At 35.0% G+C, this 71,612-nt stretch overlaps 4 protein-coding genes, 1 long non-coding RNA gene, 2 other non-coding genes and 1 pseudogene across 24 annotated transcripts; 7 read left to right on the top strand and 1 right to left on the bottom strand.

Annotated features, from left to right (window-relative positions):
- The first annotated feature begins 14,530 nt into the window (after positions 1-14,530).
- On the top strand, positions 14,531-27,045 carry LOC132631493 (uncharacterized). 12 transcript variants are annotated; one of them, XR_009578855.1, is made up of 11 exons: positions 14,667-14,681; positions 17,532-17,611; positions 17,867-17,938; positions 18,756-18,814; positions 18,906-19,031; positions 19,108-19,229; positions 20,561-20,748; positions 21,263-21,322; positions 22,442-22,541; positions 26,037-26,272; positions 26,691-27,045. XR_009578855.1 is itself a non-coding variant. In XM_060347069.1 (8 exons), the coding sequence occupies exons 2-6, from the start codon at positions 19,018-19,020 to the stop codon at positions 22,505-22,507; spliced, it is 450 nt and encodes a 149-aa protein (XP_060203052.1). In that variant the 5' UTR covers positions 18,750-18,814; positions 18,906-19,017; the 3' UTR covers positions 22,508-22,541; positions 26,037-26,272; positions 26,691-27,045. The 12 variants fall into 12 exon arrangements, 1 of the variants encoding a protein (XP_060203052.1); XR_009578858.1 differs by lacking the exons at positions 17,532-17,611; positions 17,867-17,938 and adding an exon at positions 21,556-21,655 and having other exon boundaries at positions 14,531-14,681; XR_009578856.1 differs by lacking the exons at positions 17,532-17,611; positions 17,867-17,938 and adding an exon at positions 21,556-21,626 and having other exon boundaries at positions 14,532-14,681.
- An 831-nt stretch (positions 27,046-27,876) lies between these two features.
- Positions 27,877-27,949, bottom strand: TRNAR-CCU (transfer RNA arginine (anticodon CCU)). Its single transcript has one exon. It is a non-coding gene; the product is annotated as a tRNA-Arg (tRNA).
- Positions 27,950-30,623: 2,674 nt separating this feature from the next.
- Positions 30,624-34,508, top strand: LOC132631486 (uncharacterized). The gene is made up of 2 exons (XR_009578849.1): positions 30,624-32,202; positions 34,140-34,508. It is a non-coding gene; the product is annotated as an uncharacterized LOC132631486 (long non-coding RNA).
- Positions 34,509-36,181: 1,673 nt separating this feature from the next.
- LOC132631456 (F-box/kelch-repeat protein At3g23880-like) lies at positions 36,182-42,005 on the top strand. Its single transcript, XM_060347034.1, has 2 exons — positions 36,182-37,535; positions 40,584-42,005. Exon 1 carries the CDS (start codon positions 36,277-36,279, stop codon positions 37,477-37,479), a length of 1,203 nt encoding a protein of 400 aa, XP_060203017.1. The 5' UTR covers positions 36,182-36,276; the 3' UTR covers positions 37,480-37,535; positions 40,584-42,005.
- A 1,181-nt stretch (positions 42,006-43,186) lies between these two features.
- Positions 43,187-44,362, top strand: LOC132609313 (F-box/kelch-repeat protein At3g23880-like; annotated as a pseudogene).
- On the top strand, positions 44,331-51,995 carry LOC132631465 (protein NUCLEAR FUSION DEFECTIVE 6, mitochondrial-like). Of its 4 annotated transcripts, none has more exons than XM_060347060.1 (3): positions 44,331-45,623; positions 47,875-47,999; positions 51,710-51,995. In XM_060347060.1, the coding sequence occupies exons 1-3, from the start codon at positions 45,472-45,474 to the stop codon at positions 51,715-51,717; spliced, it is 285 nt and encodes a 94-aa protein (XP_060203043.1). In that variant the 5' UTR covers positions 44,331-45,471; the 3' UTR covers positions 51,718-51,995. The 4 variants fall into 4 exon arrangements, with proteins under 4 accessions (XP_060203043.1, XP_060203031.1, XP_060203036.1 ...); XM_060347048.1 differs by lacking the exon at positions 51,710-51,995 and adding an exon at positions 51,375-51,698; XM_060347053.1 differs by lacking the exon at positions 51,710-51,995 and adding an exon at positions 50,033-50,224.
- Positions 51,996-54,637: 2,642 nt separating this feature from the next.
- TRNAE-UUC (transfer RNA glutamic acid (anticodon UUC)) lies at positions 54,638-54,709 on the top strand. The gene has a single exon. It is a non-coding gene; the product is annotated as a tRNA-Glu (tRNA).
- A 1,500-nt stretch (positions 54,710-56,209) lies between these two features.
- On the top strand, positions 56,210-61,818 carry LOC132631433 (protein DEHYDRATION-INDUCED 19 homolog 4-like). Of its 4 annotated transcripts, none has more exons than XM_060347029.1 (6): positions 56,210-56,500; positions 59,093-59,232; positions 59,780-59,857; positions 60,169-60,232; positions 60,368-60,449; positions 61,363-61,818. In XM_060347029.1, exons 1-6 carry the CDS (start codon positions 56,422-56,424, stop codon positions 61,469-61,471), a joined length of 552 nt encoding a protein of 183 aa, XP_060203012.1. In that variant the 5' UTR covers positions 56,210-56,421; the 3' UTR covers positions 61,472-61,818. The 4 variants fall into 4 exon arrangements, with proteins under 4 accessions (XP_060203012.1, XP_060203000.1, XP_060202993.1 ...); XM_060347017.1 differs by having other exon boundaries at positions 56,214-56,500; positions 60,169-60,449; positions 61,363-61,476; positions 61,590-61,818; XM_060347010.1 differs by having other exon boundaries at positions 56,215-56,500; positions 60,169-60,449.
- Positions 61,819-71,612: the final 9,794 nt, after the last annotated feature.

The following is a 71,612-nucleotide window of genomic DNA, read 5'->3' as shown; positions in this document are numbered from 1 at the left end:
GGAATCACCAATACGTCATACCCCCTAATTTGACTCCGGTTAAAATGGGGTGTGACAATATTCACACATCATGTTCGAGTCCCGTTGGCCCGGATCCGACCTTAGAGGTCTCGGCCATCTTACATCCGGAATACGGCCAATGGCCGATACGAGGTTCGAGGTGTTGACGTTGAAGTTGTACTCTGATATCCTCGGCGAATCTTTGTTGCCGGCAGAGCTTCAGGTATCACTCCTGAATGAGAGACCTCGACTGTTCGACGGGTGCTCGACCCGTTTATCACCCCGACCGGAGAAATGGCTCGGGCCAACCTTGGATTTCTCCGACCTGAAAGAAATGATTGAATGCTCGGGCAGATGGTCGTACCAAGTCAATGCTCCTTTTAACAGAGTTTCCCCGAACTTTTTCAGCAACACGGATTCGATTTCATCCTCTTCCATATCATTGCCTTTTATAGCGTAGGCGTATGAGGTCACGTGTTCGTGAGGGTCTGTTGTGCCGTCATATTTTTGGATATCCGGCATTTTGAACCTTTCGGGATCAACTTCGGAGCCGCACTCGGAGGAAAAGGCCTTTGGATGTACCTCTTTGAATCCGACCCTTTCAAAATAGGCAGAGCCCCCGGGATGTGATCCACCCGAGAGTTGTATGTTTCTACCCTTTTTTAGTCGAGTCTACCCGTTTCGCCAACGTTTTGAGCATTCTCAGAAACTCGGTAGATGAACCAGCTCCGGATCCATTGCTTTCAACCATCTGTGCCTCATCTTTTCTGGGTTGAGCAACACCCTTCGCCTTCTCCGGGGTCATTTTATCTCTTCCGTTTTGCAACTGGGCTATTGCGATTCCCTATTCGACAATCGCCGCTCTCTGCTCATGCAACATTTCAAAAATTAAACGTAAGTCAATATTATCATTCGGGGTCTCCGGTTCTCTCCGGCCCTGTGTCCGGGACAAAGTAATTGAATTGTGAGTATTTAAAGGGTCAGTGGCCGGCTGGGCGGCATTCTCCTGGTCCACGGTGTTTGTCGGTTGAGGCCCTCCCTCGAATTAACGGGGTTAGGGTCAGTGGGGTTTGGTAATCCTCGTGGCCCGCTGCCTTCATTTTCGGCCACGATCTCGTTGTTTTTGACGTGACCAGATTGCCCACTGTTAGTCATTTGGTCAGTTTTTTCAGAGACGAACAGAAGATGTTTTTGGTTTTGATGGGTAAGGTAGAGATCAAGATCAAAGACCACTATTATCCTAGCCCCACGGTGGGCGCCAAACTGTTTACCCCAAATTTGGATAATCAATTAAATTTGTGAGTAGGTATAGGATTTGTGGTTAAGCCTCAATCTACTTGATGAAAAAAAGATATATATGGATATGATATGAAGAGAGCAATAATGATCAGAGATTCGCTATAGATTTATGTGTCTATTAATATATGAGTATCACTTGATTGAACAAATTTAAGGGATGAACACAACGAATTCAGATCAAAATACAATATCGAGAGAGATTTGTATGTATTTTCTAGTACAAAATGTTCTTTATATGAGGAAACCAACCCCTCAAAAGTAGGACAATGAGCCCCATTTATAGTATTGCCCCATGGGCTTCATACAACATGAGAAACTAAAAAATAAAGAAAAAACTCTGAAATGGATTAGGTTGGGTTAGGTTGGCCGTACGGTCTGACACCCGTACGATTGGCAGTTGAGCATGGCAGGACGTTATCGACGCGTGGCAATCGCGTAATGGATCTCCCGGTCCAACGGCCACGATCAAACGGACTAACGGCCACGATCAAGCAGAGGAACAACCATGATCAACTCGGCTATGAGAAAATCGGAACAAACAATGTTCTTCCCTTTCCTCGGTTCAAGCACTCCTCCGATCCAGAAAGTAAATCTCCATACCCGAGTTGATCTCTTTCTTCCCTCGGTCACCGTCTCACCGGTCTAACATATATTCGATTTTTACCGTATACACTTTCCTTTTTCATGTATTTATAATCCTAATTAATTTAGTCTACATTTAATTGCTACTCAATACTGTATAACTCTTCCAATTCTCCTAATTATCTATAGCAATGAAAAGGTTGGCCAACACAAAGTTGATTAATATACTAAATTATGAAGGGGTAATTATGTATTTACTGAAGGGTATTATTGTATATTAACAGTGAGCAATTAGAGAACAATTAAGAAAGCAAATTTTGAAAATGAATAAGCATATACTGATGAATGATGAGATAACCTACGTATTTGCGTCATATTGATCCTTCCTGTCCATCTATCCTTTCTTTCCTTTTTGTTCTTTGGTTCTTTTAGACTAATCCTAGTTCGGAAGCTCTTTTGTCTTGCATGCATTCACACTCCTAGTTCATAGTATCATTTACACTTGAGGTGGTGGATAGTTATACGCGTTCATGTCACCTCAAATAGTAGACACCTATCTTCAATATGTATAGGCAAGATGTTGCCCAGCCCCCCACACACACCCCGCCACGCAAAGGAAAGAGTCTGGAATCAAAATGCCTTCAAAAAAAACCATTTTAAACCAAAATATCCCAACAAAAAAATGTTACAAGACTATCTTAAGCACAGTAATTTATTGCGCTAAAGCAGTTCACGGAGACGGAGCCGTTAACTGCTTTAGCGCAGTATTTTACTGCGTTATAGAAGCAGTTTAAAAAAAAATCTATAACGCAGTAAAATACTGCGTTATAGAAAAAGTACCCAAAAAAAATGGCCAACTTTATTTTTTGCAACACTTAGTGTTTTTTTCATACTTTGACCAATGATTAGTCGTGTGTCAAGACTCCGAAACATCAATATTTTATATAGAACTTGATTTTTTTTTTTTGCGTACAATAATGTAGGCTCAATACATCAAGGATACGTAAACGTTCGGATCGTCATTTTAGGGGTTGAAAAGGTGTCCGAAGTAAGTTTTATTTATAAAGTTTAGGTTTAAGTGTTCCATATACATAGACGTCCATTTTTGTTTGAAGACTTGTTATCATTAGCTTAAGCCGAAGCTTACCGGGAAAAGTCTCCCTATCTCACAAAGGTAGGATAAGGTTTGTTTACATCCTACCCTCCCCAAAGCACAATTATGGAATCTTACTAGATATGTTGTAGTTGTTTAGTATTTTAATATCAGCTTATAAATTTATGAAATAATCTTTGTTCATTCATTTAGAATTAAGATCGATGGTGCATATATAGCTTCAAACTTTTCTTTTGATTTTAGACGATAACAGATTAATCTATAACTTCAAACTTATCATTCGTTTTAATTTATAAATAATAAAAAGATATCTTAATAAAAAAATTCTAATCATCTAAAATAAATAAAAGAAAAATAGAAACTTGTAGTATACGCCTTCCAAAGTCCAAACTTTTGAAACAATCCTCAACCCCTTGGGTTTCTAGTACTTTGTTAAATAGTACTCTTTATTTCAATATAAATGAATTTTTGGTATTTTTTTTATGGTCCAGGATGAATAAATTTTTCGAAGTCCAAAGATATGGAGTATTAATTATCTTTTCCATAATAACTACCTTTCTTTTTAATGGGCTTTTTTTAAGTATAATTAAATCACAACATTGACTATCTCTAATTTTATGAAAAGTTTGAGAAGAAGTAAAAGGGTGATATTGACAAATTACTCTTTGATTAATGTTTCCAATAAAATTTCTTAAAGGATATGTCACATCCCAAAAATTCATTTATTTTCAAATGCAGGAAGTTTAAAAAAAAATTAGTAATTATAATAATGAACTATTTTACACAGTGACTATAGTAGTAATTCCCTTATTCCTTCTTTCTTCAAAAGTACACCTTTGCAAATATATCCTCTAGTTAATAATAAGTATTTTTTACTTAGTCTTTTAACACAGTTCAGCTCGGTGCACTAAATTCATGTTATGCGATAGGGTTCGTGGAAGGGCCGGAAAAATACTAACTCCTAAAAAAAAAAAAAAAAACTTGACTAAACTACTCTTAGTTAAAATTAGCATATTATTACCTTGACATCGAGATTGATCTTATCACGTAGCACATAATTACCAAAGTAAGCCTCATAATCGCATTATATTCATGGCAGTCAAACTTGAAATTTGTAAGAAAAAAATGAGTAACTCAGTATTTTCAGCCTTAATGCATATCAAATGTTGAACCTATTTAACTACATCATATGTTTGAAGTTGTCCTGTAGTGGAGTACACTGTATACATATAAAAAGTTTTTAAAAGCAAGCACAAGTTAAATGACATCGTTAAAAACGGTACTCATGCACTTTGCCTGGGAGAATATGGATAAATAGTACCAGTAGATTTCAGATATTGAATGGTTAAATTTAAAAAAAAAAAAAACACTAATCAACAAGTATAAAATCTCATTTGTTTTGTCCTGTATATAAGCCCGTCAACCGGTTAAAACCGGTAACCAGACCGGTAAAACCGGAACCGGTTAACCATTTATTAAATACCGGTCCGGTTTTAATTTTTTTGGAACTGGAACCGGACTGGATAAACTGGTAAAATCGGTCGAATTAATTTTTTTTTTTAAATGTAGCCGTTGGGCTGCTTAGTTGGACCGTTGGCCAACGGTCCATTTGCAAATGGAAGACTTTGAAGATATCTCCATGACCGAATATGATAAGGGGAAATTAACCAAATGATTGAGAATTGGTGATTTTATTATTCTATTATTTCTTTGCAACTCATGTATTATTTGCAAGTTAAAAAAAACTACAACTTGCAAATAAATGTTATCCAAGAATGAATAATATATATGGCTCATTGAGCTTTCTTCTATTTACTTGTGTTCATATTTTTATTTATATTAAGTTAGGAATATACCTAAAATATATTAAGAATATACTTATAATAGACATCTACTTAAATTAAAAACTAGAAAGTTATATACTTGAAAAATAATTAAAATATACTAAGAATATACTTATAATATAAATATACTTAATTTATAAAATACGAATTTATAAACTTAGAAAAAAAATTAAGCTATAAATAACTTAAGTTATAATATATAAGTATATATAATACACATATAACTTAAACATATATATATATATATATATATATATATATATATATATATATATATATATATATATACGTATATGCTGTATTGTTGTTAGTCAGTAAATATATAAACTTTACTTATAAACTTATATAACATATGTAAATATACTTATAATAGACTAATAAATACTATAATATATATATACTATATAAAAAAATAAAAAATAAAAAAAAAAAAAAGAGGTTTTGGACATTTTTGAATCGGATCGGTCCGGTTTCGGTTATTTAACCGGTAAACCGGAACCGATGATCGATTCGGACTTTTAAACTGAAAATCGGCCGATTTGTTAATCGGTTACCGATCCGATTCGATTCGACCCGGTTAACAGGTTTACCTGTCTATGGCGCCACCTGCAACACTCATTAGTGATTAGCATGACTTCTTTAATCTATTCCATAACATCGTCTGCACACATTAATTAAAAGCCTTTCTATACAAAATTCGGCGCTGTCACGTATCCTCACTGATCTTTTTTGACAAATCTTTCCTCAAAGTCAAAGATCAAACTCATTTTGCTTTCAAAAAGTTTTTATATGTAGCATAAAAAAGCTGCTACATATGTTCACAATTACGTGTGTCATGAAAGTTGATCAGGTGGGGCACACTTTATCAGAAAAGATAAACTTCTTTCCTAAGACACTCGAAACATGATAATAATGGATCATAACTTTAACATAAAAGAGCTAAAATATCACTTTGTAATCTTTTCTTCTTTTTTTCTCAAAACAATCCAAACCCTTTGATCGGGCTGAAATTTAATAGAACTAAAAAAATATAATTTTTCACTAAATATATCAAATAGTTAAAATAAACATTACAAAATTGCAGTCGAATTTCTAATTTTGAGTTTGGAATATTTGAGCGATGGAAGATTTTGATTATCAAATTAATCGTATCTTAACTTTGACAATTTCCTCATTACTATTATATATAACCGCTGATCCTAAATGTTTGTCGTCCTCACAGACCCTAAAGATCCTATAGGAAGCCTACACGTGGCTTTGCTGAGCAAAAGTTTACTCTGGGTAAAGTTGTGTGGGGCAGTGTTACTTTTAGACAAGCAAAGAAAAAAAAAAAGAGGAAAGGATGTATAGTTGGTATTTTAAAGATAGGCTGGATTTGATGGATTAAATTATTTGGAATTCCAGGAAGCACGGTCCACTTGTCAAATGATTTGTGGACAATTTTATCCATCACTTTTGAAATTCTATAATGTATTACAATTTAGGCTTAATACCTACATGGACCCTTAAATTTGGCATGTTTTGTAAGATAGACATATAAACTTATAAGGTGACCAGATAGACACTTAAACTTACTCAAAGTGTATTTTTCAAGTTTTTCAGTTGATTTGAAAACAAAAACTATATTTTTCAAACACTCACAATTTTCATGGCCAAACAAGCCCTAAATATATCACAAAATATTTTTTTTAAAATGCAAAAATAAGGCAAACGCATATACATGAGACTATAAATGTGCACTTAAACCAATATATACTCGCTAATCGCAATTTTGCAGCTTTCAATTAACTCGAATTTTTTTTTACACTTGAATAATTAAAAAACAATAACTTTAACCAATAAAAATCCTTAAAAAAAGAAATTTCAAATTAAGAAATTTCTTTTTTTTTAAGGATTTTCTTCTCGGCTTTACAGTTTTCTTAATTTGAAATTTCTTTACACTTGAAATACTGAACTTAGAAATTTCTTAATTTGAAATTTCTTTTTTTAGGGATTTTTATTGGTTAAAGTTATTGTTTTTTAATTATTCAAGTGTAAAAAAAAATCCGAGTTAATTGAAAGCTGCAAAATTGCGATTAGCGAGTATTTATTGGTTTAAGTGCACATTTATAGTCTCATGTATATGCGTTTGCCTTATTTTTGCATTTTAAAAAAAAATATTTTGTGATATATTTAGGGCTTGTTTGGCCATGAAAATTGTGAGTGTTTGAAAAATATAGTTTTTGTTTTCAAAACAACTGAAAAACTTGAAAAATACACTTTGAGTAAGTTTAAGTGTCTATCTGGTCACCTTATAAGTTTATATGCCTATCTTACAAAATATGTCAAGTTTAAGGGTCCATCTAGGTATTAAGCCTACAATTTACAAATACATAAGCGGTTGTTTGGTTTGAACACAAGTTATGATGGGATTAATTATATTGAGATAAGTTATACAGAGATTATTTATGTTGGAATTAGTTAGCTGGTATTATTTCTTATTGATTGTTTGGTTTGTTGTATTAAAAGTAACATGCATTGCATAACTTTTAAGAAAAAGTTGTATGTTTACAAAAATACCCTCCACCTTACGTGGTAGAAAAAGGATTTTGAGAACCTCAGGGTTATTTTAGTTAATTTCATTATTTTATCTTGGGATAAGCTATCCTACTATTCTTCTTTCTGTCATGCCACTTACATTTGTACTTGTGTGCTCTTTATGCCTACAGAACAAAATTCACTATATCACTTAAATATTTGAGGATAGTTTGAAAAATCTCTTTTCTCAAAGAAAAGTAAAATCAGGTTTTTTAGTGGCAATTAAAAAAGTCCCCACTAAAGGTTAACCATCCCAAAACATGTATAATATGTATATATTTAATAAGAAATATCCCAAAAAACACTGAGGCGTTTTTATATATAATATGTATCATTTGTGTATAAATATATATATCAATACCTATCTCTAATGTATAGAAACTGTATAAAATATGAATTACTAAGGTATGTATCATTTTTGTATATAATATGTATCATTTGTGTATATAATCTGTTCTTTAATTATTAGAGAAGAGTTTAACTTTTTTTTCTTTAAAAAAAAAATAGACCAGACCATCAAAGTTAAACTCAAAAGAATGGAGAAAAAACATGGAGTAACTCAAAGCCCAGACTTGAAGAACTATAATTTATTTTCTACTTTTACTTAATTCGGCGATAAAACTTTTTATTGGCTTGATAATTTTAAATGGTGAAACTCTAACTTACTTCCATTAACTTCATTCAAAGGATAACATATTTTTTTCCAAAGATATGACTGTGGCAAGCTTGTTCATAGGTCTTTTGGTGGCTTGTACATACCAAACTTTTGATGGCCCAGACGGTTATAAATCAACAGTTAAAATATACAGGACTATTCGTGCTTATAGCTTTTACTCTTAGTTTTGCCCACTGTGAAAATGTGTTTTTGTCAAATAGTTGTCACGCCCCAAACCATGGCCTGGACGTAACACGACACTCGGTGCCTGACTGCATGTGACCGAGCGAACCACATGGCTTGCTGAATTATCGTGATACATAACATAAGCGGAATATAACGTGAGTGCATGATGAGCCTTTATAAAATGTAATAAGTCATAATACTTAATAAAATTACTTGTTTAAACATGAGTGCGGAAAATACCATAACTGAGCCAAAATGGCTAACCGATTCTGAAAGTCTAACATGACTCAACTGACTTGTCTAGTCTATGAAACCTCTATCATGAGCCTGACTGGAAAACATACTTACTGGGACAAGGCCCCCAGCATACCTTTAGATGCAAAACTAAATAAAGAAATACAATGTCTAAACCCCGAATGAGATGGGGCTCACCAATAAGCTGGTACGTGCAAACCCTAATGAGCAGAAGCGTCGTCCTGTAAATCCGTACCTGCATCGTGAAATGCAGGCCACCGGGCAATAAAAGGGGACGTCAGCACATTGAATGTACTAGTATGTAAAGTAACCGAAAGAAACAACATGTGACATGGAATAACATGATAAGAACTGAAACTGAAAACTTGGACATGAACATGAGCATGAGCATGAGCATGAGTACATATATATATATATATATATATATATATATATATATATATATATAACATGAGTAAAACATGATAAGTAGGGAGACCATTTCATAAACCGACACATGATATCACCACGTGGATACGTGGAGTCTGGTACCTCGCCGGACCAGCAGAGCCTCTATACCTTGCCAGGGTATAAGGTGGTAACGTGCCTGATAGATCCATTCAGTGTAAAATTAAGGTATCGTCCTAACTGGGCGGAACGATCCTTGTCCTATAGTGGCTACATAGTTTCAGGCTATCTGAGCCTTCTCGGTAATTCGTACAACTCCCAAAAACATGAACATGATATAGTTGGCTAAGGAGACTATGACTTTCGTGAATTAACTTGTACTTGTCTTGTAATCATAATTTCACGAAATAACTTGTAAACATGGTTTCATGAAATAGCTTGTAAACATATTCTTGATTAATGAGTAATAACAATAGTTCATAATCATACATATGTAATTGACTTGAAAACATGCTTGTAACTTGCAAAATAAAATCATAAAGTTCATATGAACATAATGAGAACACATGAGAAAGAATTCATAATTCATGGATTAAGCTAGGATTCCTAATATCCGTAATGGAAGATTAGGAATACAATAACGAACATAGATACAAAATTCATGTACATACATACATAATTACGGGCTACCAATATGTTGGGTTTAATGCCCTAGGATTTGAACTTCATAGATTTTACGAAACGGATTATGGGGAAGAACGTAGAGATTCCCACATGTGGATGGAAGTTCTACATACCTTAACTTCCTGCTTTTGAGCGTATCACAATGTCCTTCAATCCCTTCAACTTTAATCTATAGCAATACAGGTCATAGGGATTGTATATTAGCAACAATATCCATGCTTTGTTCATCTAAGCATTTTATCAAACACTTGGTGGGCATGAAGCTCCACAACCCTCATTAATGGTGTTTTCTTCACCAAATCCCCATTCTATTACTTCTAGATAATTCTACAATCTCAATTAGATGTAATTAACATCATTCTTCATCACCCATATGAATACAACAATCCCAAGTCAACAATCCAACAACTCTAGCATAGTTCATATAATTCTCTTCATCAAACCCAATTATTATTCTCCCAAGAATTCATCAATTCATAATTATAAATGATTAGGGAGTAGAAACATTACCTTTTATGAGTAGTCACCACGAAATCAACATCCCCAAGTTCGATTTTTAGCTAAGAATGACGGCAACAACTTGTACTACACTTTATCCTTCACGAGCCTTGGGATTCGGGGCCTTCAACTTGATTAATTCTCTACTTTCTCTCTCTAACTTTCCTCTCTTTCCCTCTCTCTCTCTCTCTCTCTCTCTCTCTCTCTCTCTCTCTCTCTCTCTAAAATCTTAAAATATGATGAAATGAGGCTGCTAGGGTTAACATTTCCCTTAAATATCACGGGGAAATGGGTCTGACCTGACTTGAAATCGGGTTGGACCTAGTCCTGACCTTTCTGTCTTAAAACGTCCATATCTCCCTATCCCGATGTCACCTTTAGTACCACGACCTATGGTTGGAAAGGTATTTCAATTATCTACAACTTTCGTTCTTTGAGTTTTCCCAAATTCCCAATAAATGATAGGGTTATGGCCTCTCGAAGTCAGGTGACCCGAAACGTACTTAACGGACCAAGTTACAGCTCCAAATGACGCCCCGTAACACGTGTTACGGCCCGTAACTTGGCACCGTCACTTGGTGAAAATTTCCAGTGAGTTCTAGAAATTTTTGGGACGTTACGGCCCGTAACACGTGTTACGGCCCGTAACGTCCACCGTAACGCAGACAGAATTTCCAGCGAACACGCTTCAGTAAAATGGGCATAACTTTGTTTACACAGCTCCGTTCAAGACCCATAATATACCGTTGGAAAGCTATTTCAAAGGGCTACAACTTTCATCAAGGAAATTTTCCCAAATTACAAATTAATAAAGGGGTTATGGTCGTTGGAAGTAAGACCTTCTATAAACTCACTTGCAAACATGCCCCGTAGAGTGGCTTCCACCTTTTCTTTGCCCAAAGACATTTCTTATGACTTAATTGGTTTTCAAAACACTTCCTATAACCCTCATATTGGTTCCATTATATTATCATCTTTTGAGTCAAACTTTTGCCCGAAGCTACGAGGTGTTACAATAGCACAACTTAGGAGTCCTGTAACTATAATCTAAACTGCTTGTTCAAAAATGCAATGTAAATATAATCTACTCTTTGGTTTGAATTAGATTGTGATTAGATAGCTTCACTACTTTAACCTCTTCTTATAATTCTTCCTCCGGTGACATAGGTGATACCTTTGGGTATGTTTAATAATCCCCAAAAAGATCTACTGAAAAAAGTGCTGTAAAAAAATTTGATACAAATTTTTATATTTTGAGTTTGGACCCGGACTTAGCACGGGCCGCATGAAACTAGTTGTTTTAAGAAAAGCTTATTATAAAGACAAACTAATGCTAATCAATATTCCCAAAAACATTGCTAATTTCTATTCGTAAGGGGACGAACACAGCAGCCCATGGTTGTACCATGGGCTTTAAAAATTGTACGCACATTAAATTCTTGTACCATGAGCTATATAATTTGTACACTTTATCCAACTATTTTTATATCCCATGTAGACACATGTCATAGTACTTAATATTATTTCCCTTCTCATGTATAGCCGTATGCACTTTAAATTTAATTCTCCGACATATGTATTTCCTCCGTGCACTTTTACTTGTTCACTTTTGACTTTTCGTGTTCTAACTGAATATTTATTCTCTTCTCATGTATAGACATATGCAGTTCAATTTTTATTCTCCTACACAAATTTATTTCCTTCATGCACTTTTACTTGTTAACTTTTGGTTTTTTACATTCTTATAGAAAAAGTACCAAAAGCTATATAACTTATACACTTTATTCAATTATTTTTATATCCTACGTAGACATATGTCATAATACTTAATATTTATTTCCTTATCATGTATAGACGTATGCACTTCAAATTTAATTCTCGGATATATTTATTGTCTCCGTGCACTTTTACTTGTTCACTTTTAACTTTTCGTGTTCTAGCTTAATATTTATTCTCTTCTCGTGTATAGACATATGCAGTTCAATTTTAATTCTCCTACACAAATTTATTTCCTCCATGCACTTTTACTTGTTCACTTTTGACTTTTTACATTCTTAACATATTTATTTCCTCCGTGCATTTTTACTTGTTCACTTTTAACTTTTCATGTTCTAGCTGAATATTTATTCTCTTCTCATGTATAAACATATGCAGTTCAATTTTAATTCTCATACACAAATTTATTTCCTCCATGTACTTTTACTTGTTCACTTTTGGTTTTTACATTTCTATCTATATTATTTTTCTATATATAATAAGCGGCTTTGGGGGGGGGGGGGGGGGGGACGAACACGATTCCCCAAGCTTGTACCAACAGCTTCACGAATTGTACCCACATTAAATTCTTGTACCATGAGCTATATAATTTGTACACTTTATCCAACTATTTTTATATCCCATGTAGACATGTGTCATAATACTTAATATTTATTCTCTTCTCATGTATAGACGTATGCACTTTAAATTTAATTCTCCAACATATTTATTCCTCCGTGTACTTTTACTTTTTCACTTTTGAATTTTCGTGTTCTAGCTGAATATTTATTCTCTTCTCATGTATAGACATATGCAGTTCAATTTTAATTCTCCTACACAAATTTATTTCCTCCTTGCACTTTAATTTGTTCACTTTTGACTTTTCACATTCTTTGAGAATTAATAAATCCCACGTGGATAGATGTCATAGTACTGAATATTTATTCTCTTCTCATATATACACGTTTGCACTTCTATTTTAATTCTCCGACACATTTATTTCTTCCGTGCACTTTTACTTGTTCATTTTGACTTTTCACGTTATTTAAAAATTAATAAATGACTCCTTCAGTCCCATATTACTTGGCCACGTTACTATACTTGACTTTTCACGTTCTTTAAGAATTAATAAAAATGAAGTACTCCCTTCGTCCGTATTAACGTAGACATGTGTCATAGTATTTAATATTTAATAAGCGGCTTGGGGGGGACGAACACGGCTCATAAGTGGCTTGGGGGTACGAACCCAGCTGCCCAAACTTGTACCAAAAGCTTAACAAATTGTACACGCAATGAATGCTTGTACTATAAGCCATATAACTTGTATACTTTACCCAACTATTTTTTAATCCCACGTGGACATTTCTAATATGTCATAGTACTTAATATTTATTGCATAGACGTATGCGTTTCAATTTTAATTCTCCAACACATTTATTTCCTCCATGCACTTTTATTTGTTCACTCTTGACTTTTCGCGTTCTTGAAAAATATAATATGTGTGTGTCCAAATTACTTGTTCATTTATAAAACCAAAATAAAATTAATCCTTTCTAATCAATATTCTTGAAAATAGTCTATTGGAGAGAGACTATGACAAATGTCTAAGTGGATAAAAAATCAGTTAGTTAAAATGTGCAATTTATATAACTTTTGGTACAAATTTACATTGTTATTGTTCGTCCTCTTTTCACGTTTAAAGTATTAAGAAAGATGGAAAACTCTTTGTCAATATTTTACTTATCTTACTCTCTTTTGCATTCTCTGATTATTGTTTCTTTACATTTATAAAATGTATTAGTTTATATTTTCATTTCGGAATTAAAATTTGGTGATTTACGATATAACATATCGCATTTTTAATTTGTCATAATACTTAATATTTATTTCATAGACGTATAATTATCCGACACATTTATTTCCTCATATTTTTTTAATTAATTTAATAAATTTTTTTATTAGTTTTGCTTTTAAAAAAACCAATATATATAACAATGGTTCTTATGTTTGGATCTGAACGGTTAATTAATTGAGATGGATATCAACTTATCAGTATACATATAAGATATTAAACAATTAAAAAGAAAAAATCTAAAATTAAAATATTAATTTTTCTTCACATTCTTACTAAATTTTTTTTATATTAATGAATAACTTTCATTATTATAATTATTACAAATTTTTAAAAATTATTTACAAAATACGAGAAATAGCCAAGAGATATAAGAAGGCAGATTCGAGAGAAGAGACAGCCAAGAGATTGAAAAGGTGTCTGACAAGGCATACCCACTGCAACCCCCTGTCCACACCCTAGTAGAAACTATTTTACTTGTCCACAATAAATGTTTTCTTGATTTTTTAGTCTAAGGCTCCTTTTGTTCATAAAAATTAAAAAAAATCACTTTTTTAAAAAAATTTAGAATTGAAGTTGAAGTTATATTTGATCATAATTTTTAAAATTATAATTTTTAGTGAAATGTAATTATAAAAAAGTAAAAAATTTTAAAAATAAATTTTAAAAATTTTAAAATATAACTTCAAATTGTATTCAAAATTTTTATAACTAAACATCAAAACATGAAAAAAATGAAAAAAAAAATCGAAATAAAGTAAATAATTCTTATGCCCACACGCCTACTAAGTAAATTTTATTTCTAGAAGATCAATGTGAAACCCTCAGCAAAGCCCTTTTTACCTCAACAAACATGGAAACTATCACCGCCAGGTCCCTCCTCCGTTCTGCCACTACAGCCGCCGGCAGAATCGCCGGCGGCACTAAGCCAAAGGCCTCTTCATCTCCCTTTCGTATCCCTTCGCAGAAACCACTCACTGCTCGCATTTTCAGGTCATTACTAATAATTTTTTTTTTCGCCATATTCTTATTAGTAATATTATTTAGTAATCGCGCGTTGTGTCTTGTTCTTTCCATGTGTATTACCCTATGTTGTTTCATTTGCCTGGTATCTTGTTATATAATTACACTGTATGTTAATTGAGGCAACAATGCTATCATTGACTCATTTTTTTAATTCTTACAAAAAATACCCAAATTTTTCTCTCTCTCGCGCTCTCTCTCTCTGCCTTCTTATATGTTTGTATATGTTGGTATATATTGGTATAAGCGTCTGTATATGTTTATATATGTCTGTATATTTTGGGTTATTTTTTGTAAGGTAAGTTTTGGGCTACTTTTTTTTGCAATGTAAGTGACCAACTTGTATCTTGTATGGATTATTGTATGAATGCGTACGAGAATTAATTTGTTGGGTGCACGATTTTATAAATATAAATGGTTCATAAATATCCGCATTTCTTCTTTCCAAATTGAACCTGTATACTTCTGTTGGTGTGGTGTTTAATGTGTGAGCTTGTAGTTCCTATCACTAAATGCCTTTGAGGAATTTACATTTGCCCTAAGATTCTAAAAGACTGTGCTGTGTAATCTTTCACTTGTTTGGTCATTAGCTTATATTTAGCTTTTGCCTCTTCTCTGTTTCTGTACTTTAGTTTTTGAGTGGACTGGAATATGGCATAAGTTGACTGCATGGGCCGCTATTAGGAGTATGAAATTTGTGTCTTTGCTTGAGCCTTGAGTGGTTATTGAACCCCATGTCCATCCCCAACCCCCAAAAAAAGAAAAAAGGTAAATGTTTGGAGAAGAAAAGATAGAGGAACCAAAATTTCAGCCAAATACATAGACAGACTCCAAAAGTTGTCACCATTTTTTATTTGGACATTTTTGCTCAAGGTTAATTTACCTATTAGATACTCCAACCTTGATCAATGTGTACCTATTAAACTCCTCACGACTACCAGTAGAAAAAATTTAGTGCGTGAACTTTACACACTGTTTTTTTTTTTAAAAAAAAAAAAAACAAAAAAACTTGACCAATAGACAACAAAGAAGAAGAAAACACTATTCTCAGAACTTCACTGCTGCCCCCCTTCCCCGCCGGTCATCTTCTTCCCCAGACCCTCCCCCATCTTCCTCCATAGAGCTCTCCCCCAACCCCAAGCACTACCTCAAATAGTGTTTTTAGGACCATACCGATTGGTCATGAATAAATAACACGGAAAAAGGGAAAACATGTCCCTAAATAATCGGGTTTGTTCTATGATTGCCCTCGTTAACGTATTGGCTCCCTAAAGCCCACACCATTAGTTTTAGGGGCAAATTTGAGCCAATAGAAAAGTGTGAGGCTTTAGGGAGCGAATAGGTTAACAGAGGGCAATCATAAAACAAATCTGAAAGATTAGGGGCATTTTTGGTCCTTTTCCGTTAATTTAATGTATTCATGTTGAACCCATGAATGCATCTAATAGTTATATTAACTTAATGGACTCATGGATTGTTGTGAATGCTAGAGATCCTGGGGGTACAATGTTAGTTCTGATGCAGCAAATATAATTAGGAGAAGCTCCAGGATGAGAATGAAAAACATACGACTTGGTGACTACATTGTGGATAAAGGCTAATAGCAGTTTTGTGGTTTACACGCGAGAAGTGAACATTAGCAGCTATAAAAAAGAGCACTCACATACTCAGTTAGGCATCATGGAAGTTGTGGACTCTCTAATTTTTTATTTTTTTTTGACAAGAGGACTCTCTACTTGTTCTCATCTCCTTTCTGCACTTTTCTATTCCTCTTATTTCTTCTTCTTGTTTGTCTATGTTAACTTCCTATTAATTGCATTCTAGTTGTTTCATTCTAAGTTGCACGGACTCTTCACTTTCAATGCGCACCCATGTCGGATTCTCCAAAAATACATTACTTTTGGAGAATTTGACACGCACCCGTTGACATTTTTTAAGAGTCCGAGCAACATAGGTTTCATTGAACAATCTCAAGTTGTAATCTTTCTTTATTGTTTAATTTACATACTCAGTTAGTTAGTAATTCGATATCGTGTGTTTGAATCGTAGCAACTACTACATGAATGATTTATCAATGTATTTAGATAGTTTTTGAGTAACTATCAATGTATACAGATAGATACTTGACTTTAGTCGACGTAATTTAATTCATCAATATATTGTGTACACAACTAATCATTCATCCAAGTACATAAATGAAGTTCATTATAAATACGAGTATGTGACTATGAAGGTCAAAATTTGCTAGTACTGTACCTAGCAAAACTTGTTAGCATGATATTTGACATTAGATTAATGTGTTTCCAATGGAATTAACCATGTTCATATGGTTGTTTCTGGGGCAGGATGCATTTTATTTGTCAATATTAAGAATAGTGAGACCTTTGTCAGACTTGTTGTTTTGTTGCCTTTTCTGTTATGTCCTTCTAGTCTACAACGTAAACTCCTATAGTTGAAATTCTTCCAATAGAACTCTCAGTCAGAACTCTTTAAATGCTTATAGGTTCAGTTTACAGAAAGAGTGATATGTTCTTATCCAAGATATCAATATATATTGACATGTCGTTGAGCCTTGAAATACGCAATTGATGTATTTGTTATGCCTGTCTGAATGTAGATTAATGTAGAAATACGCGTTTCTTGCAGATTTGTGAATCATGCAGCTGATATTGATTTATTGATGAGTTAATTGCATAATAAGCCTCAGGAAAACTGAATCAGATTTTATGTCAGACCGAAAGTTGCTTAGCATAGAAAATTTTCCTTTCCGTTTGTAGTTGTAAGATGTAAGCGGCATTCTAATACTTGGCATTTAATCAGATTGCAATGATCATGTATGATGAATGTCAGAGAGTTCAAGTGAAGTTTATGTCCAAGGGGTCTAAGAGAAAAATAGTAGGGTACTGAATGAGAACATGAGATTCTTTCCCTTTCTGTATACTCTAGCTTCTATTGAAGTATATCACCGATGGCTATTTACTTTTTCAAGTCCTAAGTCAGCTCATTATAATTATAGATTATGTGAGGGTTGAAGTTGGCTTGGCACCAGAGCATTTGATCGCATTTCATTACGATTATGGTGTCAAGCAATATATTACCTGATTTTAGTTTCCTGGGATCGTTCTGAAAGCATCTAATATTTGGTATTCAATCAGATTTACGATGAATGTGATCAGAAGGTTCAAGCGGAGTTTTACCAGGCAATCTAAGAGAATGTCTGAACATAGGTTTTTTTTTTTTTTTTTCTGTAACTTCCATTTTACTTTTCTTCTAATATTCACATTTGTGATTTGTCAGATGCTGACCCCTCCAGTGAATTCTGGATTCTGCTTGAGTTTTATTTTGTTACTCGGAGTATTTACTTGTTGAACGACTTCTAAACTGAATATCAGTATACATCAGAAGCATCTAACCTTGTCTATGACTTTGTAGCTGGAATATTGTAAACAGTTCTAAGGTTTGTACCATGAACAATATTTCCCCAATTATAACGGAGGGGATGGGTTGATGCATGGAAATTGGAAAATCTAATGTGTGCGCGCGCGAACGCGCATATTTAATATGGACTGAGGTCATATGATGTTGCGCTTCTAGTATGAGAGTTATATCGATGCTTCATGAATTTTTGGTGGACAGTGATACCATGTAAATGTAAATGTGCTAGTCGGAGGTAGCAAGGGGTACCAGGTAGAATAAATTAGATGTGTGCAAGTTAGCTCAGTTAAGTGAAATTTTGTAGTAGCTTTAGCCAGTGGCATCTCTTAGCAATCAAAATTTAATAAACATATATGGCTTCATCAAAAGATGTCACCACAGCAATAATGTACAGCATTACTATATTACCTGAACCATAACATATGTCAACACCTTCAAAAGTATTAGGGCTCTGATTACCTCCCCTTTGGATAAATTTAAAACTGACTGTATCAAATGGTCTTTGCTACAAGGCAAACATCTTTGTTTGAAATATTGTATGTGTTATGTAACTTGACCGAATGCACAAATGTGAATTAACTCTGAAGATCTCTTATCCATTCATATCAGGAGAGACACGCCAAGGCGATAGAGACTCCCAACAGAAATGCTTTTGAGTTAATGATGAGGTGCAATGCTCTTAATTTCCCTCATATTTGGGATTCAGATTATACAAATCGATCTAGCAATATTTAAGATAGGAATGTTTCTTGCTTGCAGGTACACCGTACGTATACACGAGATCTGTTGACGTTAATATGGATGCTGCAAAGGACCTTCTAAGGGTTGCTGATCAATATCTTCTAGAGGGCCTTAAGCATCTTGTGCGAGTATGCAATTGCACAGGTGGGTGTTGTGGACCTTTCTTTCTTTAAGGGGGATTTATGTTGGGTATCTTCTGATAATTGTTTATCTTCTCTAGGATATCTCAGTGGAAAGTGTCTCTGATGTTTGAATTATTGGACGCATTTACTGCATTGTCATTACGAAATGCTTGCATTATCTTCATTTTGGAGAAGTTTCGACAAATTAAGCCATGCCATGGTATGTCCAGATTCCTATGAGGGGACAATTTCTTTTGTGCTAAAGAGACTGTTAATTTGGGACGAAAAGAGTAAATTAGAAGATATTAAGGAAATTAAAAGGGTGAAGTCTCAATTTAGAGTGATAGGAAACTGTAACGAGGTATTATGCCTATCATGCGTATGTCTTCATGTCACTGGACATCTGCACTTTCTTAAAAAGTTCTTCCATAAAAAAAGTTTCAAGAAGAATATATATTCTAAAGGTGTTATTATGGAAAAGCTATTCTTCGAATATGAATTTCACTAAAGCTAACGGTTAAAGAAATTTCAAAAAGAACATTCGGTTACTTATTAAAATGACACAACCATTTGGAAAAGGCACTTAAATTTACATTAGTTATATGTCTTTATTTATTTATAACTAGGGCATTTAGTTTATTTAGGATATTCAACTTTTAAATTTTGGGGTTCCCATATTTAATATCATAGTTAAAGTTAATTGACTGATTGTTATCCTTTTGCCTTAAGCGCTTGATACTTTAGTAAAGATGACATGAGGATGCATCTCTTGTGCTTAAGTTCAATGTTATTTGAAGTCATAACCCATTGTTTTACATCTTAGAGTTGCCGCAGAAATGAGTGCAGTGATGTTGAAGTCATATAATGTATCATTTTGTATGGGTAAAGATCTTTTTTGGATAAGTTGCTAATAGAAGTGTAAAATTGTTTTGTTAAATTATGATTTCCTATATTCTTGTGATCCTGTTGTTTTCCTTTTGTGGATAGAACTTCAAAAGAATCAAGCTATTTCTATCCTTATCACAGAAATGTTGTTTTCCTCTGTTCTTTGTTTCTGATACTATGATCCTTCATATTACAAACTCGCATTGGACGGAGGTCCGAAAATAATTAATCTGATTTCTCTGTGCTATCAAGCATTTGCCAAGAGATTATGCCACATACAGTGTCATTTAATACTTTGGAGTTCCTTTCTCCTCACATTATCACCAGGAACTTCCAAAACACCTGCAACTGAAGGTGTTGGTGTTGTGTTCATTACGTTTGCATTTGGAAATGGATTGAACTCATGCTTTGGGTGACACCAAGATTACATTTTGTACTAGGGTTTTAATCAAACCACTAGAACTTATATCAATACTTTCGAGATTTGATATCTGGTGTTGGATTTTTAAGGATGTCAATATGGATTTCGGCTGTGATTGGGGCTATAGATTACTATTTTCGCCATTAATTAGTATGCATTATTTTTGAGTATGCCTTGGATTACTGAGGTGATAAGGAATGTGCTGAATTTGATAGTGACTAGAGTGATTGCTTTGTATTATTTAGGAGGGATGCAATGTAGCATTCAGTTTTGTTTCGAAAGGGCATTGACAGATAATTTTGGAAATGCTGCATTGGTTCTTTGTTTGTTCCTGCGATTGAAGGTGAAGATGAATTCATGTTTGCTGTGCTCATTGTGGATTGAAAATCACGGGTTCCATCTTCAAGCGTGGCAATCGTTGGCCTATGTTCAGGTACTTTCATACTAATTTTATTCTTCTTTTCAAATTTTTATTGCATCCCAAAATTGATCTTTCCATAGAAGTTTGCCAGGACAAAATACTATGGGAAAAAGGTCCTCGACTAAAATAGGTTGTTTCAGATGTTCTGCAAGTTTCACACTTTAATTTGTAGTTAACCATATTAGTTTAAAGAGAAAAGACATCATTCCCCCCCCCCCCCCCCCCCCCCCCCCCCGGAACTTGGCATGATTGAACATAGCTCAGTTCGTGAAATCATGGGCTGTTCGTGCAATTTCTACATTGTTGTTAAATTTCATTCCCCATGAATTTTCATGTATTTAATTAAGATGAAAGTTGTTTAGGGGTTATATAAATATAACTTAAGTTTAGTTGCTAAAGTTAGTTTTCGTGCCAAGTTTGGGAGGGAAATGATGTCTTTTCTTTAAATGTGATTTCCCACATACATCTCGCATTACTTTCTTGGAAGAAGTTTAATAATGTGCCAAGTATGTCTCCTCTTGCATAGACCTTTTGGAGCCAAATGGAGGTGAATATGAGGCTCGTTTCATGCATTCATAGTTATGCGGTAGGTATTTATGCTTTCGTTATTTTCATTTTCATATCGCTTTGAATTTTTTGGCCTCATCTGACCTCTTTTTATGCTTTCTATTGAGCCGAGGCTCTTTCGGAAACAACCGTCCTACCTTGGTAGGAGTAAGGTCTGCATACACTCTACCCTCCTTAGAGCCCACGTTGTGGGATTTCACTGGGTTGTTGTTGTATAATTCAAAACAGAGGCGTTTAACTTTTGTTTTTCAGTTTTTCTTATGCTGTATCACCCAAAATTTTGAAATGGATCTGCAACGCCACTATCAATCATAGAAATACAGGTCGTACTATTAACTTTCTCATCATTAAGGTACTATTCTTTCATGTAGAGGAACAATATTTCAGCTTCTTTATTATAAAGTACTGTACAAATTATTAAGTCCAGGCTCCAGATTTTTGCATTGATAAAAATAAGAACCGTATTTTCTTCTCTTAAAAAAAATATATTAAAGGGAAGAAAAGAATAAGTAAAGGTTAAGATAATATAGAAGATTATAATTTTTGTACCAAAAAACGAATTTAATTTGAGAGATTATCCAATATTTTCTTAATTATTGTATTCTTATTTTTTTAAAACCATGTTATATTTTCGAGTTGTCTATATTTAATTATGTATGATATTTGAAATTACCAGACCCGACCACAAGAAAAAAATTACCACTTGGCTTTAAAAAAAGGTCTACTAAAAAAAAGGATATATTTGCACCATTTGCGTAACGGCAGTGTATATATGTACTGTGTTTTTAATGAGGATATATTTGCTTTAAATTGCAAATTCCAGGGATATATTTATACCTTTGTCCTTTTAATTATATAAAAAATTTGTCATTGGATCTATTACATTGGAGAATAGGATGATAATTAAATATTTGTTAACTCAATAGGTCCAAATGCGTTTAAACAAATAAAAATCAAAATAATAATAATAATAATTTAATTTCATAAAGTATACTCTACTAGTTATAAGAACAGAAAAGATACTAAAACCTAGACAGTACACAAAAATACTAGAAATAGTAGACCCTACACAAAAATTTAGCCGCAAGTGCCTTTTTCTATTTCTATTTATTTTGCTAAACCTACTGTTATAAAGCAGCTACCGGACCTAAAAATACCTAGCAACGCCGCCGTCAACCACCGGAAAAGTTCCCGCCGGCGTTGAGCTCCGGTCGATTGTACCTTTCAGCTATTCAAAGGTACGTTTCATCTTTACTGTTTGTTTTATATCATTGTTACGTTGTTGTTGTTGCTTTCCTTTTTTTTTTTTTTTGTAACAAACAACATACCTAAAAATTACTTGTTTGTGATTTTAAAAATAAATCTGCACATGTATCTTGTTTGAGGTATAAGATCTGAATGAAAAAGTATAAAAGTGTTCGCTTTTGTGGATTCATTTTTACGTTGTTTTGCCTTCTATTTTGTGATTTTAAAAATAAATCTGCATATGTATCTTATTTTGAGGTGTATCAGATCTGAATTAAAAAGTATAAAAGGTTTGGCTTTCGTGGCTTGATCTTGACTGTTTTCTTTTATATCAATCATTGTTACGTTTTTTTGTTTTGTTTTTTGTGTTTCTTAAAATAAGTCTGCATATGTATCTTATTTTGAGATATCAGATCTGAATTAAAAAGTATAAAAGTGTTCGCTTTTTAGGTATCAAATCAAAATCAATTCTTGTTTTAACTTGGAGGGACAAAAGCCAACGCTTATATAATTTTTAATTCAGATCTGATACCTAGAAGCTAACCCTTTAAAGAATTGAACTGGAGAGTTTGAGTGGGGCCCATGTTTTTGATTGAAAGTACTAATAAAGAATGACTCATAGAATGTTGGAGGAGACAGTAAATCATAAACAAATGCACCACTAATTATGTTAGTGCATATATATATGTTGCTTAAGTCATACGAGTTGTTAAAAACTTCAAAAACCTGTCTTATCAATGACTTTATCACCCTTTTCGTTTCAATGATGGTTATGGATTTGATAGGTTTTACTTTTGATAATTCTTTGTACAAGGAGAAGGTGTCTTTTAATGAAAATAAATCTACCTAGATAATAGAGCTGGTCAATAGATAAGTTGACTTGACATTCTCTAAAGTCAAGAAAACTGTTTAGTACTTATCTTTTTTTCTCCTTTTTTAATTTTTTCCTTTCATTCTCTTCATTTAACTTGTTTTAACAATTCCAAAAAGTGTCTAGAAATATGATTTCTATGCCCTTCAAAACAAGCCTTGTTCCTTTCCAGCTGTAAGGTCCAAAGGATGGTCCTCCATATTTGCTTCAGCTTTCTGGGTACCTTTTGGGATTGCCACTCTACCAACAGGCTCCTCACAGTTTGTGGCATCACCCAGGATAGGCCACACATGCTTAAAAATAGTTCCAACACTGTCTAGATACTCTGAAGTGCAGGAAGAGATGATTCACTGTTTCCTGGGTTCTTTCACATGGATAACATCTATTACATAAGCCAAGCCCTCTTTTCTGTAAATTATCTTGAGTCAAACATGCCTCCAAGTTGCTATCCCACCAAAGCATGCTACCTTTGGAGCTTGTCTTCCAAATCATCCTCCAGGACCGATTAGCAATTCCAACACTTGACTTCTGTCTTAACAAATTACAGCAACTTTTTACTGAAAGATTCTTCCTTTCACCGCTTTCGCAGATTAGCACATCCACCTTTCTCTGATCAATAGAGACTGAATTTAACTATTGAAGTAGTAGACAGTGATCTTCAATCTCCCAATCATTCAAGTTTCTTCTAAGTTCAATATGCCATCCTGAATCTGAATAAAAATCCGCAATAGTTCCGGTCTTGTTGGTAGAACAATTGAACAGATTAGTGAATTTAGACTTCAAGCTTTTCTCCCCTATCCATAAATCTGTCCAAAATTTGATTCTATGCCCATTCCCAACTTCTACTTTAGTATATTGTAGAAATTCTTCCCATAATTTACTAATACATTTCCATATGTCTCCCCTAGCATTCTTGTGGAACTGTGAAGGTCCCGACTCACCCTTATTACCATAAATAGTATTGATCAATTTCTTCCATAGTTCATGCTCTTCCAGCATATACCTGTATAACCATTTAAGAATCAAACTCCTTTTATGCAATTTCAAATTTCTCACACCTAGGCCTCCGCCTTTTTGTCATTTAACACCACTTGCCATTTGATTAAATGCATCTTTCTCTTACTAGCATTGCCTTCCCAAAGAAACTGATTTCTTATTTGATTCATTTTTTTCTCCACTGCTGCAGGCATTGAGAATAGAGACATCAGGTAAGTTGATAATCCATCTAACACTCTGTTTGTTAGAGTCAGCCTGGCCCCCATAGATAAGTATTTTTCCCTCCATGGAATTAGCTGAATAGCACACCTATCCAGGACTCCTTGCCAAACATTCTGATCATACCTCCTTGCTCCCAAAGGAAGCCTCAAATATACTGTTGGGAATTTCTCTACCTTACAACCTGGAATGTCAGACCAATTTATCAATATTATCATCTGGCTTTTTATACTAAATATACTACTCTTGGACAAATTTGTCCTGAAAGCAGTGACAGCTTCAAATATCAGCCACCCACCTTTAAGATAGAGAAACTGCTCTTTCTCCGCCTCACAAAAGAGCAGTTGAAATATGAGATACTACTATATCCCCACCATTTCTACCAGATTCCATGCCTTTACTCCATCCCAACTTCTCTGCCTTTGTTAACGTCTTGCTAAGGACTTCCATCACCAATGTGAACAAATAGGGGAAAGAGGATCTCCTTGTCTCAAGCCCCTGTGGGATTTGAAGTAACCTTGGGGGGTTCTCTATTTATTAGTCCTGAGAACCAAACAGTTGAAATACAGTAGCTGATCCACTCAATCCACTTGTCCCCAAAATTCATATTTGCTTTAGAATGTTCAACAAACATGACCAATAAACAGGATCATAAGCCTTTTCAAGCTCCAATTTGCAAGCAACACCCCGTTTCTTCATTCTCAACAGATTGTCAACACTTTCATTAGCTATCAAAACTGCATCAATTGTGTGTCTACCCTTTATGAAAGCATTCTGATTGTCTGAAATTACTTTATCAACCACCAGCTTAAGTCTTTCTGCCAAAAGCTTAGCAATAATCTTATAAACCCTTCCTAGCAGACTAATGGGCCTGAAATCCTTCACCTCCAACACTCATTTCTTCTTGAGAGGGTCAGTGCAATAAAAGTAGAGTTGAGGCTCTTGAGAAAAGACCCTTTTTGATGAAAAACCTCCACTGTTTTCCACACGTCGTCCTTAACTGTACTCCTGCATTTTTGAAAACAAAATGAAGGTTGAAGCTGTCAGGTCTTGGTGCCTTGTCACCTCTAAATGACTTGATAACAGCTTCAACTTCTTCCAAAGTACTCCTTGTCATCATCATAAAATGTGAAATTAAAATAAGAAAAGTCCGTCGGTAATTCGGGTGAACTCTGAGGCAACAACTTTCGGATGATGTTCATCTTGATTAATACATGTTTAATCTATTGATGCCTTCTTTCTTTTGCTCATGGTTTGAATAAATGCTTTCTTTCTTTTGCTCATGGTTTAAATATTATTCTCTTGCATTCACTTTTCTCTTGCATTCACCTTTTCTCTTTTGTTTTCTGCTACATTAAGTGTTTCTTTATGGCTAATAATACGTTGCTTTTGTCTCCATCAGGATAAGAGTATTAAAGGCATTAGAGGCAGAAGTAAAAAGTGGCAACATATTCCATGGCATTCGCCAATTATTTATCCTTCTTCCTCTTTATCACCCTCTTATTTTCATGGCAAATCCATGCGAGAGAGCCAATTCTTCACCAGCAAAGAAACAGAAGTAGCAATTCCACCAGCCCCCCTACCACCAGTAACGTTATTCCTAACAAGTTCAACCACAATGGTGACAGGGTGTCAAAGGTAAGTCCATTACAGAAAAGGGCCAAATTTACCGTTGGACATTAGTATATTGTTCACATGTATCACCGGTTATACATTATCTCAGATATTCATCTTTCTTCTTGATTCTAATTTTCTTCCAAAAAAAAAAAAAGGAATGTTCCATTTATGTGATCACACTTGTGTATGTTGTTGTTGAACGCATGGTAGTTTCTCTGGCGAAGATGCCCCGGATTCTCCTCTGTTTTCTTGTTGTTTAGATCCATGTTCTTATTGTTCCATTTTTTTTCATATACATATAGTAGGTGTTTGACATGTAATTTGAAGCTCAAATTTAAAGTTTTGATTTGAAATCAGTGGTTGCTTGTGACATCTCAACAAAAATTCAAATTCAATTTGAAATTTTGATTATAATCTCCTATTATGTTCTGAATTTTAGGCCACCAATTCTATTGGACCATCCAGTGGCGGCAAGTACTACAGTAGATATAGGCGAAGTGAGGAACATAGGACTTTTCGAAATTATCATGGCAATGAAGGTGATTACAACGATAAAGAGGAGCCCAAGCCTTAGTTTCCAAAAAGAAAAAGGAGCTCAGGTCTTGAGTTTGGAATTCGTCATGAAAATAATGAATAAAAATTATGAAAGGTTTGCAGGCAGGTTGTTTGCCTAAATGAGAGATTGGGATTTGTATGAATATTTTGTAATAAAGTCCATACTTGTGCATGGAGACGAAATTGTGTTAAACGTTTGGAACATCTTTGGTTATTAAGAAGTTGCTAATTGTGCTCGAGACCAAAGTATGTTTAAAACTTGACTTCTGAATGCATTTGTCAAACTTGTTTTCTATGTCTTTGTGAAAAATGCATAAATAAATGTTTTTGATTAACATGCACGTGAGAGACTTGGGTAAACCTCATCTCTTCTTTAGTGCTTTGGCTAGATGTTTTTAGTTCGACATCTTATTTCTACGTGCTTTGGTATGTCTCATCTTTTCTTCAGTGGGTGTTTTGATTGGCTTATTTTAAGTGCTTATGGGTTGTTAAGCTCTTTTCTATTGTTGTGGTATTTGAGAAAGATAAAAAGTGTTTTTAAGCACTTATTTTTAGGCCAAAAAGTACAAAAATAAGCCAAAATGGCTTTTCGCTTTTAGTTTATAAGCTACTTTTAAAAAGCCAATTCAAACATCCTAATAGTATTCTTGTTCCGAAAAAAATACACCTATAATGATTATGTATTCTTTTGATTATTTTAGCTGCTCATGATTAGGCTAGACTTGTGAGTTTATATTCTTTTGATTAGACATTCGATGGTATTCCTACATGTGAAGCTTCATGTTTTATGTTGGTCGCATGACTTCGTGTATTTGAATACTTTCTGTTTAATGCCGTTAAAGCATGATATGTGATAGTATTTAATACTATTAAAGCATACTATGTGATGTTACAATGGCGCTCGTATCGTCATTATATATTATAGTGAGTACTGACTGCCAAATTTCCTTAAAACTTGATAATTGGTTTGAATTTGTAACCAGGCATTAAGACAGTATTCACCATTCATCTTGAATAAATTGAAATATAATGGCCTAAATTAAAAAATGGATTAAAAAGAACCAAAGTGGCGCGTCAGGTAGGGGTCGAACCTACGACTTTCTGCTTAGGAAACAGACGCTCTATCCACTGAGCTACAGACGCCTTGTTGTTTTATCGCTGCCGTTGATATATATTTATCCGTTTGAGTTGTTTCCGAAAAGCTTTAAAGATTATTCTCCATCGGTTTTGAAAAGAGGGTCTCTATTATTAGTATATAATGGGAAGCCGTAGCCCACCACGAAAAATGAGTCGGTCTAATAATAAAATTATGAAAGTTTTATTACCTAAACACAATTATAATTTAAATAGCATTTGTTATAATCTTATATTTTTAGGTACAGACAAACGGGTTGAGCGTTAGCTTTGGCGAGCTTCCTGCCTTCCACAATTGAAGTAAAGGGTTCAAATCCCTTTAATCGCGTATAATTTCTTTTTCCTAATTGCTCTCTCTCCGGATGCATTAAGAAGAATTCTTTTTAAAAAAAGTACAAAACAACTATTCTTATCTCAATCCTTTTTAAAGAATATGTGTACACACATCTTAATGTTTTTCGGGCTCAATCAAAAACCACCTTTTTTCATTTAATTTTCTCTAAGTTTTGCTTTGATATTTCATGAACTTATTATGACTCAGTTTCGAATGCAACCCTTATATTTTAATACCTCTTATACTATGAAAATTATACACCTACACCCCTATGAGGTATGATCTGTAACTAAGCATATTAAAATGTAATAAGTAAAAGTAAATTAAAAATTATAAAGAAGAAGCTTTTATGTATTTATTTTATGAAATTTAATAACGAAGATAAATATTTTTTTGAATATCTTTATTCACGTATTTGATTAAAATAGAGAATAAATATTTTTTAAAACATGTATCTTTCGAAACTTATTAATAAGAAATGAATACAACTTACTTAATAAGATATAGCAGACTATTAGTAATAATTTCCTACACTTTAAACATAATTTATTATTCTATTAATAGATATAAAAATCTTTTAAATATTTATTAGCACATATCTTATTATTCTATTAATTTTGTACAATATCCAAACGTGCAAGTAAAATTTAATCAAACCTTATATATGAATTTTTTCTTTCGAATGAAACAAATAAAAAATCTTACCTTAAATATTTATTACTTTATGCTTAAATAAATGGAGCAGCAATGATCCCGTCTACGTAGAATATCACTACATCATAGAGGACCCCGCACATGACTTCTTATGTAATGGCTTAAATGCCCTTCAGATGAATTTTAATCTCCAATAATTAACATGTCGATCCATGTGGCTCGCTGGCTCTTCTAATTTAGTAGAAACTCTATCCGTCCAATTTATGCGAAAGTGTTTAATTGGATAGTGGAAACTTGTGAATTGTAATCTAAAACAAATTAGACATTTGTGAGCTATACTAAAAATGAAATGTTTAAAGTTAACTTATTGAGAAAAAGCTCATAATACCCTCAAGGAGGCAGGGAATTTGCCTTATGTGTCGAGCTCGTCGAACGACATTTGTCTAGTGTGGGTTATCTCTCTTGTGTGGTTTGCGGCTATTGCACAGAAATGGGGTTTACATGTGTGCACCCGAAGAGTGGTAGCTGCAGGTCCCTTGTCATAAAAAAAAAAAAAAAAAAAATTCAAAATAGTCCTTTAAGCTTGACTTATGAATTATCAATTATGATGGTACTTTAAATATTAGGTGAAGCATTAATAGTGCACTTTTAGCCCTTACTAACTATTTCCGTCAAAGACAAACGGAGGATCTCACTTGTCCCCTCCAAAAGCTCAAAATTTTATTACTTCATAGTACATTATAGAGGAGGGAGATTTTGGGACACTATGGCAGATTACATTATCAAAGCATTACTTGAAAAATGTAAATGCTAGTAATATGTAGTTTTCAAACAAATATTACCAGTATTATGCTTAAGCAAAGTGATTATAGACACATGGAGACTAAAATATCTACATACTTGCTAAAAAAGAATGAATATCACCATGAATGCCGAGATTTGGAACTTTAGTTTTCACATTTTGATGTTTATTTTACACTTTTGGAGCGGACAGGTGGGGTCCTCCAGTAGTCTTTGATGGAACTAAGTAAGCGTTTGGCCATGAATTTGGAAGAATGATTCATATTTTGATTTCCAACTTTGTTTATGAAATTTGCATAAAATTTTCTTCAACTTCAACTTCATATCATGATTGCAAATCTCAAGTTCTCAAAAAAGTTGGATTTGCCATTCCAAATTGTGAATTCAATTTTTTTAAGTATAAAACTTAGACTAAAAGTAACAATGCTGGGTCGTCTTGCCGCTCATCTGATTAGAAATGCATGTTCGATATGAAGAGATTATCCGTACCATGTGGGGTATTATATTAAAGAGTAATTACATTACAACTCAGGTTCAATTTTTCTTTTTATTAAACTAAAATTCGATCAATCGATGTTGTATTTTTTAAATTTGCCTTCTAGTAGTGTATTAACGTTGTTATGAACTATGATTTGTTTATGTGGTAAGATTGTATAAGAATTAGAGAAGTTTTGCTAGTTTTCACAACTTTTTGGAGTTTTCATGTTTATGAGAAAAAATACAACTTAAAAAATATAAATTCAAACAAAACTTCAACTTCAAATCAACCTGAATTGAAAATCACTAATTTCAAATCATATCTAAACGGGGCCTAAAAGTGCACTGTTTTAGCATACTCAGAAGGACCATTAATCCTCAATATTTAAAGTGGCATTACTTAATCCATAAGTCAGAGTTAAAGGACTATTTTAAGCCTTCCCTCTACTGGTAAAATGGGCGCAAAAAACTTTGGAACAGAGAAACTGACAACCCTAATGGAACCTGAGGGAGATGAAGCATCTCATCAACACCCAAAAAGGTAAAAACCACAAATAATACTCAATTTCCATCCACTTCAAGCAATAAAGATTCAATCTTGACAAACCCTATCTTACCACAAGAACTCATCACATCAATTCTTGTAAGACTTCCAGCCCTTATTTTATCAAGACCCATCTTAGTTTTTCTGTTAAGAATTGCACCCACTATAGATTACTGTTGAAATTTAAACGCAATATAAAACATTGTTCTGTTAGCTCTTTATTTTATGAGTCTGATATTAAGGCATTGGACTTGGATTATCCCCTAAAAACCCCCTGTAATTTTGTTCGTATTGTGGGTTCTGTTAATGGATTGATTTGTTTGCGTGTTGGGTTCAATGGCTTGGTTCTGTGGAATCCGTCAACTAGAAAGTTCAAGCAAGTAGCTAACCTTATGTCACGTGTGGTTTTGGGTATGATGAGGTTCACGATGATTATAAGGTAGTGAGTATTTTCCTTGACAGTTATAATCGCTACGTCGAGGCCAAAATATATAGTTTAATGAGTGATTCTTGGAGAACACTTGATGATTTCCAAGGCAAGGTGTTCCCCCGTCGTTCGAGCAAGTTGGTGAATGGGAAGCCTCACTTGGTTACTGATGATGATGGTTGGGGCATCATGTCCTTTGATTTGGTTGATGAGAAATGTAGGAAGATGGAGCAACCTTTCTACAACAACAACAACAACAACCCAGTGAAATCCCACAACGTGGGGTCTGGGGAGGGTAGAATGTACGCAGACCTTACTCCTACCAAGGTAGGACGGCTGTTTCCGAAAGACCCTCGGCTCAATAAAAAAACATAAAAAGAGGTCAGATAAGGCTAAGAGATTCAAAGCGATATGAAATGAAATAAAGCAAGCGACACAGATAACATAGGATAATCAAAGCACAGGAAATAATAGATAATAGCAGAAATTATACTGCGATAATGCGACTACTAATAAGACAGAATAACGAGACTATCTACTAGCCTTCTACCCTAATCTGGGTCCTCCAAACCCTCCTATGGAGCAACCTTTCTATAGAAGAGAAAATTTATGTTTGAATCTTGGAGTGTTGGGAAGTGATTTATCTGTAATCTGTAATTATTGGGGAAATTTTCAGATAACTCAAGCTGAGATGTGGATTATGAAGGAGTATGGGGTTAAGGAGTCTTGGACGAAACTTTACACCATCAAAAATCCTAAGGATATGCTTTCTCCAACCCTTTGCATGTCAAATGAAGGTGAATTATTGGGTGTTTTTGGATCGACTTTAATGATATACAATTCAAAGGATGACTTAAGAAGATATCCAGTGGTTACTAATATTGATAGAAGTCTTGAGGCGGAACACTATGTAGAAAGCCTAGTTTCTCCAATTTTACAAAACGAACAATGACACAACTTTGAAGGCTGCAAAAACTCGGGCAAATGACAGTTTGTCGCAAATGACAGTTTGTCGCTAACGACTTGTAAGTGTTCGCTCTATACATTTTCCATGTGTCGTTAAATTCTGCTTCTTTTGTCAAATATGGAACAATACATTGCATATATAAGGGTCATCTTTACACCACATCTGCTTAAATATTGTGGTTGTCCTTTTTGTTGTTGTATATTTTCGACGAACTACAACTTTTTGAAAGAACATTTTTTTCGCTTATAGTGTTTGGTGGCTTCTCCATTCTGAGTAAATGAGATTGGTCTTGCTTCTCTTTTAAGCGGTCCTTTGAGGGTACGTGTTGTGCCACTCTAGATTGAGTAAGACAGTAAGAGTAATGAGCACTAAGGCAAATGTGAATACCCCAATAATAATTAGCATAAATAGTCCTTGGCATGGTCATTATTTGATCTAGGGCCTGGGTTAATGATCATTTTTAGTGACACTTAATGACTGAATATCATCAAGTTTGGGTTTTTTCTGTTGCTGTTAATAGCTTACTGTTATTTCTTCGTGGCTATCTTCTCAATTATTTTTAGTTATTTGGTCAATCAACCGCTGAATCTTCTTTCACTTTGATTATACCGTTGACTTGAGCAAAATTAGGTTGAAGGAAGTGCTTGATGCTGTTGATGATTTTGACTACTTGATAAAATAAAAAGAAGTGGGTTGAAGGATAATTATATTTATAAAATGTTTAGCTGCTATGATCTTGATTATATAAGGCTCTTCTTCACTAATCATTCTCCATCTTGCCGAGCTTCTACTTGGATGCATGACTTTTGTCCCATTTAAATTTCAATGGCCCAGGTTTGTTTAACTAAACAACTACCCTGACCATAGTTGAGAAGGTAGATGTTACCACCATTCTTGGAGACAATCCTTATTTTCCAAAATTTTGTCTCATTTTGGGTTAAGCATAGGCACAGTATGAAGTGCTGATTTGCAGTGTCCCAAAGCAGTCTGAAACTTACATCTTTCTTTTCACTTCATCTTTTTCCCCTTCTGACCTGGTAGTCTTCGAGCTTAATTGGTATTCACGTGATGCGTTAAAGATTGGCTCACTGTTTATACAAAGGTTCAAGGTCTCAATTGCTAAAAGAGACCAAAATATTGGAGTTATAAACTCTTTTTTCTCTAGTCTGCAATGTCGCTTTATATATTCCGTATTTATTTTGAAGCTTCGTATCTTAGAGTAGATGTTCATCACCCAAAAGGAGTTGTCTTGGTTCATTTAATAGTTGGAAAGTACCTAATTTTGATTTCTCTTTATGTTGTGTGTGTGTGTTTATCTGAAGACTAAACATTTTATAGTAGAAATTTATCATTGAGAAGAGTAGTCTTTGAAGAGAATTTCTGAATTATGGTACTATTGGTTGCATCTCTTTTTTATTTTTTCCCAACTGTCAGAAGTGTTCTTTAATGCTTTTTCTCTATCCTTCTATTTTCCTCTTTGTATATGTATAGTATGTTTATCTGAATCATCCCTGAGAAAGTGTCCTCTGAAGGGAACTATTTTTTTGGCACTATAAAGCTATGAGTTCTTTTCTTGGTTTATTTACTTGCTGAAGAGTGCAGTATGCCAGATTTGTACCACGTTATTTTTTGCTGTTTCCATAGCACTAAGAGTTCTTCTTTTGACTTATTTAAAGCTTCATTACATCTCAAACTAGAAATCCAGTATCTAGCGAAGTTGGCCTTTACAGAGAGTATCCTTTTAAAATATAGTATTAGAAGGTAGCTGTAGAATGCCAATTTGTACATACTAAATCTTTAAGTAATTGGACGTCTCTCCGGAGAACCTATATGTTCCCTTATCAGTACTAGGATTTGCTTCCAGAAACCCTGGACAAGTCAATGTATCCTCTCTTAATTCTTTTTCTGCTCTATATACCTCTTACTTTTTCTAATAGACTTTCCAGTTCTGTAGCCATTAAGCCATCAACTGATACTTTCTCTGTTTTTAATTAGGTTTTATCATGCCTCTACTTTGTGGTCCTAAAGCTCGATCACCTGTTTGGAATCACTATGAAAAGCTTGAAGAAAGTGATGATTGATGGTGCCATTCGCTGCATACTTGGACTGGCTCCTTAAAGTTTCATGTTAAGCGTTGTTTGGATCGCATGGAGCAGGAGCATATAACTATAAAGATTGAGTAGTTATTGTTTAGTTGACTTGAATATGAACTATTTAGTACTATGTTTGGACTTAATATTCAAATTGTGTGACTGTTGTTTTGGTTTTCTGAAACTCTGGTAGTGCTGGACAATATATTGCTAGTGAACTGGCTGACTAATGCTTAATATTCAAATTGTGACTGCTGCAGACTGCAGTGCTGCTATACCTACTGTTTGACTGCTATATTCAGTTATTAGGTGTTGGAATTTTTTGATGGTTATAGCTGCTAATTAGTTCGAGCTACTGTTTGATTGTTTCCATGTTTCATCTTTTTTTTTTTTAAGGTAAATAAACAATTTTTTAAATATTACGTGGAGCATTAAATAGTACTTTTAAGTATGGTAAAGCAGTGCACTTTTAGTCCTTACTAATTATTTCCGTCAAAGTCAAACGGAGGACCTCACTTGTCCACTCTCAAAATAACTAATTTGTTACATTATAGAATATAGAGGACTACGAGGGAGATTTTTGGACACTGCCAGATTACATTATCAAAGCATTACTTGAAAAATGCAGAAATGAGACAAACTAATAAGAAATAATATCAAAATTAGTAAGTGAACTCTATTATTGAACTGTTTGCACCGCCAATGACCAACAATAAAGTAGTATGCGCCAAGATCAAGTCATTCTACATGCTAGTGCGAGTATAATATACTGGTAAAAGTATTCAAACAAATACTACCAAGTGATCATAGCCACATATGAAGATTAAATCATCTACATACTAGCTAAAAAAGAATGAATATCTCCCAACATGAATGCCGAGATCTGCAAACTTTAGTTTTCACTTTTTTATGTTTATATTTTACACTATTGGAGCGGACGATCTCACTTTATGGGATTTCACTGGGTATATTATTGTTGTACTGTTGAAGCAGACAGTTGAGGTCCTCCGGTAGTCTTTGACGGAAATAGTTAATAAGGACTAGAAGTGCACTATTTCAGCATACATGAAGGATTATTAATACTCCACCCAATATATATAAAGTACCATTATAATCCATAAGTCAAAACTTATAGGACTATTTTGAGCGTATCCTCTTAAATTGTTATCACTACAATGGGGCAACCCTTTAAAGACCGGCAGTTAACTGTTACAATTTTTTTTCACAATTCAAAAACCCCCTTTTTGGATGGTTATTTCCTGTGGTTCATTATTGTATTGTTTTTATGAAATCATATTTGTTTTCATTGTTCTTGAAATTATATTGTATGGTGTTATAAATCCGTTATAATTCCATAGTAATATAACTACGAAATACCTCACTTTTTGTAACCACAAATATGGTAGTTTTTGTGTGGTTACGTATTTTATCTCTCCATTATATCCACTCACCCCCCTCCCCCCCACCCGCAATCATATCCAAACCCTCCCCACCAGGGGTGGATTTAGGGGAGTGTGAGGGTGTTCACCCGAACACTCTCGAACAAAAAATTACAATGTATATATAGGATAAATTTTATGTGTTTGTGTACATATATAAGGTTTGAATAATCTAAACAAATTCAAAAGATCAGCTCAAGCGGTTCAGGGTGTTCAAAAGTCTCTCCAGCATCTGAGGTTCGATGCCTCCCCACCCCACCCCACCAACCTCCACCCTCTCCACCCCACCCCACCAACCCCCACCCTCTCCACCCCACCCATCACCTACTTATTTTTTAAAATTTTTATTTTATCCTTTACCTTAATTTAATTAATATATATAAATTAATTTATAATTAAGAGTCAAGACTAGTTCCGTAAATTTACGTGTTATTATACATTACCGCATGGTCAAACCTAACAATAAATATGTTATCAATCCACAACAAACCCGCAGTACATTGATTGATTTGTTATAATACATATAATACTGTACATTGTGAACCCGTGGGTAACGACCATCCAAACAGAGTGAAAATATATTGACAAAACTGGACAAATTCTATGCTGGCAAAAACTTTGGAACAACAGAAACTTGCAACCCTAATGGAACCTGAGGGGGATGAAGCATATCATCAACAGCCAAAAGTGTTCAAACCCACAATTAATACTCAATTTCCATCCACTTCAAGCAATAAAGATTCAATCTTGACAAACCCCATCTTGCCACAAGAACTCATCACGGCAATTCTTGTAAGGCTTCCAGTTAAATACCTTTTACAGTACAAGTGTGTTTCAAAAGATTGGTTTAGTTTAATCTCTAGTCCTTATTTTGTCAAGACCCATCTTAGTTTTTCTGCTAAGAATTGCACCCACCATAGGTTTCTATTGAAATGTAGACACACTGTTAAACATTGTTCTGTTAGTTCTTTATTTAATGAGTCTAGTATCAAGGCATTGGAGTTAGATTGTCCCATGAAATCCCCCTATAATTATGTTTGTATTGTGGGTTCTGTCAATGGATTGATTTGTTTGCGTGTTGGGTTCGGTGGCTTGGTTCTGTGGAATCCGTCAACTAGAAAGTTCAAGCAAGTAGCTAACCTTATGTCTACACGGATGTATAAATTCCCGGTCAGTGGCAAGTATGGTTTTGGATATGATGAGGTTCACGATGATTATAAGGTAGTGAGTATTTTCTTTGAAAGTAAGAATCGCTACATTGCCAATATATTTAGTTTAAAGAGTGATTCTTGGAGAACACTTGATGATTTCCAAGGAAGGGTGCTCTACCGTAGTTGGGGCAAGTTGGTGAATGGGAAGCTTCACTGGCTTACTGGTGATGATGCTTGGGGCATTATGTCCATTGATTTGGTTGATGAGAAATGTAGGAAGATGGAGCAACCTTGCTATAGAGAAGAAAATTTGATTTTGAATCTCGGAGTGTTGGGAAGTGATTTATCTGTAATCTGTAATTATTGGAGAAATTTTCAGATATCTCAAGTTGAGGTGTGGATTATGAAGGAGTATGGGGTTAAGGAGTCTTGGACGAAACTTTACACCATCAAAAATCCTATCGATATGCTTTGTCAGACCCTTTGCATGTCAAATGAAGGTGAATTATTGGGTGTTTTAGGATCGACCTTAATGATATACAATTCAAAGGACGACTTGAGAAGATATCCAGAGGTTGCTAATATTGATAGCAGCCTTGAGGCGGAACACTATGTAGAAAGCCTAGTTTCTCCAATGTTAGAAAACGAACAATGACACAACTTTGAAGGCTGCAAAAACTCAGGCAAATGACAGTTTGTAGCTAACAACTTGTAAGTGTTCGCTCTATACATTTTTCATGTGTTGTTAAATTCGGCTTCTTTTGTCAAATATGGAACAATACATTGCATATATAAGGGCCATCTTTACACCACATCTACTTAAATATTGTGGTTGTCCTTTTTGTTGTTGTATATTTTTGACGAACAACAACTTTTTGAAAGAACATTTTTTTCGCTTATAGTGTTTGGTGGCTTCTCCATTCTAAGTAAATGAGATTGGTCTTTCTTCTCTTTTAAGCGGTCCTTCGAGGGTACAGGTTGTGCCACTCTAGATTGAGTAAGACTGTAAGACAATGAGCACTAAGGCAAATGTGATACCCCAATAATAATTAGCATAAATAGTCCTTGGCATGGTCATTATTTGATCTAGGGCCTGGGTTAATGATCATTTTTACTGACACTTAATGAAGAGGCAGAGGAATCACTGAAATCATGGAATAACAGTTAAGGTCTGAAATATCATCAAGTATGGGTTTTTTCTGTTGCTGCTAATAGCTTACTGTTATTTCTTCGTGGCTATCTTCTCAATTTTTTTTTAGTTATTTGGTCAATCACCGCTGAATCTTCTTTCACTTTGGTTATACTATCTTCTCAAGTTTTTTTTAGTTATTTGGTCAATCACCGCTGAATCTTCTTTCACTTTGGTTATACCGTTGACTTGAGCAAAATTAGATTGAAGGAGGTGCTTGATGCTGTTGACGATTTTGACTACTTGATAAAATAAAAAGAAGTGGATTGAAGGATAATTATATTTATAACATGTTTGGCTGCTATAATCTTGATTATATAAGGCTCTTCTTCACTAATCATTTTCCATCTTCCCGAGCTTCTACTTGGATGCATGACTTGTGTCCCATTTAAATTTCAGTGGCCCAGGTTTGTTTAACTAAACAACTACCCTGACCATAGTTGAGAAGGTAGATGTTACCATCATTCTTGGAGACAATCCTTATTTTCCAAAATTTTGTCTCATTTTGGGTTGAGCATAGGCACAGTATGAAGTGCTGATTTGCAGTGTCCCAAAGCACTCTGAAACTCACATCTTTCTTTTCACTTAATCTTTTTCCCCTTTTGACCTGGTAGAGCTTAATTGGTATTCACGTGATGCGTTAAAATTGGCTCACTGTTTATACAAAGGTTCAAGCTCTCAATTGCTAAAAGACTCACCAAAATATTGGAGTTATAAACTCTTCTTCTCTAGTCTGCAATGTCACTTTATATATTCCGTATTTATTTGAAGCTTCATATCTTAGAGTAGATGTTCATCACCCAAAGGGAGTTGTCTTGGTTCATTTAATAGTTGGAAAGTACATAAGTTTGATTTCTCTTTATGTATTGTGCACGTGTGTTGATCTGAAGACTAAACATTTTATAGTAGAAATTTATCATTGAGAAGAGTAGTCTTTGAAGAGAATTTCTGAATTATGGTACTATTGGAGTATTGGTTGCATATCTTTTTTTCCCCCCAACTGTCTGAAGTGTTCTTTAATGCTTTTTCTCTGTCCCTCTATTTTCCTCTTTGTATATGTATAGTATGTTTATCTGAATCATCCCTGAGAAAGTGTTCTCTGAAGGGAACTATTTTTTGGCACTGTAGTGCTATGAGTTCTTTTCTTGAGAAAATCGTCAAATGCCCCCTCAACGTTTAGTCGGATTAATTATGACGCACCCAATCTTTACGGGTGACGTATTACCCCCTGGACAATTTTAAAGTGAAATTAATACCTCCCTGGATGGTGAGGTGGCACAGAGAGTGTAGTTCACTCTCTTTGAGAGAGTGAGAAGCAAATAAAAACGTTAAAAACATAAATTATAAGCATTATTTAGTTTTTTTTTTTAAAAAAAAATTCTCTCTTCTTTTTTCCTCTTATTCCCTTATTCTTCTCTTCCCGCCATTGTCCACCGCCGTCCACCACCCTCCACCTCCGCCAGTTAATTTTCTAAAAATTAACCCATTACTTCCCCCCTTCTTTAACCCAAACCCAACTCCAAAACTTGCCCAGCCACCAGCCTAATCCTAACACTATCCTCAACTTCCTCTCCTTCCCCACTATCATCTTCCTCATCATCCTCCATTAGAGGATACCCCATCATCACGGGTAAAGCTCAATCATTTCATTATTGGGGGAATTCTCTGTTACATCCAATTCAACATCCTCAAACACTTCCGTATACTTCAACATCCACAAATACATATACACCTAAAAAGTGAGCAAAGACATAAAAGATGGGAAAAAAAAAATCAATCAAAGAAAAACCAGAATTTCAGTACCCATTTGACAGAAATAGAAAAAAAGAAGAAGTCCATTTAGCCTTGTTTGTTGGTATTGTTTAGTATAGCATTCTTGATTTGGTGAAAAATGGCTTCATTTGGTGATGGATTGGCTTTATTTGGTGTAGAAATTTCAAAATTAGAAGTAAAAGGTGAAAAAATACACGTCAGGCGCATGCATTGCACCACTCAAATACAGATCTGGTGGTAGCGTTTCAGGGGGGTAATAATTCCATTTAAAAAATAGTCAGGGGGGTAATAGGTCACCCGTAAAGGTTGGGTGCGTCATAATTAATCCGACTAAACGTTGAGGGGGCATTTGACTATTTCTCTTCTTTTCTTGGTTTATTTAATTGCTGAAGAGTGCAGTATGCCAGATTTGTACTATGTTATTTTTTGCTGTTTCCATAGCACTAAGAGTTCTTCTTTTGACTTATTTAAAGCTTCATTACATCTCAAACTAGAAATCCAGTATCTAGTGTAGTTGGCCTTTACAGAGATTATCCTTTTAAAATATAATATTAGAAGATATCTGTAGAATCCCAATTTGTACATACTAAATCTTTAAGTGATTGGACGTCTCTCCGGAGAACCTATATGTTCCCTTACCAGTACTAGGATTTGCTTCCAGAAACCCTGGACAAGTCAATGTATCCTCTCTTAATTCTTTTTCTGCTTTATATACTTCTTACTTTTTCTAATAGACTTTCCAGTTCTGTAGCCGTTAAGCCATCAACTGATACTTTCTCTGTTTCTCTGTTAATTAGGTTTTATCATGCCTCTACTTTGTGGTCCTAAAGCTCGATCACCTGTTTGGAATCACTATGAAAAGCTTGAAGAAAGTAATGATGGATGGTGCCATTCGCTGCGTCCTTGGACGGGCTCCTTAAAGTTTCATGTTAAGCGTTGTTTGGATCGCATGGAGCAGGAACATATAACTATTAGGATTGAGTAGTTATTGTTTTGTTGACTTGAATATGAACTATTAGTCCTATGTTAGGACTTAATATTCAAATGTGTGACTGTTGTTTTGGTTCGCTGAAACTCTGGTGGTGCTAGACAATTTATTGCTAGTGAACTGCCTGACTAATGCTTAATATTCAATTTGTGACTGTTACCGTGCTGCTGTAGCTACTATTTGATTGCTATATTCAGTTATTAGGTTCTGGAATTCTTTGATGGTTATAGCTGCTGATTAGGTATAAGCTACTGTTTGATTGTTTCTGTGTTTCATCTTTTTTCTCATTTCAGGTACTTCGAAGATATTGCTTAAATGTCTGTATATCAATTGTTATACCTGCTATTTTCTACTTGCAATTGGTCTTACTAACATCGTGTGCTGCTGCCTGCTAATACTTATTGAAAACTGTTAGATTCCAATTTAATGAAACTTGGTTCAGGTGCAAATTACTTGATAACTGAAATACCCTATTAGACTCTCAAGAGTACTATATTGGTTGGTCACGTTGTCTGTAAGTGATTCTCAATGAAGAAAAATTTACAAGGTTAAAATTATTTTTTATGTATATATATTAGACTTTGAACCCCCTTAAGCTTCTTCGTATTTTTACATTTTTATATTTTGAACCCCCTCGGCAAAAATCTTGGCTCCGCCACTGCTTTGAAGGCTGCAAAAACTCAGGCAAATGACAGTTTGTAGCTAACAACTTGTAAGTGTTTGCTCTATGCATTTTCCATGTGTTGTTCTATTCTGCTTCTTTTGTCAAATATAGAACAGTACATTGCATATATAAGGGCCATCTTTACACCACATCTACTTAAATATTGTGGTTGTCCTTTTTGTTGTCGCATATTTTCGACGAACAATAACTTTTTGAAAGAACGTTTTTTCACTTATAGTGTTTGGTGGCTACTGGCTTCTCCATTCTAAGTAAATGAGATTGGTCTTTCTTCTCTTTTAAGCGGTTCTTTGAGGGTACATATTGTGCCACTCTAGATTGAGTAAGACTGTAAGAGTAATGACCACTAAGGCAAATATAACTATTAGGATTGAGTAGTTATTGTTTTGTTGACTTGAATATGAACTATTAGTACTATGTTAGGACTTAATATTCAAATGTGTGACTGTTGTTTTGGTTTTCTGAAACTCTGGTGGTGCTAGACAATTTATTGCTAGTGAACTGGCTGATTAATGCTTAATATTCAAATTGTGACTGTTACCGTGCTGCTGTAGCTACTATTTGATTGCTATATTCAGTTATTAGGCTCTGAAATTCTTTGATGGTTATAGCTGCTGATTAGGTATAGCTACTGTTTGATTGTTTCTGTGTTTCATCTTTTTTCTCATTTCAGGTACTTCGAAGATATTGCTTAAATGTCTGTATATCAAATGTTATGCCTGCTATTTTCTACTTGCAATTAATCTTTACTAACATCGTGTGCTGCTGCCTGCTAATACTTATTCAAAACTGTTTGATTCCAATTTAATGGAACTTGGTTCAGGTGCAAATTACTTGATAACTGAAATACCCTATTAGACTCTCAAGAGTACTATATTGGTTTGTCACGTTGTCTGTAAGTGACTCTCAATGAAGAAAAATTTCCGTGTGAAATCTTTAACGGTTAAACCGATAACCGATCAATAACCGATTAATTCAGTGATATCTAAACTGTTTTTAATGGTTTAGCATGTTTACAAATCGCCAATAGCAATTGTGAGCTACAACCATTAGGTTAACAATGATGGATCATGGAATGAATCTGTCGCCCCTCAAACTTTCCGCTCAAAGGAGATCTCGGGAAGCAACGTTGTTGATGACATGGTTTCTAGCAATGTCATCCTTTATGAGCCTGGAGAGCACCCTGATCATGTTGTTGTGATTAAGGTAATAATTACTATAGTAAATAATACTATAATTTACAACACTTACTAATTAGATTTGAATTGGTGGCTAAACTTTGATTCCCTTCTCAAAAATTAGAAAAATGTTATTCTTTTTTAGACCGACTAAAACAAAAAAAAGTATCAAGTATATTAGGAGGAGGGAATATTATTTTAATTTGTAGCTAAACAATTTTATTTGACTACGATTTTATCAAACGACATGACACATCTTTAGTTTGCTGAGGACATGACCTTAAATAGGTATGGAGGTTGAGAATTACATAAGGATAGTAAATAGCCGGGTATTATCGTACTTTATGTGGAGAGGCAGGGGCTAGTCTCCTCTGCTCATCTGCTTGTACTTAGTAGTAGTATAAGTTGGTATTCACGTAGTATCTTTTTCATCAATTTTACCACTATTTGGTGTTCCACTAGCTTTGTTCATTTTGATATTTTGCTGTCGTTTTCCCCCTCTTTTATTCCTGCTTTGGTTACCTTTTTAGAGTGGAGAGTCTAGCAACCCTAATGGAACCTGAGGGAGATGAATCCTCTCATCCAACACCCAAAAGGTTCAAACCCACAAATAATACTCCATTTCCATCCACTTCAAGCAATAAAGATTCAATCTTGACAAACCCCATCTTACCACAAGAACTCATCACAGCAATTCTTGTAAGGCTTCCAGTTAAATACCTCTTACAGTTCAAGTGTGTTTCAAAAGATTGGTTTAGTTTAATCTCTAGTCCTTATTTTGTCAAGACCCATCTTAGTTTTTCTGTTAAGGATTGCACCCACCATAGATTACTGTTGAAATTTAAACACAATCTAAAACATTGTTCTGTTAGCTCTTTATTTTATGAGTCTGATATTAAGGCATTGGACTTGGATTATCCCCTAAAAACCCCCTGTAATTTTGTTCGTATTGTGGGTTCTGTTAATGTATTGATTTGTTTGCGTGTTGAGTTCAATGGCTTGGTTATGTGGAATCCGTCAACTAGAAAGTTCAAGAAAGTAGCTAACCTTATGTCTACATGGACGTATAAATACGCGGTCAAGGTCAAGTATGGTTTTGGGTATGATGAGGTTCACGATGATTATAAGGTAGTGAGTATTTTCTTTGACAGTAAGAATCGCTACGTCGATGCCAAAATATATAGTTTAATGAGTGATTCTTGGAGAACACTTGCTGATTTCGAAGGCAGGGTGCTCTAACATAGTTCGGGCAAGTTGGTGAATGGGAAGCTTCACTGGGTTACTGATGATGATGGTTGGGGCATCATGTCCATTGATTTGGTTGATGAGAAATGTAGGAAGATGGAGCAACCTTGCTATAGAAAAGAAAATTTAATTTTGAATCTTGGAGTGTTAGGAAGTGATTTATCTGTAATCAAATCAGTAATCTGTAATTATTGGAGAAATTCTCAGATAACTCAAGCTGAGGTGTGGATTATGAAGGAGTATGGGGTTAAGGAGTCTTGGACGAAACTTTACACCTTCAAAAATCCTACCGATATGCTTTGTCCAACCCTTTGCATGTCAAATGATGGTGAATTATTGGGTGTTTTTGGATCGACTTTAATGATATACAATTCAAAGGATGACTTAAGAAGATATCCAGAGGTTACTAATATTGATAGAAGTCTTGAGGCAGGACACTATGTAGAAAGCCTAGTTTCTCCAATTTTATAAAACGAACAATGACACAACTTTGAAGCAGTGGCGGAACCACATAGAGCCGAGGGTGTTCATCCGAACCCCCTCGGGAGAAAAAAACACTGTTTTTACAAGGTTAAAATTATTTTTTATGTATATATATTAGACTTTGAACCCCCTTAAGCTTCTTCGTATTTTTACATTTTTATATTTTGAACCCCATCGGCAAAAATCTTGGCTCCACCACTGCTTTGAAGGCTGCAAAAACTCAGGCAAATGACAGTTTGTAGCTAACGACTTGTAAGTCTTCGCTCTATACATTTTCCATGTGTTGTTAAATTCTGCTTCTTTTGTCAAATATGGAACAATACATTGCATATATAAGGGTCATCTTTACACCACATCTGCTTACATATTGTGGTTGTCCTTTTTGTTGTATATTTTTGACGAACAACAACTTTTTGAAAGAACGTTTTTTTCGCTTATAGTGTTTGGTGGCTTCTCCATTCTAAGTAAATGAGATTGGTCTTTCTTCTCTTTTAAGCGGTCCTTTGAGGTTACACGTTGTGCCACTCTAGATTGAGTAAGACTGTAAGAGTAATGAGCACTAAGGCAACTGTGAATACCCCAATAATAATTGGCATATATAGACCTTGGCTTGGTCATTATTTGATCTAGGGCCTGGGTTAATGATCATTTTTACTGACACTTAATGAAGAGGAGTTCTTCAATGGGTTGAAGAGATGATGATTGTTGTGGGGTGGCTGAAATAATGGGTTTTTTTGTGGAGATTCTTTGGATTGTGATGATGGATTTTAAAAAGGTTAATTTAGTGGGATGTGAAGTGAAGAGAGGGTGTGGAATTTTGGTGGAAATAAACATGGATTGAAGAAAGGGAAGGAGGAAAATTGGTGAGTTTGATGATGAATTTAGTTGCTGCTGTAGAGAGGAAAGGCAGATTCGAGAGAAGAGACAGCCAAGAGATTGAAAAAGGTATCTGACAAGGTGAAGAGGCAACCCCTGTCCCCACCCTAGTAGAAACTATTTTACTTGTCCACAATAATTGTTTTCTTGATTTTTTAGTCTAAGTAAATTTTATTTCAAATTGGAAGATCAATTTGAAACCCCCAAACAAAGCCCTTTTTACCTCAACAAACATGGCCACTATCACCGCCAGGTCCCTCCTCCGTTCTGCCACTACTTCCGGCCGTACAGCCGCCGGAAGACTCGCCGGCGGCACCAAGCCAAAGGCCTCTTCATCTCCCTTTCGTATCCCTTCGCAGAAACCACTCACTGCTCGCATTTTCAGGTCAGTACTAATATTTTTTTTTTTTTGGCCATATCCTTTATCATTGTTTTAAAAGGCAGTGTCAGGACTCGCCCCGGGGCTCGCCTCGGGGCAGGGCAGTGGCAAAACGTCCTGGGACTAACGTGCGGGGCTTAGTTCCTATGAGGCTTACGCCCTAAGCGCCCAATCGTACGCCTTAAACACGCCTAACGCTCAACGCCCAGGGCTCGCCTAAAAGTTCTTACACAAATTATATTTTAAATTCCTTAATTAAAATCATTCACCCTCATAATTGTTTAACAAAATAATGATACTTGATAGTTTTTCATCTATAGAAATAGAAGATTGGGTGTAACTCATATAACAAGTCATAGTATTGGATATTTACTATTTGAGAACGTCGTGAGGGTGAATATCACTTAATTTTTTAAAAAAAAACACATAGCGGAATTGTACATTTTCACTTGTCATTGGTCATAAGTCCTATGTATCAGAATTATCATATAATTTTATTTTTTGTTCATGAAGAAGTTATGTTTTAATTGTAATATTGATAAATTTTATTGATTATTTGCTTATAGGGAGATAAAATGAATAGTATGATAGTAATAGTGTTTTAAGAAACTGTGTTTTTTTCCGTATTTGAAAGTTAAAATGTTAGAATTATTTTGCATTTCATAATAGCTTTTATTTCATTGTATTGTTTATACTTGTAAAATTATGTTATATATAATTACAAGTTATAAGCGGTGTATAATGGATTGCTTTGATCATTTTTTTGTGTGGATCAAGCGCGCGCGCGCGCGCTCACACACACACACACATATACATGCATACATACATACATATATATATATATATATATATATATATATATATTTACAGTTTTCTTTTATTTTTTTTATGTAATTTTACCTATTTAAAAATATTTATTGTAATTATATTATTTTAAGAAATACTAAAAATTAAATACCCATGGGGTTTACACCCCGTGCCTCTAGGCTTACGCCTCGTCGAGGCGTATGTAAAACGCCCCGCCTTACGCCCCCCCCCCCCCCCCCCCCCCCCCCGCCTTTTAAAACACTGATCCTTATTAGTAGTATTATTTAGTAATCGCGTTGTGTCTTATTCTTTCCATGTGTATTACCCTATGTTGTTTCATTTGCTTTGTATCTTGTTGTATAATTACACTGTATGTTAATTGGATCAACAATGCTATCAAAATTGACCCATTTTTTTAATTCTTACAAAAAATAACCCAAACTTTTCTCTCTCTCTCTCTCTGCCTTCTTATATGTTTGTATATGTTAGTATATATTGGTATAAGTGTTTGTATATGTTTGTATATAGATATATTTTGGGCTATTTTTTTGCAATGTAAATGACCAACTTGTATATTTTTGAAATTTTCCCATTTTTGCAACCTTGCGTCGAAAACTATTTTTGGGCCGAGGGACTATCAGAAACAGTCTGCATACATCCTAACCTCCCCAAACCCCACTTGCGGAATTACACTGGGTATGTTATTGTTGCTGTTGCATTTTCACCAATTGTTTGAATATGTACCCTTAATTGCTTACATATGCTATTGACCCAGATAGATTATATGCACATATATATGCAATTTGAATTTCACCAATTATTTGAGTATTTACCCTTAAATGTTTACATATACTATTGAACCAGATAGATTATATATACATAGTTTAAAATTTTCACCTATTATTCGAGTATTTACCCTTAATTGTTTACATATGCTATTGACCTAGTTAGATTATATGCAGATATATATGTAATTTAGATTCTCACGAATTATTTGAGTGTTTACCCTTAGGGGTTGTTTGGTTGCTGGTTAGAGTTATATAGGTATTAGTAATGTAGGGATTACTAATGCAGGGTTTAGGTATTCATGTATTAGTTATATCTTGTAGAAATTAAAACATAGATTCCCTCATAACTTATACTGCACATGTATTAGTTATGTGGATTTCTAAATTGCTGATCAAACACCATATTCGATGTGTTGAATTTTATACATAGCAAGAAAACGCTACCAAACATGGTACAAGTTATGCATAATTTAATACATGAATAGATCACCTCCTAACCAGCAGCTGAATGACCCTTAGTTGTTTACATATGCTATTGACTCAGGTAGATTATATGCACATATATATATGAAAATTTGAACTTTTTCCAATTATTTGAGTATTTGCCCTTTATTTTTTTCTATGATATTGACCCAGATAGATTTTTTCTTTATATTTTGTAGATCACCTGTTGAAATGAGTTGTATAAGAGTGGAAACGATGTTTCCATATCACACTGCTACTGCCTCTGCATTGCTGAATTCGATGTTATCTGCCACTCCTCGAAGCTATGGTTGGAATCTTGAAGGTAAATTTTTCACTTCTTTTTGGATTATTGTATGGATGCGTACGAGAATTAATTTGTTGGGTGCATGATTTTATAAATATAAATGGTTCATAAATATCCGCATTTCTTCTTTCCAAATTGAATCTGTATACTTTTGTTGGTGTCGTGTTTAATGTGTGAGCTTGTAGTTCCTATCACTAAATGCCATTGAGGAATTTACATTTGCCCTAAGTTTCTATAAGATTGTGCTGTGTAATCTTTCACTTGTTTGGTCATTAGCTTATATTTAGCTTTTGCCTCTTCTCTGTTTCTGTACTTTAGTTTTTGTGTGGACTGGAATATGGCATAAGTTGACTGCATGGGCTGCTATTAGGAGTATGAAATTTTTGTATTTGCTTGAGCCTTGAGTGGTTATTGAACCCCAAGAAAACACTATTCTCAGAACTTCACTGCTGCCCCCTTCCCCGCCGGTCATCTTCTTCCCAGACCCTCGCCCTATCTTCCTCCATAGAACTCTCCCCAAACCCCAAGCACTACCTCAAATAGTGTTTTTAGGAAAATCCCGATTGGTCATGAATAAATAACACGGAAAAAGGGAAGGCATGTCCCTAAATAATCGGGTTTGTTCTATGATTGCCCTCGTTAACGTATTGGCTCCCTAAAACCCACACCATTAGTTTTAGGGGCAATTTTAAGCCAATTGAAAAGTGTGAGGCTTTAGGGAGCGAATAGGTCAACAGAGGGCAATCATAAAACAAACCCGATTATTTAGGGGCATTTTTGGTCCTTTTCCGTTGATTTAATGTATTCATGTTGAACCCATGAATGCATCTAATAGTTATATTAACTTAATGGACTCATGAATTGTTGTGAATGCTAGAGATCCTGGGGGTACAATGTTAGTTCTGATGCAGCAAATATAATTAGGAGAAGCTCCAGGATGAGAATGAAAAACATACGACTTGGTGACTACATTGTGGATAAAGGCTAATAGCAGTTTTGTGGTTTACACGTGAGAAGTGAACATTAGCAGTTATAAAAAAGAGCACTCACGTACTCAGTTAGGCATCATGGAAGTTGTGGACTCTCTAATTTTTTTTTTTTTTTTGACAAGGGGACTCTCTACTTGTTCTCATCTCCTTTCTGCACTTTTCTATTCCTCTCATTTCTTCTTGTTGTTTGTCTATGTTAACTTCCTATTAATTGCATTCTAGTTGTTTCATTCTAAGTTGCGCGGACTCTTCACTTTCAATGCGCACCCATGTCGGATTCTCCAAAAATACATTACTTTTGGAGAATTTGACACGCACCCGTTGACATTTTTTAAGAGTCCGAGCAACATAGGTTTCATTGAACAATCTCAAGTTGTAATCTTTCTTTATTGTTTAATTTACATACTCAGTTAGTTAGTAATTCAATATCGTGTGTTTGAATCGTAGCAACTACTACATGAATGATTTATCAATGTATTTAGATAGTTTTTGAGTAACTATCAATGTATACAGATAGATACTTGACTTTGGTCGACGTAATTTAATTCACCAATATATTGTGTACACAACTAATCATTCATCCAAGTACATAAATGAAGTTCTTTATAAATACGAGTATGTGACTATGAAGGTCAAAATTTGCTAATACTGTACCTAGCAAAACTTGTTAACATGATATTTGACATTAGATTAATGTGTTTCCAATGGAATTAATCATGTTCATATGGTTGTTTCTGGGGCAGGATGCATTTTATTTGTCAATATTAAGAATAGTGTGACCTTTGTCTTTTATAAGACCTTTGTCAGACTTTTTGTTTTGTTGCCTTTTCTGTTATGTCCTTCTAGTCTACAACGTAAACTCCTATAGTTGAAATTCTTCCAATAAAACTCTCAGTCAGAACTCTTTAAATGCTTATAGGTTCAGTTTACAGAAAGAGTGATATGTTCTTATCCAAGATATCAATATATATTGACATGTCGTTGAGCCTTGAAATACGCAATTGATGTATTTGTTATGCCTGTCTGAATGTAGATTAATGTAGAAATACGTGTTTCTTGCAGATTTGTGAATCATGCAGCTGATATTGATTTATCGATGAGTTAATTGCATAATAAGCCTCAGGAAAACTGAATCAGATTTTATGTCAGACCGAAAGTTGCTTAGCATAGAAAATTTTCCTTTCCGTTTGTAGTTGTAAGATGTAAGAGAAAAGGACCAAAATCATCCATAATGTTTGGGTTTGGATCAAAATCATACATATTCTTTCACATGGTGCACTAATAGTACATTATGTTTGCATAAGTGGTGCACTTTTAGTCACAATCCCAAATAAATTTAACGGAAAAGAACAAAAATGCCCCTGAACTTTTAGAAAAGGTATAAAAATACCCTTTATTCATCTATTTTGCTAAAACTACCCCTCAATTCAACTTTTTGAGAATTTATTCCCCTTGACTAACGGACAACACTAATATTTAAAAAAAAAAAAAATTAAATTGCACATGACATTTTATTACTGAAAAATTGATTTATTCTTTTAAAAAGAAATCTGAAAAATCGTTATTTGTAGAATAAGGAAAAATAATTTTTCAACATCCATTTCTTTAAAAAAACAAATGTAGTAAGCCTTTTATATATATATATAAAAAAAAAAAACAGAATTGAATTTTCATTAAAACATGTGGAATTGTTTTAAGTTTGGAAAAAAAAAATTAACGGGTGGAAACCCCATTTTTTTTTTAGAAAATTCAATTTTTAAATCTGAAAAACTGATTGTTTTTCTAAGTAAAATGTGCAAAACTAATACTCCATAATTTTCTTCTAGATTTAAAAAAAGATAGTTTTCTGTTTTTTTTTTAAACACAGTTTTTCCATAAAAAAATTAATTTTTTCAGATTTTTATAAAAATCCAATTTTTCACATTTTGAAAAGAAAAAAAATTAATGTTGTCCGTTAGTCAAGGTTTTACTCGTTAAAAAAAAGTTTTCCAAATTTAAAAAAATTCCAAGGTTTCAGATTTATTTTTAAAAGAATAAATCAATTTTTCAGTAATAAAATGTCATGTGCAATTTATTTTTATTTTTAAAAAAAAAAAATTAGTGTTGTCCGTTAGTCAAGGGGAATAAATTCTCAAAAAGTTGAATTGAGGGGTAGTTTTAGCAAAATAGATGAATAAAAGGTATTTTTATACCTTTTCTAAAAGTTCAGGGGCATTTTTGTTCTTTTCCGTTAAATTTATTTGGGATTGTGACTAAAAGTGCACCACTTATGCAAACATAATGTACTATTAGTGCACCATGTGAAAGAATATGTATGATTTTGATCCAAACCCAAACATTATGTATGATTTTGGTCCTTTTCTCTAAGATGTAAGCGACATTCTAATACTTGGCATTTAATCAGATTGCAACGATGATGTATGATGAATGTCAGAGAGTTCAAGTGAAGTTTATGTCCAAGGGGTCTTAGAGAAAAATAGTAGAGTACTGAATGAGAACATGAGATTCTTTCCCTTTCTGTATACTCTAGCTTCTATTGAAGTATATCACCGATGGCTATTTACTTTTTCAAGTCCTAAGTCAGCTTATTATAATTATAGATTATGTGAGGGTTGAAGTTGACTTGGCGCCAGAGCATTTGATCACATTTCGTTACGATTATGGTGTAAAGCAATATATTACCTGATTTTAGTTTCCTGGGATTGTTCTGAAAGCATCTAATATTTGGTATTCAATCAGATTTATGATGAATGTGATCAGAAGGTTCAAACGGAGTTTTACCAGGCAGTCGAAGAGAATGTCTGAACATAGGGTACGATAGGAGCTCCAACGAAGAAACATATGTTTTTTTTCTTTTTCTGTAGCTTCCATTTTACTTTTCTTCTAATATTCACATTTGTGATTTGTCAGATGCTGACCCCTCCAGTGAATTCTGGATTCTACTTGAGTTTTATTTTGTTACTCGGAGTATTTACTTGTTGAACGACTTCTAAACTGAATACCAGTATACAGCATAAGCATCTAACCTTGTCTATGACTTTGTAGCTGGAATATTGTACACATCTAACCTTGTCTATGACTTTGTAGCTGGAATATTGTACACAGTTCTCAGGTTTGTACCATGAACAATTTTTCCCCAAATATAACGGAGGGGATGGGTTGATGCATGGAAATTGGAAAATTTAATGTGTGTGCGTGCGAACACACATATTTAATATGGAGCGAGGTCATATGATGTTACGCATCTAGTATGAGAGTCATATCGATGCTTCATGAATCTTTGGTGGACGAAGATACCATGTAAATGTAAATGTGCTAGTCAGAGGTAGCAAGGGGTACCAGGTAGAATAAATTAGATGCATGCAAGTTAGCTCAGTTAAGTGAAATTTTGTAGTAGCTTTAGCCAGTGGCATCTCTTAGCAATCAAAATTTAATAAACATAGATGGCTTCATCAAAAGATGTCACCACAACAATATAGTATAGCATTACTATATTACCTTAACCATAACATATGTCAACACCTTCAAAAGTATCTTGAGTGCACTTGAATCATGACAATTATGCGTTGTTTTCCTTCCTATCCTGCTCCGCCGATTATCCTGCTCGTATCAACCAAATCCTCCAGTGTTGTCAATTCGCCTTGGGACATTAATTTTGTTGGCTCTATAGGCAAGCTCACGGGCTACCGAAGGAAAGAGATGCAGTCTCTCCCTTGGCCTTTAAGAGATGAGAGTTTAGAGAAGAAAATATCTTTTGCGCGTTAAGTTTTTTTCTCACGAATAGGAATTTGGAGAAATCATAACTAGACTTAATCCTTTTACACTCAATCCTTGTTTTTCTACCTAACTTTACTTGTCAATAACTTGTATTTCATTTAGGATAGGAACAACCAGGGGCGAATTTAGGCATAAAAAATGGGTCACGTGAACACGTAATCACCCGACTAAACTTGGTATATTATGTATATAATTTTTAAAATATATTTAATATTAACCGAAGGAACACATGGTCAAACTAGACTGAGTGGAGCATTGGTGTGCTAGGTTTAATCCCTTAAGTTTGTGGGATCGAACCCAACTAAATGCACTTCCTTTTATTTTTTTTAATTTTATTTAAAATGGTGAATCCATCCTCTTAAAATCCTGGATTCGCCTTTGGGAACAACATTATGTTTTTAAGAACAGAAAAGAGTCAAATATACCCTTGAACTTTGGGAAATAGTTTATCAATACCCTTCGTTATACTATTGGGTCAATTATGCCCTTACCGTTGTACTTTGGACTCAAATATACCCTTCTTTTTACTTTGAGTCCAAATATATCCTTTTTCCATTAAAGTTGTCCAAGGTGGACATAAGATATGACGTGATACTAACAACTCGGTAAGGTGGAAACCACATGGCATGCCACCTCACCACCCCAACCCATTTACCCCTCTCTTCTCCCTTCTTCTTCGACCACTACCATCTCCCTCCCTCCACAACCTTTGCAACCATTAGCACCACCGCACCACCACTTTTTAAGGTCTTTAAAAAAAAAAGACAAAAAAAGTATAATTGTTTTCCTCTTTTGATTCACTTTCTGAGAAAATGAGCAGTGGAGATCTTCTTAATATCGAACCCTTTGACCTCAAATTTCCTTGTCAGTTTCCTCATTTCCCATCTCTCTCTCTCTCTTTTTTTTTTTTTTTTTTGCATAATCTTTTTAATGCATTTTTTTTTCTAATGTGGTTAATCAGTCGAGCTGAAGAAGCAGATCTCTTGTTCAATTCATTTGTCAAATAATACTGAAAACCATGTTACTTTCAAAGTTACATTCCCTAATTATATTTGGGAAAAAAAAATACTTATTGAATTATTGTATATAATTGCAACTTTGAATTGTTATATATACTTTTTTTTTCAGGTCAAAACTACGAATCCCAAAAAGTATTGTGTTCGACCCAACACAGGAATTGTGTTGCCTCGATCGACTTTTGATGTTATAGGTAAGAGTAGAAGAGACAGAGGAGAGAAATTTATGTTTAGCTTTCTTTTTTTGTTCTTTTTTTAAAGATCTTAAAAAGTGGTGGTGTGGTTGTGCTAATGGTTGCAAAGGTTGTGAAGGGGAGGAGATGATAGTGATCGAAGAAGAGAGGGGTAAATGGGTTGGGGTGGTGAGCTGGCATGTCATGTACCTCACCGAGTTGTTAGTGTCACGTCATATCTCATGTCCAACTTGGACAATTTTAACGGAGAAAGGATATATTTGGACTCAAAATATAAAAGAAGGGTATATTTGAACTCAAAATATAACAATAAAGGCATAATTGACCCAATAGTATAACGAAGGGTATTGATGAATTATTTCGCAAAGTTCAAGGGTATATTTGACCCTTTTCCGTTCTAAGAATGGTATGGATCATTTATTAATTTATGAATCCAAGAGATGTTTCTTGGCTAGAGTCTCTCCGGTGGTAAGAAAAATACATTTCTAGATATTTTGAGCTCGAATCCATTGTCTTTTGTCTGCTACATTAAGTTGGGTTCATCTTACCACTGCTACTTTTAAAAAAATGTAAAGTTTGAAAATCATTTTAATCTTATTTTAAAGGAATAAGAAGTCGAAAAGATCATCATTTTCACATACGTAGTGATATTAATATTGCTGTCTAAACCTACCAACACATCCGTTATCGTCCAGCGGTTAGGATATCTGGCTTTCACCCAGGAGACCCGGGTTCGATTCCCGGTAACGGAAACTTTTTAGCTGAGATATTTTTTTTCTTTAAAATCTTTTCCGAATTAAGCACTTGAAGCAAATCATGTTACTATTCAAATACAGTCTGACCTTTCCATAACAGTCTTCCTCTATAACAAGTTTTCACCATAACAATCATGTTTTCAATGGAACTGATCTTTCATGTTATGTTATATTATATGTTCTTTTATAAAAATATTTTACTATAGCAGCAAAAATTATCGAAACAAATAATGCTATTATAAAGAGGTTTGATTGTATTACTATTATGTTTGGTAAATTCTACATTTTTTTAGTGGACGCATTCTGAAACTTCAAGGTACAATGTAGTTATATTTGAGATTTTTGCCTTTTGGCCTATGAACAATTCACTGAGCAGTAACTACATACTCCCACCATAACTAATTTAACTAGATTAATTAATAGCTTAATTAATATTCCCTCCGGATCAAAAAAAGAGTCCACTAAGCCATTTGCACACCCTTTTAGAAACTACTCACTCTAAGAAAAAAATATGTAAAATGACTAAACTACTCCTAATTAAATAAGCATTGGAATTGATCACATAACATTTAATAGGGGCAAATCTAAAAAGATAAGGTTAATTGTTTCTTGATTTAATAAGTTGACGCCTTTTTTGATCCCCAAAAAAGGGCTAAGTGGATACTTTTTTTATCCGAAAGGAGTAACAAAGATATAAAATCATAAAAGAAAAAGATTCAAATCATGGAACTGATAGTTTGCGCTCAACTAAGTCGTAAATACCAATCCCAAAATAATTTATAACATAACATGATTGGTACTGTCAATAACTTCTCCATCCACTTCATTAGCAATATTGCACAAAATTATGGAATTTGAGGGTAGGAGGAGACAATCGATATAAAATATTATTATGATTTTTTTTTCTAATTTTACGAGTAAAGTCATCTTCTTCATCTTCAAGGTACTTATTTTTCTCTAGAAAATTTTTTGACCAACCAAACATGCAAAATTTAAAAATAATTTTCTTCATGACGAACTCTTTTTTTTTTTTGCGGGGCTTTGTGGGGGGATGGTATTTTGATTTAGGTGAATAAATTTGGAAAGTGCCGAGACAATTACAATTTTATACTCTGTAACCCATTAAATTAGAGATCTTTCATTGCAATTTGCATGTACTATTCTCATCTACAGCCATAACAATTCTTTCCCTGATATATTAACTTAATTTCTTTATTTTGTTTGTCTTACTTTTCTTTTTAGTTAGTTTTAAAAAGATTTTTTTTTGACAATTCTTTAATTTAAACTTTTCACATAGCATGTTATCACAAGATTCAAGATTAAAGAGCATTTCAATATATTGCATATATCTTTAATATAAGACCACAATTTTTTTTTTTTTAATTTTCTTAAATTTCGTAGCTAATCAAAATCAGACAAATAAATTAAATAGAGGAGTATAATAATAATAAAAAAAATTAATCTTATCTGAACCGCACTAAAAAGAAAAAAAACAGAAAGTCAAAACACAGTTCTCTTTCAACAATCAAGAAATTTTAAAATAAATTACAAGAATTTTTTCTTTAAAAAAAATATTATATCCACAGCGAACACATCAAAATCAAGAAATATTTAAATATAACTATTCTCTCATTGTTCATTTATCCTTAAATCATTTCTCATTTTCAGCTTTATCCACTTCTATTTTTAACCTCGTTATATTTATCTATATGGATTCTGATTTCTGGAATAATCACATCTCCACTGCAAAAAGGCATTTTAATTTACAGCATCACAATTCTCAATTCGGTTTGTAATTTTTTTTTTTGTTTTGTTTAATTTAGGTGAATAATTGATAATTTTATATTATTGTTTTTTTACATTGTTTGGGTAATAATAGATTAGCTATCAGTTGGTTGTTAATTTTATATTTTTAGGTTTTAACTTTTTGATTGATCTGAGTGAATGAATGCTAATATTTTCTTGAAAAGTTTGTTCTTTTACATGTTTTTTGTTATAATGATTTAGCTCTTAATTGGGGTGGTTGTGATTTTTTTTTTCCAGCTTTGATATTTCTATTGTTTGATAACTTTTTGTTAATTTGGATTAATAATTGTAAATTTTATGTTAATTTTTGCATTGTTTGGGTGATGATAGATTAGCTCTCAGATGGTTGTTAATATTTTTAGTTTTATATTTTTGGGTTTTTACTTTTTGAATGATCTGAGTGAATGAATGCTAATGTTTTCTTGAAAAGTTTGTTCTTTTGCATGTTTTTTGGTTATAAAGATTTAGCTCTTAATTGGGTTGGTTGTGAATTTTTTTTTTTTCAGCTTTGATATTTCTTTTGTTTGATTATTTTTTTATTGATCTTGGTGAAATGAATGCTAATTTTTTCTTGGAAAGTTTCTTCTTTAGCTTAAATTGGGTTGGTTGTGAAAATCTTTTTCTAGACAGAGATGGCAAGCATACAGAAACTCTTGAATGACGAAGGGGACAGAGACATTGAGTTGGGAGATTTGGAGTACTCCGAGAGGTGTCGTGATTTTGGATATTGTAGGAGTATAAAGTTTGAGGAAGTTAAGGGTGTTGTTCGTAGGATGAGTAGAGGGAGAGCGATCGGGCCCGACGAGATTCCTAGGGAATTTTGGAAGACTGCAGGCAGGGTTATTTAATGTCATCTTTAAGATGGCTAAGATACCCGAAGAATGGCGATGCAGTACAATGATTCCATTGTACAAGAACAAGGGCGACAGTCAAAGTTGCAACAACTACAGAGGGATCAAGCTGCTAAGCCACACTATGAAAGTGTGAGAAAGGGTGGTGGAGATGAGGGTGCGGAGAGACGTGTCCATTTCAGAGAACCAGTTCGGATTCATGCCAGGGCGCTCTACCACATAAGCTATTCATCTTGTACGGAGACTGGTGGAGCAGTATAGGGAGAGGAAGAGAGACTTACACATGGTGTTCATCGATCTAGAAAAGGCATACGACAAAGTGCCGAGAGAGGTTCTATGGAGATGCTTGGAGGCTAGAGGTGTACCTGTGGCGTACAGTAGGGCGATTAAGGACATGTATGATGGGGCCAAGACCAGGGTAAGGACTATAGGAGGAGACTTGGAGCACTTCCCAGTTATGATGGGGTTGCATCAGGGATCAGCTCTTAGCCCATTTTTATTTTCCTTGGTGATGGATGGATTAACGCGGCAAATTCAAGGTGAGGTGCCATGGTGTATGTTATTCGCGAATGACATACTCCTGATTGACGAGACTCGCAGCGGAGTTAATGCTAAGCTGGAGGTTTGGAGACAAACTCTAGAGTCTAAAGGGTTCAAGTTGAGTAGGACCAAGACAGAGTACTTGGAGTGCAAGTTCAGTGATATAGTGCATGAGGCTGACGTGGAAGTGAAGCTTGGCACCCAGGTCATACAGAAGATAGATAGTTTCAAGTATCTTGGGTCTATTATACAAGAAAATGGGGAGATTGATGATGACGTCACACACCGTATTGGTGCAGGGTGGATAAAATGGAGGCTTGCCTCCGGAGTGTTGTGCGACGAGAAGGTGCCACCAAAACTCAAAGGTAAGTTCTACAAAGTGGTGGTTAGGCCGACTATGTTGTATGGGGCGGAATGTTGGCCAGTCAAGAAGTCTCACGTTCAAAAGATGAAAGTGGCGAAAATGAGAATGGTGCGATGGATGTGTGGGAACACGAGGAGCGATAGGATTAGGAATGAAGTTATCCGAGATAAGGTAGGAGTAGCCTCGGTGGAGGACAAGATACGGGAAGCGAGGCTGAGATGGTTTGGGCATGTGATGCGGAGAGACACAAATGCCCAGTGCGGAGGTGCGAGAGGCTGGCTATGGATGGTTTCAGAAGAGGTAGAGGTAGGCCGAAGAAGTATTGGGGAGAGGTGATTAGATAGGACATGGCGCATCTTCAGCTTACCGAGGACATGACCTTAGATAGGAGGGTATGGAGGACTCAGATTAGGGTAGAAGGCTAGTAGGTAGTCGCGTTTATCCTTTCTTGCGAGTAGTTGCATTGATCTTTAGTTTCTTGCCCCTCGATTTGTGCGAGTATCTGTTTGCACAGAATGGTTTATCATGGCTTATTCACTTTCGTTGTTTTCATTTTCATAATTGCTTTGAATTGTTTACCCTTATCTAACCTTTCATATGCTTTTTCTTGAGCCGAGGGTCTTCCGGAAACAGCCTCCCTACCTATGGTAGGGGTAAGGTCTGCGTACAATCTACCCTCCCCAGACCCCACATTGTGGGACTCACTGGGTACGTTGTTGTTGGTTACATTATGTTTAGTTTGATGAATAAATGCTACTTATTTTCTGGTTTCTAAAAACTTATCTTTTTTTCTTGTGTGGATGTTTTTGGTTAGAGTAGATCGGCTGAGCATCGATGATTTTGAGGTTGAAGAGGAGGCCCGGCCAGATTTTCCGTGCCCGTACTGTTACGAGGACTTTGATATTGCCTCTCTGTGCTCTCATATTGAAGATGAACACTCTTGCGAGTCGAAAGCTACTGTGAGTTTTTGCAGAAGTTTTTTTTTTTTTTTTTTTTTTTTTTTTTTTTTTTTTGTGCGCGTGTGTGTGTATATATACATGTCTTGCTTTTTCTCTGTTTTGCACTGATATGTATCGTTCCTTGTTTAGTACAATGTTGATTTAATATATGTTACTTGAAAAGTTTCGATATTTGAGTGTTCTTGTTGAACATTTTGATCTCATTTTCTTCTTGGGGATAAAAAGAAGGAACTTTGAGGTTGTTGTAGTAAAGGTTAGTGTAGAAAATTAGTTTTGACTTGTTCTGTTTTATTTCAGTTTTTGCTGCCTCTAAGTGACCATAGAGAGTAAAACTCATAGCCCATTTCATTGTCTGGTCACTTTCTTGATTGGAATGATTGATGAAGTTATCTTTCCTATTCTTGTATCCTTGTTAGTGTAGAATAAGGGTCGTAGCATCTTATGGTTGCCAAGGTCGTGAATTTTACCATGTATTTGTTCCTTCTCTTCTAATTACCCCCACATGCTACATAAAGTATTTAGCTATTATATTCACCTTCCATTGCAGGTCTGTCCAATTTGTTCCGTTAAAGTTGTCAGCGACTTGTTAAGTCATATCACGCTGCAACATGGACACTTGCTCAAGATATCCTTTTGAAATGTCATTACTTGAGATGATAGCCGGTTGTTAAAAGAAGGGCTTGTTTCATTTTTGACCCATTGGAAGAAAATTACAGGCTCTAGCCAACATTTACAAAACTTAAACAGTAATTATGTACATTTTGTGTATACAATATGTATATTATATGTATATTTATATTTAAGATACAAAACCTATACATTTGTTGGCTATTATTCTTTTGAGCGGTCCAAAGTTGTAATTATCCCACACTTGGAAACTATTTGACACAACACCAAACCAAAATCCTATTCAAGATTTCTTTAACTCAAAATTACGTACAGCGACGGCGTAGACTACGAAAAGTTGCAATTCCGAGCAGTCAGGCACTCTCTCTACTAGGTAAAGATCTTCGAGAAGCTCACTTGCAGGTGCTTCTTGCAGGTGCTTCTCGATCAAGTAGTGCTACTTCATCTGCTGCAGCCATTGATCCGTTCCTTTCTTCTCTTGGTTTGAACTTCCCCTCATCCGAAGCAGAGGACATTTCAAAATCGGTTATGTCCTGCATTGACGACAGTACTACAAAAAATGCGACATCACAACAAATATGGAAGTTAAGGTAGTGAGACGAGTTCCTTTTCTTTTGTGCTAGTGAAAATCTGCAATTTATCATTTTAGCTCTTGCATTCCTATTTAGCTCTTCAACAGCCTCCCTACCTTCACAAGGTAAGGGTAAGGTCTGTACACTCTACCCTCCCCACACCCCGCTTGTGGGATTACACTGGGTTGTTTTTTGTTGCTGTTCATTCCTATTTAGCTCTTGTTGAGTACATTTAGTAGGCGTTTGGACATGAACTTGAAATCATGATTTGAAATTATTGATTTGCGTGAAGGTTGATTTGAAGTTGAAAATGTGGTTCGTCATAAGTTTCGCAAACAAAATTTTGAAACCCCAATTTTTAAGAACTGTCTAACTTTCCCCAACTTTTATACAACCTTACCAAACGAGCGAACCTACCTAAATTAATGATTAATTAAGTATTCCTTGCAGTAGCACCAACTGATTTTTGGATGTGTTTTATGGAAGGGGAAAAGTGGGTTGGAAAAGTAGGAGTTGGAATTACCTTTGTAACAAAGATGGGTCTTTCTTCGCAAAATCTAAAATTAAGGACGAAGATTTAAATTTTAGAAAATTTGAAGTCACAAATTTGAAGTTGAAATTCTGCTGTTGAGGTGAATTTGGGATTTGAAATCATAATTTCAAGTTGAAGTTGAAGTTTTATTCAAAACGTGATAAACAAACACAGATTTGAAATCAAAACTTGAAATTACATGTCCAAACGGCACATTAGTGATGGAAATTAAATGAAGGGTCCTAGACTGTTGAAGCAGTGAAATATCATTATTTGCTTTTATTTGTATGGCAAAAGCAATACCTGCTGTATGGTTGTTGAATTCAGTGTTGATTCTTGATCAAAATCTAAATTATCTGGCTTCTGCCAAACCCCTCTTTGCCTCTTGTTTTCCTGCAGTTTTGACCCTTCACTAAGTTCTGAGGAACGAGAAAAACGGATAAGACGGGCTACTGGAAGAGCTTCTTTTGTTCAGGATCTGTTTGCCTATACATTGTTAGCTGACTAATGGCAGTAAGTTTTAAAGTGCAAAATAATAGTTATTCAAGTAAAGTTCGGATAAGGGGCAGTTTGTGGTTTTTTAATGATTCACGTTGTTTAACCTCATTGGCTGGTTGTTGATGCAGCAAATGATGTTAAATACGGTATCCACATTCTCAAGTTCTCTCAATCGTGGTGTAAAAGTGTGGTCTCTTCTTAATGGTTTTCCTCCCTTTCACCCTTTGGGTGTCAAACTTGGAACCATTTTCTTTATCCATTTTTCGTATGTCGCTTTCATATTATTTGGTGACAGAAAGGATACAAGAAATGAAGTGTTAGCTCAAAGTTGTTGATGTTGTAGTTCTTCTTCCTTCTTCTTTTTTGAGAAACTGGTACTGAGTTCTTCTTCCTTCTTCTTTTTTCTTTTTCCTCTTTTATGAGCAAAAGTTTGTGTTATATGTTTTACCTGCTGTCAGATTTTGTAGATTCTTACTCCAGGATGCCTGGCGCACTTGTTTGATGAGTTAAGCCTAAGCGCCATATAAGCTAAAAGCTAGCTCGATGCCTACTAGTGACATTTATAGGAGACGGACATAGATACAGTTTACTTCAGTAGATAACCGTTTTTTGATGGGAAAAACTAATGATCAGAAGGCATGAATTAGGTGCATTAACATTTAGCACTAGGATGTTTGTGAATTTAGTGCATATTTTCGGTTTTTCAATGCAAATATGTTGTCCAAAATTTGAGTAATCATATAGAGTATTCTCTTTCGATTTTATTTGAAGTTCCAATTTTGCTATCTTAAGATGTAGTTATCCTCGACATGATATTGACACTTTTTTACAATTTTGTGGGATCTGAGGATATTTGGATCCATAGTTCATTTGATCTTAGGCTTAACTTTGAGTCACTATTGACATGTTAAGGACTTGTTACACCTGTGTAGTTGTGTTGAACGATGAGCAAAGCATGCAAGGACAAGGGTCCAGAAGCTTTAAATCTCTGTCCTCTGTACTTTCTATTCTTTAAAAATAAGTCTTATTTATTGTGCAAAGCTGTAGTTACCAGCAAACAGTTCTACTTTACCGTGACTCATACCCAAGCAACAGTTCAATAAATTTTAACTGTGGTGAAGAGCTTTTGGCCAAAAGCATCCTTCAAATATACCCACAATCTAAACATCCTTCAAATATACCCACAATCTAAACTTCATTCTGATCATCTTCTTGTAAGTTGTGTAATATTATCCAAATATTAGTGTGACACACAAAGAATGTTGCCCACCTAACCGTTTCTTAGTTCTTGTCACAATCATCTTATGAACTCAACCTGAAATTGGTCCCTATATATATGCTAGGGTTAATTCCTTCTTTCTTTCATCTATATCTAGTTAGCACCCTCAAACACCAAACACTGGCAACGGTAAACGTAACCAGGGTTGTGCTATTGTATCAAAGGATATGACGCATTTGAATGGAGAAAGAGAATCTTCACAAGTATTCATGTAATATGCCTAGGGATCATCTTGTTCAAATTCTTCTGCCCTTTTTACGGACTTATACGTTGTTCTTTTTGTTTTTTTTGGGATACCAAATGATTAAACCAAAAAAAAGAAGTGCATGAAAAAGGGTGGAGGAATTTATACAAAGATTATCCCCGGGCATGTTACATGAATACTTGCGAAGTTCATCTTACTCCATTCAAATGCATCATATCCTTTGATGCAAACAGCACAGGCTGGCTGTGTTTACTGTTGCCATGTAAGTTTTTTTTTTTATTCTTCAACTTTGCTTTTCATCCAGTTGTGCATGTCTTTGCTTGATATTTTGGAGGGCCACTTTGCAACGCATTTTAGAGAAGTGAATATACTATTGCTGATATTTTGTCTAAATATGATTGTAACAGCATTTGTATTACTGCCCTTCTATATTTTATTTGCCCGCCTTCCTTTGTATATGACTATTATGTTGATGATAAATCAGAAACTGAGGAGAAGGATCATATTTTGCAACAGCTAGTTAATCTATAAAATATGTCTTCTGAAGCTACAAAAAAAAAACCCCAATTTCCATTTTTGAGAAAACTATTATAGCCACTGGAAGAGCAGTTTTTATTCAAGATATGCTTCTACATCTCCTTTATTGTTTGATCGTTTAACATTTTGTCACTTTCATATTATTCAGTGACACTAAAGATACTCAAAGTCGTTGATATTCTAGTTCTTCTTCTTCCCTTTTTTTTTTTTTTTTTTTTTTCGTTCCCCTAAATTTTATGAGCAAAAGTTTGTGTTTTATGTTTACCTGCCTTTCAGGTTTTGTTGATAGTCATACATCTTTTTGTGAAGAGGTTTTGGCCAAAAGCATCCTTAAAATATACCCACAATCTAAACTTAATCCTTACCATAGACCATAGGATGATAGGACAAACAAAACCAAAGCTATTAATGGTTCAACATCTAATTCTTATTCTTCTAATGTTCTACTTCAACAAGATTGTCAAAATCTTGTATTCCTCCATTATCATTATATTGCTCATCATCTTCTTCAACTCCATCATCATTTTTTTCAACCTCATCAACTAGGGATAGACTTGTAGCTACTTCTTTTCCCCTCTTATGTTCGCTTGAAGTATTCCCCTTAAATCATAATGGTTCTCCTCAACTCCACTTGCCTTAGCAGCTACACCCCAAGTGAAATCAGAATCTCCCTAAAATATTGCTTCATCTTCCGCATTCTCAACTCCCGTTAGCCATTCATTGGCATCATCAATATTGTCCAAACGAATTGGATCAATTGCATTGCGAGCGTTGTAACGACGCCTCAATGTTCTATTGTATTTTATGAACACTAGGTCATTGAGGCGCTTTAGGGTTAGTCTGTTCCTCTTTTTGGTATGAATTTGCAAATAAGTTGTGGCAAGTAATTAGTAGGAGTTAAGACAATTGAGATATAATTTGGTTATCTCAATACACCAAATCTTTCTTCTTAGTTCTTACAAGTTCAAACACGCTCCGGTTTCTCACATCCGGATGAGCTACAAGTTAGACTTCGAACTAGTGTTTAGGAAAGCGAGCATGCTAGAAGTAAGGTGGAGCAACACTTTCTGTTTTTTAAGTTTTAAAAGGTCGATTTTAAGGGGAAAAAATAGTCCCGACTTCAGAAAAGTCTTATTTCGTGGCACCTAGATCTGTTCTACTTCTGCTCTATTCCGCTAGGTTTTCAACTCTTCTTCTCTTCCTTCGGGTAATTCTCTTCTTCTTTTTGGCGCTACTAGTGCTTAGGTTCTTTTTGTTCTACTACTCTCTTCTTTCCTATGTTTTCTTTTTCTTTTATCTGCTTTGTTTCAATGTTGTCAAAGGCGCGCTTAAGCCCTGAAGCGAGGCTCAAAACATGTTGAGCGCTTCGCCTCGCTTTACGTGCGCTTCAGTGTCGTCATCAAGGCTCCAAGACATACTTTTCCTTGCCATTGAGCCTTTTTTGAAGAGGTGACACTAGATGATTGATAGTTCACTTTATCGTGATGTTTTTACAATTTCTTTGCCATATATTTGTTATTCATGCTTACTATTATAAGTCTTGGACTAAACATATCTATATTTGTAATTTTTCCCCATTGCACTTTTTTTCACTAAAGCCCACACTTTATTTGCGCTTAAAGCCCCAGCTAACCTTAGAGCTTTTTGCGCTTTTGATAACACTGCTTTGTTTAGGAATGTTCTATTTGGCTGTTTTGCTTAATTTATTTGCTGAAGAGAAAAATTATATGTTGTTGATTTTTTTCCTTAACAATGCTTAAAATATAATGCTCATTATTTTCTTAATTCTTAACTGCGACTAAAAATGTCTGACCCGGCTTGAAAATATGGGAAAAAAGCTAGTGAGACCAATAGGACCGCAATTGTATGCCTATTTTATGACAACTAATGGCGGAATCTTTCGTCACAAACATCTTATTGGTACTTATAGCGACGTCGCGCGCTGTGTAAAATGCCAGGAAGTCACATCAACCAAATGTGACTAATCTTGATGATGAAATGGAAGAAGGTGAAGCTGCTGATTTGTTGCTTCCTACAACATCACAGAAACGGGCAAAGAATGCAACATTCTCTTCAAGTTATGGATCAACCAGTAGGAAGGTCCTTGTTACTTTCCACAGAAACCAGTAAATAATGCAGGGAAAAGCGATAAAATACATGATGTTGCCAAGAATATTTTGAAGGATCTTGCAGTCGCGACTTTTTTCACAATGGATGTACGATGCAGGGCTCCCCTTCAATTATGTCAATTATACCGACACTTTTGGAGACTTCATTAAGGTCGTAGGTCAATTTGGTCTAGGAATGAAGCCCCCCACTTATCATGAAGTTAGTATTTCTTATCTAACTAAAGAAGTGGAGGAGGAAAAAATTGTGGAGGATCATGAGTAGAATGGAACAAGTTTGGATGTTCCATTTTGATGGATAAATGGATAGTAAGAACGGGAAAAATGGGCATCAATGTGTTGGAGAAATCTCCAAAAGGAAGCTTATTTCTTGAATCCATTGATGTGAGCGACTCGTCTACTGATTCCATCAAAATGTTCTCCTTATTGCAGAACGCTATAGAGAAGATTGGAGCAAAGAATCTTGTTCAAGTTGTTACAGATAATGCAGCTGAAAATGTTGAAGTGGGTGATATGTTGAAGAGAGTGTTCCCACTAATATATTGGACTCCATGTGTAGCTCATTGTACATAAATTTGATGTTCGGGGACATTTTCAAGGAAATGACCTTCGCAGAAGTTTTCACTAAGGCAGTTTGGGTACATTCTTACATTATTCCAAGGCATTTGTTATTGAATTTGATGAGGAGATTCACAAAAACAAAAGAACTTGGTGAAACCCGGCAAGACTAGATTTGCTATTGCTATCTTGACCTTGCATAGTATGCACACGCAAAAAACCAATTTGAGAAGATTGTTCATTTCGGAAGAATGGAACACTAGTAAATTTGCAAAAAAAGTTATGGGGAAAGAAGTTGCACGCATAATGCTTTCTTATGCCTTTCGGAATAGAGTCTGAGCAACATATAATTGATAACTATGAGATGGGTTCAACATATTCCCAACTGCATGCAAAGGTTGATAAAGTTTAGCCACCCACCTTCTATCAATGATCTCAAAGACCCTTGCATATTTACGCATGTCACTAAATTCCGTTTGGACAGCCTCAACTCTATCCATAGTTTCATAAAGGTGGTTTTTGCTCCCCATCCACCAAGCGAAATTCTTTAAGCAAGGAACCACCAACTTTAAGAGCATGAATGAAATCATTCCAAAAGGAATAAATAAGCACTATATGTGCAGCTTCGTACCCCATAACTTCTTTTGCAAATTTACTAGTGTTCCATTATTCTGAAATGAACAAGCTTCTAAAATTGGTCTTTTGTGTGTGCAAGAAAGCAGTAGAATCTAGTCTTGTCAGGTTTCACCAAGTTCATTTGTTTATTGAATCTCCTCATCAAATTCAATGACAAAGGCCTTTGAACATTGTAAGAATGTACTCTAACTGCCTTAGTGTAAACTTCTGTGAAGGCCTTTCCTTTAAGATGTCCCCGGACATCAAATTTATACAATAAGCTGCACATGGAGTCCAATATAAGTGCGGGAACACTCCCTTCAACATATCACCCACTTCAATATTTTCAGTTGCATTATCTGTAACAACTTGAACAACATTTTCTACTCCAATCTTCTATGCAGTGTTATGAAATAAGGAGAATATTTTCATGGAATCAGTAAAATGAGTCGCTCGCATCAATGGATTCAATAAATAAGCTTATTCTCCATGGAATCAGTAAAATGAGTCGCTCGCATCAATGGATTCAATAAATAAGCTTATTCTCCATGGAATCAGTAAAATGAGTCGCTCGCATCAATGGATTCAATAAATAAGCTTATTCTCCATGGAATCAGTAAAAAACATATTGATGATCATTTTTCCAGTTCTTACCGTCCATTTATCCATCATATTGGAACATCCAAACTTGTTACATTCTACCCGATGATCCACCACAATTTCTTTTGTTTCTTCCACTTCTTTAGTTATATAACCAATGATAACTTCATGAGAAGTGGGGGGCTTCATTACTGGACCAAATTGACCTACGACATCAATGATGTCTCCAAAAGTGTTGGTATAAGTGACACAATTGAAGGGGAGCCCTGCATTGTACACCCACCGTAAAAAAGCCGCAACTACACAATTCCTTAAAATATTCTTGGCAGCATCATGCAAACTTTTTTAGAGTTTTTCCCTGCATTATCTAATGGCTTCTGTGGAAAGTAACAAACTAAAGGATCTTTCCTATCGGTTGATCCACAACTTGAAGAGACTGTTCCATTCTTTGCCCTTTTTTGTGATTTGTAGGAAGCGACAAATCAGGAGCTTCGCCTTTTTCCATTTAATCATCATCATTAGCAAGATTAGCCACATTTGGTTGATGTAACATTTGACTTTTTAGCTCCTTTTTTCCTCAACATACTTTTTTATTTCTTCCTTCAAAACCTCCGAGCATTTTGCACGGCATGCGACGTCACTATAAGTACCAATAAGATGTTGTTTGTGGCGAAAGATTCCGTCTTTAGTTGTCTTGTCACAAAACAGACATACATTGTGGTCCTATTGGTCTCACTAGCTTTTTTTGCCATATTTCCAACCCGGGTCAGACATTTTTAGTCGTTGTTAAGATGTAAGAAAAATAATCAGCATTATCTTTTAATCGCTGTTAAGAAAAAAGTTCAGCAACATATAATTTTTCTCTTCAGCAACATATATATTCAGCAAAACAGCGCAGAGAAAACAACCAAACAGAACACTCCTAAACAGCAGGAAAAAAGAAGAAAGAAGGAGAAGAAGAAAACAACCCTAGCACTAGCAGCGCCAGAAAGAAGAAGAGAGATTACCTGAAGGAAGAGAAAAAGAGCTGAAAACCCTGGCAGAGAAGCAGAGCAGAAGTCTGGGTCTCGCAAAATAAGAGTTTTCTGAAGTCAGGACTCTTTTTTCCCCTTAAAATCGACCTTTTAAACTTGAAAAACATAAAGCGCCGCTTCACCTTGCTTCGCGCTTGAGCCTTCGAAGTAATCACTTCTCTTCACCTCCATTGCTTCAGGTCTTCGAAGCGCAGCAGCCTCGCATCGCATCCCTTCATCGCTTAAAGCAGTGAAGCGCTCGCTTTCCTAAACACTGGCATGTATCATTGTGGAAATGCCCAGAGATTAGTCAATCACGGAATTCTTGGGTCTAGCGAATGGGTAGAAGAACTACCAAGAGCTTCAACCAGTAAGCAGACTTCTCTCATTAACAAATTTTTGCAATGTGAAGTAGGGTAATATTCTTTGACAGCTAGATGATTTTTTGTCGACTAAAGTTTTGTGGCTAGATTCAAGAAGATAGCACCAAACTGGTGGTATGATATAAGAAGGAAGTTGTCCACGTGCATTCTTCACTCATTGTGCTATATAAAGTTTTATCGAAAATAGAACGATACGCCGATTAAAATCCTGTATTTCTCTTTGAATAACTACCTAGATGAAACAATCAGTCAACACTTCTCAATGCAGCTTCTTGGTATATATTAAAGTTCTGCTTGAGAAGATGGACAATCAGATATAGGAGCCTGGGATTTTCTGCACATAAACGGTCAATAAATAATAATGAAGCATGGCTCACGAGCTAACTCATGCAAGCCAGTATATTGCGTTTGCCGTCAAGGAATGCAAAAGAAGTTGAGCAGAAGAAGCAAGGATACTGAGATGGTGTTTCAGAAATTAATGATTGATGCAAAACACAGCTGAAAGAAAGTTCAAATTCTCATAAATGTGGAGAACTCTTTGTAGTTTCCCTGATAGCCTAAAAGTGCTCTGTGTAGAGACGTACGTCCAAATAACACATAAACAACACTTTTCAGAAAAATGCATCCACAGAGCAGCGATTTAGGGGCGCAAAAATGCCCTGCGGGCCTCGGACGGAGGGAGGAGGCTGGGTTTGTATAGTCAAGGGGGAATCCTCGTGGCTTCAATTTGCAAGGGTGGTCAGAAGGCTGTTTCCGACAAGGTCTCCTTTTTCCAACCTTGATCGAACATCGAAACTACAGTTACGAGGATTCCTGTGATCCATACTACTATGCAAGGAGGAAGAAAGGGAGTGGGCTGGGACAGTGGGTGTAGGTGAAGGAGAGATTTGAAGCAGGGGAAGTAGGTGGCTAGGCTGTTGGGATTTACCACAGGTAAACGAAAAGGGGATGATTATGCCAAAAGTAAGGGTAAAAGGGAGCTTCATGGAGAAGGAAACGGTATTTCGACAGAAGGGAGCAAGCAGTTCATAGGGGAAGAAATAGAAGAAACAGAGTGGGTAAGGAACAAATCCTTGGCTTTGGGGAGTTCATAAGGGTCTCTAATGAGGGAAATGAGAAGAGGGTGCTGGACCTTTTTAGGGACATTGAATAGAATAGCAGGGGGATAAATAAGGGACATGCGAGTGGAGAAAAGGGAAATCAGGGACTTCCTAGAGGAACTTGATGGTGGAGGAGGGGAGTTGGAGGTAGAAAAGATGGGGAGGAGAGGGGAAGACAAAAAGCGAAGAGCATTGTTTATGGAAACTAATAATATCATGGTATGTAAGGAAGATATATGATCCGCATAGGCCATGGTCAAAGTGGGATTTTGGGAATGGGGAGCATGGTTGGTCTGTCTTCAGGACACGAAGATAAAGGTCATCACTATTGCAATAGTAAGATCCTTGTTGGGGGAATATGAGCGAGCAATAGAACTGTCCCAACAAAGGGAAATGTCGCAAAGTATGTTACTATAGCATGAGAGAGAGCTGGAAACGAAAGAATGCATGAAGGGTCTCACTTCTCTATTAAAGCTAGATCTACAGACTTGGGGAGCACCAGAGTATGGGTTTTCCGGGGGAGGGGGGTGCATGGGCTGGTTTGGGAAATGAACAAAGGAGGAGTTTGAGGATGATCTATTTTAGATTTATGGAACATTGGCAATTACCATGTAGGACTGCGAGATATTTTAATGCTACAAGGTACGCAGAGAAGAGGGTTGGGTGCATGCGATGCAAGTCCTTCTCGACAGAAATGGAGGATCTTCAGAGTTTATAGATAAAGCTTACCAGTTGATTATTGGTCTTCCTTTAGCAGGTGCACAGTAGGCACGGACCAGGGAATAGGAGTAAAAGTCAAAGTTAAGTTCTGATAGATTCTTGTCATCACTTCGTGAGAGGAGATGACCGGACATGATTCAAATCACACTTCTCAGATTAAAGTCAGACTATTTCCCGATGTTGCTGCATTGTAGTAGATGCAAAGAGCATGAACACCTTTTTTTTTTTTTTTGGTATTAACCATGTATATTAATTTCCAAAGTAAATTGTACAAAACCATAGCCTAGCACACTCTGCTAGCTATCTCAGAAAAAGAACAAATACAAGACTAAAATGCAGTTAAAACACATAAATAGGGGTGGGTGTAAAAACTGAAAAACCAAAAATCCGGGCCGGACATAAATTCAGTTCTTCAATCTGGTTTCGGTATTAGTTGTTTTACTACTTCGGTACTCGGTTTTCAAGTCCTGGTGTTTCGGTTAACCGAAATACCGGACTTTGGGATTTGCCAGTACAACAACAGCTTATACATTGAGCAGGTAAAGCTTCGACGCGAACTGAAAAAGTCTCCATTACTGCAATTCTCTTTAATTTGTATCTCTACTCAAGGCATGCCCTTTCTGCTTTCCATATCCTAGTCTGTTTTGATAGCTTGTAATATATCTTTTGTATAAAAAAGTTCTTCATTTGGATAGGTAATTTGGTTTTCTTGTTCTCAAAGTGTCTAAATTGGAAGCTTTTTCAATTAAATATCCATACCAGATCTGAATGTCATACTGAGACACCATATACTAGTACTGTATGGTTAGAGCTGAAGTTGCCCATTGCTAAACGATTACAATGAAAAGAAAATTTCACATTTATATCAGGCCCATACCGAAGAACTGAAATAGAAAAACCAAATCAAACCGAACTAATGTCAGTTCGGTATTTGGTATGCACCCGTAAAAAACCAAAAACCGAAGTTCTGAAGAACCAAACGCCCACCCCTAACTTTGCAATAGTTGTCTAAAGC

This window comes from Lycium barbarum, chromosome 1 (genome assembly GCF_019175385.1).
Source record: "Lycium barbarum isolate Lr01 chromosome 1, ASM1917538v2, whole genome shotgun sequence".
Classification (NCBI taxonomy): Eukaryota; Viridiplantae; Streptophyta; class Magnoliopsida; order Solanales; family Solanaceae; genus Lycium; species Lycium barbarum.
Note: the sequence above shows the minus strand (reverse complement) of the source record. Positions and strands in the feature narration are given on the sequence as shown.

Bases quoted from the DNA above. Each gene is read 5' to 3' on its own strand.
- LOC132631493 (XM_060347069.1), top strand. The intron at 20,749-21,262 runs GTACTTTCATAC...CCTCTTGCATAG, and splicing joins AATCGTTGGCCTATGTTCAG to ACCTTTTGGAGCCAAATGGA. The intron at 21,323-22,441 runs GTAGGTATTTAT...GTTATAAAGCAG, and splicing joins CATGCATTCATAGTTATGCG to CTACCGGACCTAAAAATACC.
- LOC132631456 (XM_060347034.1), top strand. From the start codon at position 36,277: ATGCTGGCAAAAACTTTGGAACAACAGAAACTTGCAACCCTAATGGAA.
- LOC132631465 (XM_060347042.1), top strand. From the start codon at position 45,472: ATGGCCACTATCACCGCCAGGTCCCTCCTCCGTTCTGCCACTACTTCC. The intron at 45,624-47,874 runs GTCAGTACTAAT...TATATTTTGTAG, and splicing joins CTCACTGCTCGCATTTTCAG to ATCACCTGTTGAAATGAGTT. The intron at 48,000-48,858 runs GTAAATTTTTCA...TGTGAATGCTAG, and splicing joins CTATGGTTGGAATCTTGAAG to AGATCCTGGGGGTACAATGT.
- LOC132631433 (XM_060347017.1), top strand. From the start codon at position 56,422: ATGGATTCTGATTTCTGGAATAATCACATCTCCACTGCAAAAAGGCAT. The intron at 56,501-59,092 runs GTTTGTAATTTT...TGGTTAGAGTAG, and splicing joins GCATCACAATTCTCAATTCG to ATCGGCTGAGCATCGATGAT. The intron at 60,450-61,362 runs GTAGTGAGACGA...GTTTTCCTGCAG, and splicing joins CAACAAATATGGAAGTTAAG to TTTTGACCCTTCACTAAGTT.